This window comes from Erythrolamprus reginae, chromosome 6, assembly GCF_031021105.1.
Source record: "Erythrolamprus reginae isolate rEryReg1 chromosome 6, rEryReg1.hap1, whole genome shotgun sequence".
In the NCBI taxonomy this organism is placed as follows: Eukaryota; Metazoa; Chordata; class Lepidosauria; order Squamata; family Dipsadidae; genus Erythrolamprus; species Erythrolamprus reginae.
The window spans coordinates 81,112,227-81,173,921 of NC_091955.1; the positions used below are offsets into that span (position 1 = coordinate 81,112,227).

At 41.5% G+C, this 61,695-nt stretch overlaps 2 protein-coding genes across 3 annotated transcripts in view; both read left to right on the plus strand.

Annotated features, from left to right (window-relative positions):
- The window catches only part of DENND5B (DENN domain containing 5B), a 160,797-nt gene extending 151,426 nt beyond the window's left edge, over window positions 1–9,371 (plus strand). For both annotated transcript variants that reach the window (XM_070756372.1, XM_070756373.1), the window contains 5 exons: window positions 1–50; window positions 1,263–1,345; window positions 2,640–2,766; window positions 5,983–6,157; window positions 8,715–9,371. The exon at window positions 1–50 is cut by the window's left edge and continues 138 nt beyond it. In XM_070756372.1, coding sequence (XP_070612473.1) covers window positions 1–50; window positions 1,263–1,345; window positions 2,640–2,766; window positions 5,983–6,157; window positions 8,715–8,898 — 619 coding nt within the window. In that variant the 3' untranslated portion in view covers window positions 8,899–9,371. The remainder of the gene's footprint in view (window positions 51–1,262; window positions 1,346–2,639; window positions 2,767–5,982; window positions 6,158–8,714) is intronic.
- A 6,721-nt stretch (window positions 9,372–16,092) lies between these two features.
- Window positions 16,093–49,514, plus strand: SINHCAF (SIN3-HDAC complex associated factor). Its single transcript, XM_070756374.1, has 6 exons — window positions 16,093–16,282; window positions 33,629–33,803; window positions 35,254–35,353; window positions 38,701–38,827; window positions 43,929–44,079; window positions 45,869–49,514. Exons 2-6 carry the CDS (start codon window positions 33,676–33,678, stop codon window positions 46,029–46,031), a joined length of 669 nt encoding a protein of 222 aa, XP_070612475.1. The 5' UTR covers window positions 16,093–16,282; window positions 33,629–33,675; the 3' UTR covers window positions 46,032–49,514.
- Window positions 49,515–61,695: the final 12,181 nt, after the last annotated feature.

Here is a 61,695-nt window from a genome sequence, read left to right on the forward strand (position 1 = left end):
AACGATGGCCCGGAAATTGAGCATCACTTCCCTCACTGGGAAGAATATAAGTACGAGTAGTTACCTTCAGTAATAGCTTCTTGCATTGATATTATACAGGAGGAAAATCTCTCGCCAATGAGAGAGAAATCTTTAGAACAGAGGTCTTCAAACTTCGCAACTTTAAGACTTGTGGACTTCAACTACCATAATTCTGGCTGGAGAATTTTGGCAGCTGAAGTCCGCAAAATCTTAAAGTTGCCAAGTTGGGAGAGCCGTGCTTCAGAATATTAGTGGACAGGTATTACTTTTCACACATCTAGTAGATACCTAAGGATCTTGCTAGGTTAGTCCAAGGTCCTTTTAATTCAGAATCCTGTTACTCCACCAGGCTATTAAGCTTCATTGATCTTTTAGTCCAGATGTTTTGAACACTTCCCTGCTCTAGATGTTTTAATTCTTCAGTGACATCTCATACTTTGCAGAATCTGATATTTAGGAACTGAGACTTTTAAAACAGATGTCCCTTCTTTAATATAAAATTAGTTCTAATAAACCATTTTTTTTTCATTTTATTATTTTCAGAGTTGTGATGAATATAAAAGCATTGAACTTAAAAAGCAAAATTGAAAGTGTACAGTGGTACCTCTACCAAAGAACGCCTCTACTTACGAACTTTTCTAGATAAGAACCAGGTGTTCAAGATTTTTTTGCCTCTTCTCAAGAACCATTTTCCACTTACAAACCCGAGCCTCCAAAACTGCAACTGGAAAAGACAGGGAGAAACTTTCATGGGGTCTCTCTAGGAATCTCCTGGGAGGAAACAGAGCCGGAAAAGGCAGGGAGAAGCAGGGAGAAAACAGGGCCTCCACCCTCCCTGTGGTTTCCCCAATCGCACACATTATTTGCTTTTACATTGATTTCTATGGGGAAAATTGCTTCTTCTTACAAACTTTTCTACTTAAGAACCTGGTCATGGAACGAATTAAGTTCATAAGTAGAGGTACCACTGTATATCTGAGAAACAGAGGCAGTGCAGTGCTCTGGTAAATTATTGGACTAGAACAGTGAGACTCTGGTTTTAAATTTGGTTCAAGTTAATCCTGGAAGTCCTTATTATTTTTGGCCAGTCACTTGGTGACCTCCCTCCCTCACCCACCCCACCAATTACGTCATCGGTTTGTTGTAGAAGTAACATTGGAAGAGAGAATGCTATATGCATCACTGGCCCTGGAGAAATATCAACCTAATGAATAAATCGCTTATCGTTTTATTTCTTTCAGAACCTAATACAGGTCAGATCCAAGAAGGCATAGGGGAAGCTGTGAACAATATTGTGAAACATTTCCATAAGCCTGAAAAAGAGGTAATCTCTTAAACACTTGACTTTTAGGGCATATTAGCAAATAACTTTAGTGGCTGATGGAATGTATTGTACAGGTGGGGATGAATGATATTTCTTTTGTATCACATCAGATTCATCATCCTCACAAATCATGAAGTCCATTATATCATTTTATTAATACCTTATTAGATCCTTGTTAAATAACAACAATCTTGCAGCATAGGTCAGACAGCTCCATTCCTAGAGCATGCCTACATTTTCATAAGTCTGAAACTGGCTGGCTGAAAATATGAAATTTGCTTAAACTAGGACAGAACTCCAATAATAATAATAACAACAACAACAACAATAGGTCTTCTAGTCCAACCCCCTGCTTAGGCAGGAAAACCTACACTACTTCAGACAAATAGTTGTCCAACATCTTCTTAAAAACTTCCAGTGTTGGAGCATTCACAACTTCTGGAGGCAAGCTGTTCCACTAATTAATTGTTCTAACTGTCAGGAAATCCTCAATCTGAGTATTGCATTGGCAGTTCTGTGTTAGCAAAAACTTCAGAAGAGAAGGATTTAGGGGTAGTGATTTCTGACAGTCTCAAAATGGGTGAACAGTGTGGTCGGGCAGTAGGAAAAGCAAGTAGGATGCTTGGCTGCATAGCTAGAGGTATAACAAGCAGGAAGAGGGAGATTGTGATCCCCTTATATGGAGCGCTGGTGAGACCACATTTGGAATACTGCGTTCAGTTCTGGAGACCTCACCTACAAAAAGATATTGACAAAATTGAACGGGTCCAAAGACGGGCTACAAGAATGGTGGAAGGTCTTAAGCATAAAACCTATCAGGAAAGACTTAATGAACTCAATCTGTATAGTCTGGAGGACAGAAGGAAAAGGGGGGACATGATCGAAACATTTAAATATGTTAAAGGGTTAAATAAGGTTCAGGAGGGAAGTGTTTTTAATAGGAAAGTGAACATAAGAACAAGGGGACACAATCTGAAGTTAGTTGGGGGAAAGATCAAAAGCAACATGAGGAAATATTATTTCACTGAAAGAGTAGTAGATGCTTGGAACAAACTTCCAGCAGACGTGGTAGATAAATCCACAGTAACTGAATTTAAACATGCCTGGGATAAACATATATCCATCCTAAGATAAAACACAGGAAATAGTATAAGGGCAGACTAGATGGACCATGAGGTCTTTTTCTGCCGTCAGTCTTCTATGTTTCTATGTTTCTCCTTAGTTCTAAATTGCTTCTCCTCTGTTCAGTTTCCACTTTTGTTAACTTAATTTATTTTTTCTTCTTTTTCTGTAGCGAGGAAACCTTACCATTCTTCTGTGTGGAGAAAACGGCCTGGTGATGGCCTTGGAACATGTTTTCCACCACGGTTTCAAGTCTGCACGTATCTTCCATAAGAACGTCTTCATTTGGGACTTCTTAGGTAAAGTTCTGCTTCCTTGGTTCAGTTGGGCTCCGGGCAGTAGGGATCCCTTGTTGTGGATGGTGCTTATTGTTAAAAATAGCTAGGGCAGGGGTGTCAAACTCAAGGCCTGTGGGCCGGATGCAGCCTGTGAGGTGCTTAAATCTGGCCTGCAGGGCTGGGCTGGCCTCTGGCAACCAAAACGGGGTCTGAGAAGACCACGTGCGACCCCCATGTGGCACATTTTTAGCCTAGACGGCTCCTGCAGCATTGTGCTGGCCAAAAAGGGGTATGGGGGGCATCCCATCTCCCCCCTCTGGCCTGCCTGCTGAGAACTATAATGCTGATCTGGCCTACCAAGAAATCCAGTTTGACATGCCTGAGTTAGGGTTTGTATATTATACTGTGCTAAAATGTGGTAGGTTTGACTGGTTATTGTTTGGTGTGAACCACAGGTAAGTCCTCAACTTAACAACTGGACACTTGATGGCCATTCAAATTTATGACCGATCCCCAAAAAGTCACTGATGAAGTTACAACAGTGACCACAACCATCCCAATTCAATCATGTGATTGCTTTTCAAGCATTGGCCGCCCCCGGGTCTTCGGAGAGGGGCAGCATACAAATCTAATAAATTATTATTATTATTGTTGTTGTTGTTGTTGTTGTTGTTATTATTATTATTATTATTATTATTATTATTATTATTATTATGTCAGTACAACACAGCAAACTAGATCACTATACTGGATTTCGTATTTCATCACCAGTCGGGCGCTTCCCAAGCACCTAGGACTGCGTGATGTAGCGGCGAATTATGTTTGCCGATCCCAGTAAAGCGGCCTTTTGCAATTGACAGATGGAGATTTTGTCAATTCCGATGGTTTTCAAATGTCTGCTGAGATCCTTTGGCACTGCGCCCAGCGTGCCAAGTACCACTGGGATCACTTTCATGGGCTTATGCAGAGTCGTTGCAGCTCGATTTTTAGATCTTCGTATTTCACTAATTTCTCTAGCTGCTTCTCCTCAATTCTGCTGTCCCCTGGGATTGCGATGTCAATGATCCATACTTTCTTATTATTATCCATACTTTCTCCATTATTATTATTATTATTATTATTATTATTATTATTATTATTATTATTACTACTACTACTACTACTATTATTGGCTCACATTACAACTGGTTGCAGTATCCTGCGGTCGTGTGACTATAATTTGCAATGTTTTTTGTTTTTTTTACTGGTTTTCAACATTTTTTGCTGATTTCTGGAAAAAAAGAACACTGATCCGGGAGAATAATGGTTACTGACTTAGTAACCATTATTATAGGATACTGGCTTATATGCGTGGGGCAAATCACCAATGTGGATTATACATAGTAATATGTCGTACTAATCATTATGATAGAATACTGGCTTATATGCATGCCCTGTGGCTCACTTGGTGACCATGAGGATTCACTTTACCACCATAGTAAAAGCAATCACGAAATCAAGTCAGGTTCCTGTAGTGATCCATTAGGGACCACAACAACTTAATGTCAGAAATTCCGGGCTGAATTATAGTCATTAAGCCGAGGTGGCACAGTGGTTAGAGTGCAGTGGTGCAGGCTTCTTCAGCTGACTCAGGTTGACTCAGCCCTCCATCCTTCCGAGGTGGGTAAAATGAGGATCCAGATTGAGATGTATTGACTGATTTAACAGTGTATGATTACGACTGTTATTGACTAAAATATTTGCCAAAGTAAATAATATTTTATACACTTAATGTATCTGGATTGTATTACTGAATTATAGCTGGATATCTGCAAGGCCTCTATGTTTCCTCTGTGTACATATATCTTTGATTACTCAGAGATAACTGAGTAACTTGGGCGTCCTCCTCGATCCACAGCTCACATTAGAGAAACATCTTTCAGCTGTGGCGAGGGGGGCGTTTGCCCAGGTTCGCCTGGTGCACCAGTTGCGGCCCTATTTGGACCGGGGGTCACTGCTCACAGTCACTCATGCCCTCATCACCTCGAGGCTCGACTACTGTAACACTCTCTACATGTGGCTACCTTTGAAAAGTGTTCGGAAACTTCAGATTGTGCAGAATGCAGCTGCGAGAGCAATCATGGGCTTTCCCAAAAATGCCCATGTAACACCAACACTCTGCAGTCTGCATTGATTGCCGATCAATTTCCGGTCAGAATTTAAAGTGTTGGTCATCACCTATAAAGCCCTTCATGGCACCGGACCAGGGTATCTACGAGACCGCCTTCTGCCGCATGAATCCCAGTGACCGGTTAGGTCCCACAGAGTAGGCCTTCTCCGGGTCCCCTCAACAAAACAATGTCATTTGGCGGGCCCCAGGGGAAGAGCCTTCTCTGTGGCAGCCCCGGCCCTCTGGAACCAACTCCCCCCAGAGATTAGAATTGTCCCCACCCTCCTCGCCTTTCGTAAGCTCCTTAAAACCCACCTCTGCCGTCAGGCATGGGGGAACTGAGATATTCTTTCCCCCTAGGCCTTTACAATTTATGCATGGTATGTTTGTTTGTAGGTATGTTTGGTTTTTTTAATTGTTTTAGTATTAGTTTTAATATTGGATTTACATGCTGTTTTGTACTACTGTTGTTAGCCGCCCCGAGTCTACGGATAGGGGTGGCATACAAATCCAATAAATAAATAAATAACTGCACACTCCTTAACCAGAGGAAATAGTATTTTTGGAGGAAGGGCTTATTTTAGGGAAACACAGTAACATGAACTGTAGTGATTCACTTAACAACTGTGGCAAGAAAAGTCATAAAACGGGGCAAAAATCATTTAACAAATGTCTTACTGAACAACAGAAATTTTGGGTTCAATTGGGGTTGTAAGTCGAGACTACCTGTTTGCTGTTTTGTACTACCTGCTTTTACCAAGAAAAGCTTTTGTTTGAATGCCTTGTGAAACTCCCAGTGTATTTTATTTCAAAATAAATTCAGGGGCCTACTTAATCTCTCTGAAAAAATTTTGAGTTTGGTGAAAGCTCAGAAGGAAGTGTGCCATTGAATTCAGTGGATACTCTGTGCCTTCGATTCATTCCGAAACAATTGAATAATTGAAAAAAATTCAGAAAGGCAAGAGGCAGGGACATTATTAGAACACTATTTTTTAATCCAGTGGCTTTCTTGGATAAAATAGCAAATTCACTGACTAAGACATTATTTTGTGTTTGGTGACTTCGTTCTCTCTTTTGTCCATCTTCAGAAAAAGCTGCAGCTTATTTCATGGTGGCTGACCAGATTGAAGACAATGAAGACAATGTCCTTCTCCAAAAATCCTCTCGCAAAACCTTTTGCCACTACATCAGTGCCATCAACACTGCTCCGCGGAACATAGGGAAGGATGGCAAATTCCAAATTCTAGTTTGCTTTGGAACTCGGTATGTAGTGAATTAAACCTAAATAATTTTGAAATGAAGTGCACCGTATAATGGTGTTGAACGATGGAGGCCAATATTCTCAGCCTTCGTAGCTGACGGAGTTCATTATCCGTTCATGATCTTTCCATCATTGCCTCCAGAAGTTTGAATGCGTCAACGCTGGAAATTTTTAAGAAGAGATTGGACAAACATTTGTCTGAAACAATATAGGGTTTCCTCCCTGAGTACAGGGTTGGACTAGGAGACCTCTAAATCTCTTCCTACTCTTTCATTCCGTTCTATTATCTTTTAGTTAATTTACTCATAGAGTATTATAATGGTAACAATTTGGAGGAGGGCGTGGAACCAAGCCACTTTATATTCCTTGAAGAAAAGCAGATTGTGAATCTTTAAAAGAAATATATGATTTTCTTAGTACAGGCCAATGTCACAATTGTGATAAGTAGCCCCTTGCCTAGAACGTTTATAACCCTAAACCTTTTGTAAAAAAAAATATCATTTACTATGTTACTTTAAAGATTGTCAAAAATAGTTCCTGTATTTTAATATAAAACCAGTGACATATTTTATTGTCTTAAAGTTGTAGGTAATTTATTGTCTAGATCAGTGTTTCCCAACCTTGGCAACTTGAAGATATTTGGACTTCAACTCCCAGAATTCCCCAGCCAGCGAATGCTGGCTGGGGAATTCTGGGAGTTGAAGTCCAGATATCTTCAAGTTGCCAAGGTTGGGAAACACTGTCTAGATTATTTAGACCTCATTAGGAAAAATAGATTTACTTTTAAAAACATAGCCATGCCATAGTTAGTATGACGAATACTCTGGATCTATGCATCCCTGTTCTTCCAAGGGGTAAAAAAATCCAGCAGGTAGATAGAAGATAGACCAGAAGATAGAGAGCTAGTTTAGTCTACCGGTGGAGACTAGAAAGTGGAAGATTGTGAGTTCAAGTCCTGCCTTAGGATTGAAAGCCAACTGGGTAACTTTGGGACAGTCACTCTCAGCCCAACCAACCTCACTGGGTGGTGGTTGTTATGATGAAAATAAGAGAAAGAAGATGTGTTGCATATGTTTGCCATCTTGAATTATTTGTAAAAATAAAAGGAGGGGGGAAGTGCACTTATACTCCAAAAAATATGGTAAATATCTCAGATATGACCTTTCCTAGTTCCCACAATGAGAAAGGGAGGGAGGGGGAACCGTATTTACACTTGCAAGTTTCTCTTACTGTATATTTACAATACAAGTAGCCCTGACCTACATAAGTTGTCTCTCTAGTACAGAGGTCTTCAAAAATGGCAACCTTAAGATTTGTGGACTTCAGTTTCCAGAATTCTTCAGCCAGGTATGCTGGCTGGGGAATTCTGGGAGTTGAAGTCCACAAGTCTTAAAGTTGCCAAGTTTGGGGACCGCTGGCCTAGTATGATCGTTCTTGAAAGGATGACATCAGCAGCAGCTCTTTTGTCCTCTCTGTATTAGAGGTACCAAAATGCAGAAAATAATGGATAAATAGTTCAAAAATAGCACTTATTGGTAAGCCATATGCATTGCAGCCCATCCCTAAGTTTTCACGTAATTCATTAATATGTCATTAACAAAAACAGAATAAAAGGACTTCCAGAATTGATTCCCTGAATGCATTTAAATATAATCAATTAAATATATGGCCTCTTGGCATCTAGTCTTAAATCATGTTTCTAACTACCCCGTTTCTGCCAAAATAAGACATCCCCTGATAGTAAAAGTCCAATCGGACTTTTGAGTGCATGGCAATAAGGCCAAGGGCTTATTTCAGGGTTCAAAAAAATAATAAGACAGGGTCTTATTTTGGGGGAAACATGATACAGTGGTACCTCTACTTACGAACTTAATTCGTTCCGTGACCAGGTTGTTAAGTAGAAAAGTTTGTAAGAAAAAGCAATTTTTCCCATAGGAATCAATATAAAACAAATAATGTGTGTGATTGGGGAAACCACAAGAAGGGTGGAGGCCCTGTTTCCTCCCAGGAGATTCCTAGAGAGACCCCACAGAGGCTTCTCCCTGCCTTTTCTGGCCCTGTTTTCCCCCAGGAGATTCCTAGAGAGACCTTACAGAGGCTTCTCCCTGCCTTTTCCAGCCCTATTTCCTTCCAGGAAATTCCTAGAAAGACCCCACGGAGGCTTCTCCCTGCCTTTCTCAGCCATATTTCCTCCCAGGAAATTCCTAGAGAGACCCCATGGAGGTTTCTCCCTGCCTTTTCCAGCCATGTTTCCTTCCGGGAGATTCCTAGAGAGGCCCCACGGAGGCTTCTCCCTGCCTTTTCTGGTTACTATTGTGGTGGCTTGGTTTTGGAAGTGGAAAATGGTTCTTCAAAAGAGACAAAAAAATCTTGAACACCCAGTTCTTATCTAAAAAAGTTCGTAAGTAGAGGCATTGGTTGGTAGAGGTACCACTCTACTTGGATGTAGCCTGGCAGGCAGGATCTGTTGTTGTTGTTGTTGTTGAACCTAAATCCATTTTACCTCTTATGCTCACAACGTACAGCACCTGATACAACTTGGTGATACTTTCTCTACAGGGATCATTTACTCGCCCAGTGGATTCCGTTACTGGCAGAGTGTCCCCCGCTTAGCCGGATGTATGAAGAAACGGCTCTTCTGCGCGATCGCATGATGGTCAACTCCCTCATCCGAGTCTTACAGGCACTGCAGGACTTCAACATTGTCTTGGAAGGTTCATTCATCAAGGGGGTGGATGTGTAACACTTGCAGGCAATTTTTGTCGCTCCCTCTCACACTTTTCTCCTTTCCTTGGCAAACCAAACGCACCGGGCGGGGAGAGGGCAGAGATCGGTTTTTAAAAAAATGCAATGATTGGTCATCATATCCCGCTCCGTGTTTAGATCAGCTTGTTGGTAATGGGTGTGACAAGGCTCACACATTGCATGGGTCTTCTGACTGATCTGCCCCAACCCTGCAAAGGAGCTCAGTTGTAGTATCATAGTTTTCAAATGAGAGGTTTTGTAAAAAAAAAAAGAGTATTTTCATGTGTTGATTGTGTGTAAATAGGCTATCTTCCTTTAGAAATGCTAATTCTTTTCTTAGAATCCGTGTTCTAGGGCAGTGATTTTCAACCTTTTTTGAGCTGCGGCACATTTTTTACATATACAAAATAATGGGGCACCTTGAGCGGGGGGGGGGAGTGGGGGGGCTAAAAAAAGTTTGGACAAAGAAAATTCTCTCTCTCTCTCTCTCTCTCTTCCTCCCTTTTGCTCTATTTCTCTCCCTCTTTCTCTCTCTTCCTTCCTTCCTCTCTCTCTCCATCCCTCTTTCTCTCTCTTCCTTCCTTCCTCTCTTTTTTGCTCTCTTTCTATCTCTCCCTCCTTCCCTGCCTCTCTTTCTCTCTCTCTCTTGCTTTCTTTCTCTTTCTTTCTTTCTCTCTCTCTCTTTCTTTCTTTCTCTTTCTTTCTCTCTCTCTCTTTCTCTCTCTTGCTTAGCTTCGCAGCACACCTGACCATGTCTCACGGCACACTAGTGTGCCGCGGCACACTGGTTGAAAAACACTGTTCTAGGGCAAGGGATGGGTGGGAGGGGAAAGTAGCTTAAAACAACTTTGTAGGGGAAGGGAGAAACCACTTCATGTTGTAAATATTGTACAAATGTAGTGGGGGGTGGGAGGAGGTTGTGTTTGCAAAGGTAGCCACTGCTGAACCTCTTGTGTGAGCCTACATTGCTTGCTGCTTCCCCATGTATCTTGATCTCATTATGCCATTTACTGTAGATGCAAACTTTTTTGTCCGTCCACTGAATCATCTTCAGGTCCTGGCGATTCTGGCATCTTCCTGATGGATCTTGTCAATCAGCTCAAGGAGTCGATTTTTGGGGAATCCCTGTACCACAAACAGGAAGATGTTTTAAACATTTTGCCACTGGAGATGATAACAATGGAAGAAAAACAGTATTATAATTGTGATTGTTAATTATATTTTCAGTTTCCTCTCCCACCACCACCTTTCCTCATTTTGGGCTAACAATCCTTCTTCCACGTTGCTTTCTTAAAAGAGAAGAAAGAAAACTTTGAAGGAAATGTGATGCTTTGCCATCAGCAACTTAGGTAGAGTTCCTTGAAATAATTGTGGATACATAAAAAAGACTGCAATAAGCCATGCTTCATTTTAAACCCAGTTTGTTGTATAAGTTTGAATTAACCTTGCAGATGTGAAGGTCAGGGCTATTTTACCTGGTTTATTTATTTTGCTGTTCTTGCATTGTGCTGATTGATTAGATATGGACAAAAACAAACCAGGAATAAGCCAGGAAAAACCCTACTAACATGCCAAACCACAATAAGAGAGTAATAAAAATGTCCTAAATTAACTATCATTTAGCCCCCAACTCCACTTGCATGTCATGACAACCCGAAACCAAATCATCATGCCTTTAAAGCAATGTGTGAATTCAGTCCACAAACCAGTATCTATTCCCTCTCCTGTATTTAATAAAGTGGGCAGTTTGCACATTTCTTTACTATATTGGAGGATTTTCCTATTCGATGGCGGGCTCATATTCTGCTCACAGATTATGAACAAGAACCTTGCTGCAAAAATTGTAGATAAGACCCCCACACCCACATCTGGTTATTATGTAGAAATGGCTTCCCAAGCAGAAAAGACTTAACTTTTAAAGTTGGTAGTTACATTACCGTACCTGAGTGGTTTGGGAACTAGTTCTCCATTGCTCCTTCATGCACCATTCAAAGAACATGAGGAACAGATAGCCACTGGGGAAGCAACGGTAGCCCAGAGAATGGATTGAAATGTAATTTCTCCTTTGTAATCCTAGCATCCATGGGTTACCCCCGGGAGGCATATTTCTACAAGTGCATACAATTTATCATAAAGGGATTTGGGAATGTGATGCTGACCTTTGAAGGCCAACAACTTCAAATCCATTTGAGGAGTGGGGGGAGATTTTTTTTTTAAAAAAAATCCATATATCCATAGGAAGAAAGCAAAATTCCAATTATTCCCTACTATGAACTTTATCCCAGGGATCGGAAACTAGATCCTGAAATACCACAAAGTAGATAACTAAGTAATATTGATGCAGAGTAGGTGTGCCTATGATTCTATATTTATACAATGAGCTAAGGTGCGATCCTTATTAAAGCTGATGAGAAGGGTACCCCTAGGAGTTACATCCTTTTTCCTTACTATGCGTATTATACAATGAAGCTTTGGAAACTTCAGCTGTTGGCTTTAACCTTCCCTTAAGCAGAGGAATATTGTAATTTGGCATCCAGTCCTCACCTTACCCCAAAGAAAGACAGACTTTGGACTGTGATTCTAGTAATCTCCATCCCAGCATTTTATATTTCTGGACCTTTTCTTGTTTAATGCCCCAAAATGAGGATCTGGATCCAGTTATAGAAAAGGAACCAGATGCAGAAAAGGAATAATAGGGAGACTGTGAAAAATACCGATAACGTGTTTTGTTTTTCTGCTTGTTACAAAACTGCCCCAAAGCTAGATCCAAGGCCTGTTTTTCAATAGTAGGGCATTTAAAAAGAACCAGCTAATGCTACTTGGGTGACTCCATTCATTCCAAATGAACCAGGAGCGAGCGGGATTGCAGAACCGATTTTTGCCCCATTTTTGCATCCACCGGTCTTGTTTGTAAATCCTTTTCTGCTGACAGGATGCGAACCCTGTTAAATGCGCTATGCTCGAAAGTCACAGGTCTCCCAACATCTCCCCTCGTATGTCGTGCTCAGTATCTTCCCTGACGATGTCCATTTCTGTTTCACAGCATATGAATGGCGTGCAAGGAACATTATGTACAGTATGTTCTTATTAGGCAATAAAAGTACTGTATAACTATGTAGTATTATTACAGCCTTGAGGTATTTTTGAAGCATGGGATTTGAGCTCTAATAGACTAGTCTCGTTTGATGACTTCAGGAGTGCAGTTTTTGGTGACTTATAGCGTGCAGCTTTCCTCCCTCCTTTAAACAGGCAGCACTGATCACTTGGGCCTCAGTGATTTGGTCTGTCGAACATTCAGAAATCATGAAAATGTAGTTCACAAAAAGGCGAGGGCCATACTTTCTAAAACGTAATCCATCCCATTCATATCAGTGTTAACCGGTTATTCGTTTTTAGAAGCTGAATATTTAAGATTACCAAAGTTTTCTGTTAACTTTCTGTTAAGTAAAAGGAAGAACGCTATGTTTTTTTCTAGCACTGCTATGCTAGCATAGTTTTTTTTTAAAAAAAATACAAGAGAAAATGGACTACAATTGAGAAGTGGATTAGTATGTAACTATAATGGAATTGTTTTAAATTGCAAACTTTGCCACTGCAGCCCATTTGCTCAAAAGTTAAGTTTCACTGTGTTAAATGAGTCTTACCTCTGAGTGAAGAATTTTGGGTTTGTGCTGTTAATTGCCTCTCTTATATTTTAAGAATATGCTTGTGATTACAGTGATCCCTCGATTATCGCGAGGGTTCCGTTCCAAGACCCCTCGCAATAATTGATTTTTCGCGATGTAGGGTTGCGGAAGTAAAAACACCATCTGCGCAGATGGCCGCGCATGCGCAGATGGTGGTTTGCGTGGGCGGCGGGGAAGACCCAGGGAAGGTTCCTTCGGCCGCCCAGCAGCTGATCTGCTCGGCAGCGCAGCAGCAGCGAGCAGACGAAGATCGGGGTTTCCCCTTTGCGTGGGCGGCGGGGAAACCCCGATCTTCGTCTGCTTGCTGCTGCTGCGGCCGCCCAGATCAGCTGCTGCGGCCGCCCAGCAGATCAGCTGCTGGGCGGCCGAAGGAACCTTCCCTGGGTCTTCCTCGCTGATGCCCCCGCTCGCCCGCCCGCCGCCCGCCAGCAAGAGGGGGAGAGATAGAGAAAGAGAGAGAAGGAAAGAAAGAGATGAGAGAGGGAGGAAGAGAGTGTGAGAGAGGAAGAAGCAAGATAGAGAAAGAGAGAGAGAAAGAAAGATGAGAAAGGAAGGAAGAGAGTGACGTCATCGGGTGGGAAAAATCGCGATATAGCGTTTCGCGAAGAACGAGATCGCGAAAATCGAGGGAGCACTGTATTTCATTGATACACACCCTCCTTCCCCAAGCAAGTGTCTATCACATAAGGAAATGTTGTGTGTTAAACTTGAAATGTACAAAATACCTGGTGTAGTTACTAAATATTTCATTTTCCCCAACCATTGTTTCTTCGGAATATGTTGCTATTTTATCTTTCACATTAGCAAATTAATCAGGATTGAATAATGTTCAGGAAATGAATATTGGTTGAAAAGTATTGTTATTTCAAGCACTTTAGCATACATATCACAGACTGAAGCGGGTTTGTTTTTCTCCAGGGTTTGGATTAAAACGAAATGCAGCTTTTCATGCAATGGTCTTTACAAATAAAACTGTGAGAATAGCAAAATGTGTCCTGTACAATTTGTTTCTCTAAAAGAAACCCAAAAAATAATCAACGTATTTGCTGGAAATTCTGGAATATGTATATCAATTTATGTATAAGATTGGCAATACACAATATCAATCCTAGTTAAAAAAAAGTTTCTATGGCTGTGTCGAAGGATTTACTAATGTGGTGCCTCAGTGAATAGTAGTGTTCCCTCGATTTCCGCGGGGGATGCGTTCCGAGACCGCCCGCGAAAGTTGAATTTCCGCGAAGTAGAGATGCGGAAGTAAATACATCATTTTTGGCTATGGACAATATCACAAGCCTTCCCTTAACACTTTAAACCCCTAGATTACCATTTCCCATTCCCTTAACAACCATTTACTCACCATTATTACTGGTACTCTCCATGGAATGAGACACTTAGTGATCCTGATATTTATAAACATAATTATTTATTAACAATAATTATTTTTTGTGTTATTTATTTGCAAAAATTATTAGTTTGGTGATGACATATGATGTCATTGGGTGGGAAAAACCGTGGTAAAGTAAAAAAACCACGAAGTATTTTTTAATTAATATTTTTTGAAAAACCGTGGTATAGGCTATTCGCGAAGTTCGAACCCGCAAAAATCGAGGGAACACTGTACTGCATCTCAGTTGATTTTGTTTTAAATAAGAGTTCCAGTCCATTGCCTCCAAAACAAACACAGCTTAGAAGGAGATGCACTTTTTAATATAGGTTCTCCACTTATGCACACAATATTGTTGATAGCTTGACACGGATGAAAAAAACAAACAAACCTCCACTGAGAAAGGCATCAGCTGCCCTTTTATATATACAGAAAATAGGTGTGGGTTCTCTGCCAAAATATGGCTGTGGTATATTTATTATCTAAGCTTACAGTACAATTTCCTTAGATGCTACTGCAATTCTGGGTTGTAAACAAGAAAATTACACATTAAAGGAAATACAATAATGAGAAGCATATGTGGAAAATAAAGCTGCAACTAAAGGCTTACATAATCAGATGTGGCCTCTCCTTGCTTTGGCAAAACTGAAAGTCAGAAGACAAAACACTTAACAGTTAAAGCAGAGCAATTTGTTCTGCAAAGGGATATTGCCAGAATTGGGGGTTAATGGGTTTGAAAGACAAGCTTGTCACATTTGCAATTCTCTCAAGTATATCAAGGCTTGACTTAAAATCAATGAAGATTTAAAATATGTCCAAGTCAAAGAAGTTGATGCATACTTCCTGAATCAGCTGCATAAACTGTTCTTAACAAATTTGCAGCTCTGTTAAGTTATTTAGACCTTAATTCCATTTTTTTCTTTATCTGAATGTGTTTTACTTAAAAGCTTCTCCCCTGCTGTGAGTTTTAAACTGTTGTCAGAATTGTTTCTGCAAATTTATGCCAGATAACATGGCAGCAGTAGGCAGAAAAATGAAATGTAAAAGTCCAGTTTGCTAATGTACATTTAGATTAGACTAATAGACTGGGAGTTGAAGTCCACAAGTCTGAGGGATTCTGGGAGTTGAAGTCCACGTCTGAGGGATTCTGGGAGTTGAAGTCCACAGGCCTGAGGGATTCTGACAGTTGAAGTCCACAAGTCTGAGGGATTCTGGGAGTTGAAGTCCACGTCTGAGGGATTCTGGGAGTTGAAGTCCACGTCTGAGGGATTCTGGGAGTTGAAGTCCACAAGTCTTAAAGTCGCCAAGGTTGGAGACCCCTGCTCCAGACTACTTTGTAAGCACCTGCTGTGCTTACTAGGCATTCCTGCTGCTCTGGGGCAACTCATTAGTGCTGGCTTACCTGGAGAAAAGCTGGTTTATTTGTCGCAGGGGGGGCAGGAATCTAGCATTGGAAACTGCGGCTTGCAAAGCAGATTGCAGCTCCTCCTTGGATAGAATTCTTTATTGGCCAAGTATGATTGGACACACAAGGAATTTGTCTTTGGTGCAGATGCTTGTATAGGTAACGTTGTGGTGGGCAACACTTTTTAAAATCCGGAATTGTAAACGCATTGAGGAAAAAAATGCCAAATGTTGCATTGAGGGGAAAAAACACCCTATAGAATAGATTACGAAATTGTATTGCTCTCATTGTTGGAAACAAATACATACACATACATGCACATACAATCACAAGTCCCCAAGTTTTAAAGTCCCCAAATCTTAAAGTCGCCAAGGTTGGAGACCCGTGTGGTCTGGAGGAGTCTCGTCCTTCTCCCCAATGACAGGTATTATCTATTGGGGGGAAATGGAAGCCTTCCTTTTTTGGAAGAAACCGCTTTCTTTCACCTGAAGGAATTCCCGCATTAACCGCAAAGGGCCTTATTGACAAACATCCCAAAAGCAGCGCCCGCCGCGCGACCTCGTCCCCAAGTCTACCCGCCAATTATCGCTCCAACGCCCCTCCTCGAAGTCGCCTACGTCACACCGCCTGGACCCGCCCCCTCCGCTTTTTCTCTCCCAGGCTTTTCGCTCGGCCCTTTCCCTCCCTTAAAAGGACAATGGTACGCGTATGCAAAACAGCTCGATTGAGAATTCAGCCCGTGGGAACGGCGCATGCGTACACCCGACCAAAAGTAGAAAAAAAGTTAAACCAATGATTCCAGATCTCGCTTGCTCTCCTGGCGCCACGAGCGAGACAAGGAAAAGTGGCGCAGCGTTGACCCGGGAACCCGAATCGCCGCGCACCGCACAGGATCGGTTTGTTGCAGGTGAGGGAACTCTGCGTTTGTCAGTTCGTCTTGGCTTTTGTTAAAAGAGAGGATTCCGGCAAGTTTTGTCACGCGTGCAAAATTGCACTTTTTAAAAAGAAAAAAAAGCTAATCTCTAGGAAAACTCATGCATGGATGACTTGGGGAAATACTTATTTTTTGGTGGGAGGATTGATAGTAGGTGTTAATATTGGTCCGAGGTTTGAACGCGCATCGTTGCGGGAAAAGATGAATCGGAGTAGGAAGAGATTGCTCGCATTGTTGTGAACATGTGGCCGGTGACAACGACTTTTTCTTTTCCCGTCTCGGAGAAAAATCAGTTGGAAGAATAAAGCGCTTCGGAGACCAGTTTCCTGGGTGCGATCCGAAAGGGAATGTTACTTTGCGCGCACTTACTTAAGAAGTAAAACTCCATTAGACACACGTTAAGATTTCCTTTACAAGTCAATTGTACAGCGGATGCTTTCATGGGAGTTAGCGGTTTCCACCGCGATTGGAGTGACTTCGAATCCTCCGGGTTCAAACGGTGTTTTCGTGGGCGTTCAAACTTTTTTTTAAAAACCCAAATGTTCGAAATCGCCCAGAAGCTCTCAAAAATAAGGGGAAGGAACGAGAACTTGCGCCTCTATGTAATCTTCCTTTTACTTAAAAGAGCAATCCCGGGGGGGGGGGACACATAACGAGTAGCATAGCGGAGCGAAAACGGGATAATAATGAGTGCAAAGGGGACCGAAAATAACCCTGGAATGATGGCAGCCCACCATTTGCTCCTTCGGGAGCGCGTCGGCTGCTGCAGAAAGCAGCGTGGTCCGTTAATAACTATGGACGCGGCGTTACAGCGACGCGGGGAAGCCGAGCGGGACGGGGAGGGAGGTTGGAGAGAGGGAAGGGAAAGACATTTGTTGCCGGTTTTCTGTTCGAGGAATTCCTTCAAGCAGGAGCGGAAAGGCCCGAATCCCCAAACGTTTCCATGTCGAATGCTTTCCCCGGGCACCTTCGGAAAGAATTATTACACCTGTAGACTGGGATGGAAGGCGGGGGGGAGAAGTTTGCCACGCGGGGCGGAGAAGCGAATGGAAGCCCGGGGCTTGGCGGAGGGGGGGGGGGGGCGTTAAACTGCTTTTCTCCTCAGTGTTGAAAAGCAGCACTGGATGGGAAGAGGACGTTAAAAGTAGTTTATATATATATATAATATATACATCTTTTATATATAAATATATATATAACTACTTTTAACGCCGCCTTCCCATCCCGGCTGCTGCTTTTCAACACTCTGAGGAGAAAAATACATAAACACTCCGAATCTCGACTCTGGGTTCTGAGATTTGGGGCTGGGTGGGGGGAAAAACAGCCTTCGTAGGTTAGAGCAGCCGTGGAGGTTCTTAGCGGGCCGCTTTTAGTATGTGAAAATCTTTTATTAAAGACATTTCTATGTTGCATAGATTTGGGTTCCTGGGTCGCCGGAGCCGAGTGGGTGGCAATAGCGATGAAGGGAGGGAAGGAGAGAGCCTTGCCATCGTCAAAAGCCCAACCAGGGAGGGGAACCAACTGTCGCGGACCATCTTTGCAGATTCCCAGTTATATCTCGCCTTTTCTGACAAAAAGCTTCCTCGCTGCAAAGGCGCCTCTGTTGGCTTCCCCCTCACACACACAAAAACAACCTCCCCGGGAAAGGCGCGTGTTTCCTTTCAGGTGAAAGAGGAACTGGGCTTTCCCCCCCCCCCCCTCCGGTTAAGGGCGAACGAACAAAGGGCTGCCGGGAGCATGTGGCTCTCTCGTTACTTGGCGAGCTGGGGCCGGTTCTCGACTGCCCCGCGCCCCTTGACAAGACCTTCTGGGGGAGAAGGGCCGAAGCCGGGGGGGGGGGGGGGAGGGGTCGGAATCCCGCGCGCTTTTTTTTTGTTTTTTTGCCCGCAGGACTTTTTTTTCTCTCGGAGGTCAAAAACTTTTTCGCGGCAGTGCCCACCGTCGCGAGGTATAATCACGTTGCGTGCAGGGAAAAGAGGCGTGTTTTTGAGGGTTTGCCCGGAGAGCAGGAAGCGGCGCCTCCGACGGGTGCGGAAAAAAGGGAGCGGGCGGGCACAGCAGCCCACGCGGGAATCATTGTTTTGGGAAAGTTTGGGGCCCGCTCGCGGTTCCCCTTCGCCGGCTCTTTGGGGCGCTCCGCGCCTCGTGCGCCTGTTTATGGGAGGTCCCGTGCTCGAGAGACCGCTTTGAAGTCGGAACTGTTGCCATGTTTGAATTACGTCAGGGCAGGGCCATGAGGAGAAACCAGTTCCGAGGTTGACGGAGACGGCGCGCACGCCAGCGGCCAGCTTACTATCCCCCGCGCCCACTACTCCTTCACAATACTCCTCCTCACAATAAACTGTTGCTAGCCCCTACTACCCCGCATAGCTGCGATTGGAATGTGGGTGGGTGGAGGGAGGAAGATCGTTAGCCAAGTGCCGCGAAGCGAGATGAATGGGGACGCGGGAGGCAGCCCCCCTCTTCCATATTCCCTTTTGTTCTGAGGCGAAAGCCCGGGAGGAAAACTTGAAAACGCAACTGGGCGAACGGTTCCTTTGGCGCAACCGGATTAGGCTTAAAAATGTGTCATTCTGATTTGTTTTTGTGGCACTCGCTACTCGGGTCGACGTAATGGGGCGGAGATCCGCTTAAACTCAGGTTAGTTGAGTTGGGCAAAAATAAGGGCCGTGCATATGTACGCCAGCATGCCTTCCGTCCCCTGTCTTAATGATTCTCTTTTACTAATATCGTGCATATAAATATTATCTCTTTGTATGCCACCAATACGTACTTGACAAAATAAATAAATAAAAATGGGCACCACCCCCATGCTGGAAGGAAACCCAAGGGCCCGAATTCTGACTTTTCCCATTCCAGTCCAAAGTAAATTATACCATGTGATGGTCAACACTTTCCAATGACAACTGGATACTACACTGCTCAAAAAAATAAAGGGAACACTCAAATAACACATCCTAGATCTGAATGAATGGAATATTCTCATTGAATACTTTGTTCTGTAAAAAATTGAATGGGCTGACAACAAAATGAAATTGATTGTCAATCAGTGTTGCTTCCTAAGTGGACAGTTTGATTTCACAGAATTTTGACTTACTTGGAGTTATATTCTGTTGTTTAAGTGTTCCCTTTATTTTTTTTGAGCAGTATAGAATGTCACGGAAATTGGTTAGGTGGGTTTAAATGTACTGATGTAAAAAAAAACTTGTGGCACTGGATATGATTCATCTCACTCCTTAAAAAAAAGATGTTCACACTCTAGAACAATGATGCTGAATCTATGGCATGTGTGGCACAGGTGACACGCAGAGCCCTCTCCGGGCATGCATGCTGCCGCCAGCTGCTCTTCTGGTTTCCGGCACACATATGTGCCAGCCGGTGCACTGACCAGCTGATTTATGGCTTTTCAGTGCTCTGGCACGTGTGCGTTCTGGTTTGGGCACTCAGGTGCCGAAAAGGTTCTCCATTACTGCTTTAGAAAGTGCGGAAACTGGGAGTAGGGGGGACTGGAGGCTTTAGCATTGAAACAATAGTAGTTGCAGAGATTGAAGATGTCTAGTTTAATGAAAAGAAGGATTCAGGTGACACTATAGCAGTGTTTCAATATCTCAGGGACTGCCACAAAGAAGAAGGAGTCAAACTATTCTCCAAAGCATCTGAGGGCAGAACAAGAAGCAATGGGTGGAAAGTAAACAAGGAGAGAAGCAATGTAACTTCCTGTCATTTAGAACAATTAATCAGTGGAACAGGTTGTCTCCAGAAGTTGTGGGTGCTCCAACACTTTTTAAGAAGAGATTGGATAACCATTTGGCTGAAATGACATAAGGTCTGCTGCTTGAGCAGGGATTTGGACTAGACCTCCAAAGTCCCTTCCAACTCTGTTATTCCTCCCTCAACAGCACTTGTGTTGGAGACATATGTTTTTGCATCCCTTTGAAGCCACCAAGGCAATGAATTGCCATTATTTGGCATTCAAACATGAAACTGGTTGAAAAGAAAATAAGAAATTTCATCATTGCACATACTGGCAAGAGAGGATTGCAAGAGGTTTTTCAGCTTCCCTGGAGGAACCTTGTTTTTACTTCTCCATCATTTTGTCGTTATTAATCAAATGATGCCTGAAGCAGCCAGAAAGTTCTGGGTGTCCATCCTGAAACTTTGGTGGTGATTGATTAGGGCGGGGAAAGGAGTGGAGAGGAGTATCATTCCTGTATTGCAACTTAATGGGAACTCTTATATTTCCTGAGTTTTGCCTCCTTTTAAAAAAGATTTGCTAATGCAGATTTTGATGAATACAATTCCTGAGACTTTGTGATTTGGCCTTTCCTGGGGCTGCAGGATGGAAGTCTCTCATTTTTTCTTGATGTGCTGGGGTCTGTTTTGAAAAGTAGGTCAGCTTTGGCTGAGGTGGACAGAGATGGGTGGTCTTTGTTTGAGGCACAGCCTGCCTGTATGCCCTGGCGTGGCCTTTCTCTCAATTGCAGATACTGTTTTTATTGCTTCCTTGCTTCGAAATGCCTTTCCACTTCAGTCGTTTTGAATTTATAATTTCTGCTATCCCTTAAGGGCAGTGATGCATATTAAAGGCAAAGAAGGTTGAGAACTTTTGAAACAGGGCATTGCGAGCACATTTTTTCCCATGTAAATAATGTGAGTGGTCCACATTTTGGCTGGTGGTTTTGAAGTCAAAACCTTATCCCATTTTGTTCAGCATTCCTGCATGCACATCTCTGAAACAGCAACTTATTCCATTGGTTGCAGCCATTTGTATTTTAACATAAAAATAACACATGTTAAATTCAATGCATTAATACATGAAGTCCTAAGCTCTAAAGAAACATAATCACATCTGCTCAAATTCTGCCTTTACTTCTGCACCTCACAAACCAAATTATAAAAATTATTTTAAAGCCAGTAATCCATCTTTCCTTCCTTCTACCATTATCTGAACAACAATAATAATATAAATTTGAGTCTAATTTTCCCCCAAGTAATTGCAAATGCCCTTTTTGGGTTACAAATACAAAGTTTGCTAACAAAGTCAGAGAATCCAGGGCTGTTTAGTGATTCTTGCATCAATCTTTTTTCCATAGCAACTTTTAAGAAACAAATTATCTTTTGGTGCCTGAATTCTAATAGCAACAACCTTGAGAAGGAAGAATGCAGTGTTGTGAATTCCAAGGCAAAGAGATAGCAGCTTGCTAATAGATCACCCAGGCGGTTTTTCTTGGTAGAGAAATTATAATTAAACTTGATGGTCTTTGCAACATAGCATGGGTGTCAAATGCACAACTTGGGTAATGTTTTTAGGATAGTTCTTTGCGGTACTACAGTGCTCCATTTTTCATGAAAATATTAAGCTTTTTTGGCTTTGAATTGTTAATATTTTACTAGAATTTCATTGTCCAACATAAACGTAAATGTACACAGGAATTTGAACAAAAGCATTCTGGATTTTATGACTTTACTGGTGAAAACTATGGCAAAAGAACACATGGGTTACACATAAGAAGTGTCAGGTTCAAACTTAGCATCTCTTATAGCAGGGCTCTCCAACCTTTGCAGCTTTAAGACTTGTGGACTTCAATTCCCAGAATTCTCCAGCCAGCTTTGCTGCTCAGGAATTCTGGGAGTTGAAGTCCACAAGTCTTAAAGTTGCCAAGTTGGAAACCCCTGCAGAGATGTGTCTAAATCAGGGATGTTGCAACCTTGGCAGCTTTAAGACTTGTGAACTTCAACTCAAATTTAAGGGCAATAACATCACAGATAGGCAATATTTGTCCCTAGACCATAAGTTGCATAATCCTATCATAACGGTGGCGCAGTAGTTAGAATCCAGTACAGCAGGATACTTCTGCTGACTGTCGGCCAATTGCAATTTGGCAGTTCAAATCTCACCAGGCTCAAGGTTGATTCAGCCTTCCATCCTTCCGAAGTGGGTAAAAGGAGCACCGGACCCAGATTGTTGAGGGAAATATGCTGATTCTGTAATGCTATAACGTGAATATTTTTTCCAGCTAAAAACTAAATCATTGTTCCTCCTATATGTATAATATCTTCCTGAATTCTGTTCTACAATCCTTTTCTTGAGGATGATAGTTTTTAGACAGTATGTCATTCTGCAAGCAACAATAGAACAGGAAAAGGGCCAACCTTAAGCAATTCAGTTAAGTCCAAAAATAGCAAGTGGGAAATAGAAGAAAAGTACAACCTTAAGGACTAGCAGCTTAGGTTGTATTGAAGTGAAACTGTCTTCACTTGCTTGGAAAAAAATGAAAAATTCTTGGCCAAAGAATCTGGAATTTTCAGACCACCATTTTATTGTTTATAGGATTGTATATCGATGCATGTAACATGTATAAGATGCATATTGACATCTTATGGACCAACACATAAGATTCCACTTGAGTAGCACAACTTTTCTGGTGTGAAAAAGGAATTTGCATATAAGCACAGTGCACGAACATGCTGCTAATTCCACTTCCTTTGACAGAATATTCCAGTGATGGAAATAATTTTTCTTTTGATATCTTTTGTTCCTGAACTGAACATGAATGCCTTTTGAAATGTTTGCCATAGTTTTACAAGGGGTAAATCGAGAAGGAGGGTTTTGCTACAAGCTTGGCTCTTTTAAACTAAAAGTACAGGAACCGCTCTCATCCATACTGTGGGAACTGAATTCTTTTCACATACGACAATGCTGAGCTCATCTAAGAGAGAAACCCTGAACAGGCCCATTGAGTTAGAAGTAAATCCCACTCTGTTCAGGGATCTCTTGCATTAGATACAGTCAAAGAGGGGATAGTGTTTTGTCTTCAAAGCCTCCTGCCTATCAGGAATTTTCCCTGAGATGGGAAGTCTGCTTTGTGGTCTGAAAATCTCCACCAAGGGAGGGAGTAAATTCCTGAGTTAAAAGGCTGCTCTTGAGATTAGTTGGAAATGCCCTGCTGGTTTATTCTTTTGCACGTTTTAAAATCCAGCAGGATAGAGTTTGCACTTGATCCTATCTAGCCTTGGGACAAAACAAGAATAAATAAACTGTAATCTACTGCAATCTTTGTAATGACAAAATTGGATTGTTATGACGTGAAACACCTTGCAAATTGTGGACGCAGTATTTTGTATACTCTAGGCGTGTGTGAACTCTGGTATATAATTTTGATGTTGTCCATTGTGTTTGAAAAGGACCTTGACATCTTTTTAAAAAAAGTTTTATTTATTAGTTTTTTCAGTTTTAAAAACATCACTATAATTTTATACAGATCTACCCACATTGTCTTCCATCACTTACATTACCTCCTAATAATTATATACATCATGTTTCATGTTGGTATGTCTCACATTTTTCATATGCGCTTTCACATTTTAACACAGTTCTTTGTTTCTACTTTCAATCCATTTACACCAATTATTCCAAATCTCATAATATTCCAAATGACTTGCTCCCTTAATCTTGAGATCTAATGGGTTGTGGGCTGTACGCGATGTGTCCACAGGTGTCTGGTAAGGTCTATACGGGCACGAAATGTTCTGCCACATGTTGGGCAGACATGTATGGGCACCATTGTCTCAGCATTTAATTTTAACAGTGCAATGAAAATACAATGGTACCTCTACTTAAGAACTTAATTCGTTCCGTGACCATGATCTTAAAGTAGAAAAGTTTGTAAGTAGAATGTGACTTTTCTGCATGCCAAAGGCGGACAGATTCTCGTGGCTAAGAAAAACACATTATTTGAAGTGGGGGAAGGCAACAGCCAGTTTAGGACTTTTCATGTAACAGATTTCCTCAGTTCAAAATGGCAGGAAATCAGCCCTCACATTCTGCCATTTTGCCCCCCCCCTTTTTTGCTTTAATATAAAATTGTTCTGTCCAGCTCTCTGGTAGAATCCTCCCGAAAATGCACAGGTACAAATTTCACACAAACACGTTTGAAAATTCAAAACAATGTTCTTTATACCGAAAATGCAAATAAACGAAGCACTCTTTTTTGTATAGCAAAGAGTCTCCAAACAAACTGGTTATTTGTACAAGTCCCTTATCAGTTCTGAGATACTTAGCTTGCAGCTGTGAGGCAATTCACAGTCCTTCTTTCACAAAGTGAAACACACTTTGCTCTGGTTTAGTTTCAAAGCGGGGGAAAATCAGCACACAAAGGTCAAAGTCAGCAAAGCAGGCATGAAACACAATGATCAGATAATCCTCCACAATGGCCAAACCCACAGGCTGCTATTTATAGCAGCCTCACTAATCACCACAGCCCCACCCAACCACAGGTGGCTTCATTTTCTTTGATAATAATCTCTCAGTTGTTGTTGCCTATGCTCTCCGCATGCATGGCTGTATCATTAACTCTTGTTCCAAAACCAAGGAGGAGCTAGATAATTGATCTCCTTCTGAGCTGTCTGCCACACTCTCCTCCTCCCTGTCACTCATGTCTTCTTGGTCAGAGGAGCCTTCATCAGCAGATTCCACCGGGAGCAAAACAGGCCCGCAGCATGTGGATGTCTCCCCCACATCCACAGTCCTTGGGGCAGGAGCTAGGCCAGAGCTAACCACAACATAAAATCCAGACTCCGCCAAGTGAATTAGTATCACTTCATTCAGTAAAATGTAAATGATCTGCCAAATCGGGCTGCTGTTAATGGTGGAGGATTTTTAAGCTAGCTGCAAAATAGAATTTTAAGCTTCTGTCAGCCCTCCCAGGTAAACCAGACAGGAAACAGAGCTAGACAGTTAATTCTACTTTATTGTAAGGCTGCATGTTGCAAACTTCCCTCTGCCACTTTTAACTGCTTGATCAGTTAGGGTGCATCTTTCTTTCTCTGACCTTTAAGCCCCTGGAGGCACCTGCCTCTCTTGTCTGATTGTTTCCTGGGCAGCATCTCTTCCCCTTGTCCCCATGCCCCAAGGTCCTCCACCCACTCATTCCATTACAGGCAATTTGGGTTATTAAATGTTCTACTTGCTTTTCATTACAAACAATTGAACAGATTTGGAAGAAAATCCTCCTTTTTCTTGGAATAGAAGTCTCCTTAATCCTCATCGTGAAATGGAAAGCTTCAACACAGGTTGGTCCTGCTTTCAAGTTAGGAAGGATGGTAAATGTTTCTCTTTAAAGAGTTTCTCAGTTGCTGCCTAGCATGTTAGGGACTGCACCGCTTATCTAGGTTTAATATGTTTAGGAAAGCAAATGTAAAACCAAAAAAAAGATTTAAGAGAGATGTATGCAAAAATCTCAGGTAAAAGAATTAAACTTAAGAAAACCTCAGGGTTGATGTCTTTATCGTTATCATTAATTTAAAGTTACCCAAATGTTGTGACATGTGACATTGATGAAATATTATTATTTTAGTAGGACACATACATTTATTTTTCTTACTGTTGTTATTTTTGAATCATGTATGATGGTGCTGTCCGCTCAAAATGTCACTAATTTGTTAAAAATATAAATACAGGTGGTCCTCAACTTACAATCATTTGTTTAATAACTGTTTGAAGCTACAAAGTGACTTACCACCTGTCCCTGCACTTAATGACTGTTACAGTGTCCTCTCAGTAATGTGATTAAAATTGAGCACTTGGCAAATAGCATGTGTTTATAATGGTTGCAGCATCCCAGGATCTCACTGTATGCGATCTTCACAGCTGCCTTCCAATAAATGTCATGTGATCTTATGTTTAATACACTGTGGTGATTTGCTTAGTGACTGCAATGGGAACTGATGACCTGCCACTGTAGGTTGGATGTGGTCATTTGACTTTATGCATTGTTCAGCTACTGTTTTCACTGCCCTACGAATCGTGGTTGGTAAATGAGGATTATCTATGAAAGCAAACTTCCATAACTTGCTAAATTGCAAATAACACGAGGAAAGCCATTGTTATAAACTTATGACTGTACCTCTAACACAGTGTTTCCCAACCTTTTTTGAGCCGCGGCACATTATTCATATTTTCAAAATCCTGGGGAACACTGGTGGGGGGGTGGCTAAAGAAATATTTTGACAAAAAAAAATCTTCCTCCATTTCGCTCTATTTCTCCCTCACTCTTTCTCTCTCTTCCTTCCTTCCCTTCTTTCTCTCTCTCCATCCCTCTTTCTTTCTTCCTCTCTTTTTTGCTCTCTTTCTCTCTCCCTCCTTCCCTCCCTATATGTCTTTCTCTCTCCCTTGCTCTCTCTGCCTCTGTTGCTATCTCTCTTTCATTCTCTTTCTCTGTCTCTTTCTCTCTCTCTGTCTCTCTGTCTCTTTCTCTCTCTCTTGCTAGCTCTCTTTCTCTGTCTCTCTCTCTCTGCCTCTCTTGCTATGTCTCTCTTGCTCTGTCTCTCTTTCTCTCTCTTCCTTTCTTCTCTGCGGAGGCCGGCGAAGGTTTTTCTTATTTTAAATGTTCCGGGTGGCAGGGGGATGCGGAGCCCGCACGCACACACACCCGACATTCCAAATCCTGCCTCAGCTGTGAGAAGAACGCCTGCCCCGCCTGTCCTGCAGCCCTTTCGCTGACAGCCTGGGACAAAAGCGCTCCGTGAAGGGACTGCAAGAGGGGCCGGGCGGGCATTAGCAGCCGGATGAGGAGGACGAGAAGCCGCTGCAGCCACCCCCAATCCCCCCCCTTCCCTGGGTGCCTTCCAAAGGCCCCTGGAAAAAGGCAGGAGGTAGCAACGAGGCGCGAGGACAAGCAGGCAGCTTGGCGGAGGGGAAGCGCTGAGGGGCTCTCCTCCTTCCCCACCCCCGCGCTTCTCTCCCGCCCTGGCTTTTGCTTTGCCCGCAGATTTCCCCGCAGTTCAAAAGGAGGCAAGAGGTGGCCTGGATGAAATTGCGGGGAAATCATGGGGCGAAGCGAAAGCCAGGGCGGGAGAGAAGCGCGGGGGTGGGGAAGGAGGAGAGCCCCTCAGCGCTTCCCCTCCACCAAGCTGCCTGCTTCTCCTCGCGCCTCGTTGCTACCTCATGCTGCTCCCACCATGGCTGCTCGCGGTCCCGGTGCCCCTGGCTGAAGGTCGTCCTGTGGCTGGTCTTGGGCTTTACGGTGGCTTCCTGGTTCCCTCTCCTCCCTCCGCCTGTGTCTACCGCCAGCGCCTCATTCCTCGGAGCTGCCGCTTCCTTCCAGGCAGCCCAGCCATGCTGCCGTAGAAAGTGCAGAGGTTATTGCCGCCACCTCTGCCTCCACTCAGGGAGCCACCGTGGTTGAGCTGAGGGAGAGGAAAAGGCGCGGTGACCACGGTGGCTCCCTGAGTGGAGGCAGAAGCGGTGGCAATAACCTCTGTGCTTTCTACGGCAGCGTGGCTGAGCTGGACGGAAGGAAGCGGCAGCTCCCACTCGAGGAACCCGCGGCAACGGGCGACGGCTTGGTGGGAGGCGACGGCGGGAGACACAGGCGGTGGGAGGAGAGGGAACCAGGAAGCGACTGTGAAGCCCAAGACCATCCACAGGACGACACCCAGGCAGGGGCGCCGGCAGCGCCCCGCCCGGCTTGAACTTCTCGCGGCACACCTGGCCATGTCTCGCGGCACACTACTGTGCCACGGCACACCGGTTGGGAAATGCTGCTCTAACACATTTCCCCCGAACACTGCACCTTTCTGATGTCTTAAGACCACAATTAACAAAGCTACCAGACTATGGCATAACCTGGTTTGAATCCTAGTCAGCATAACCAGTGGCATCCAGCTCAATTTGCCTGATATTTTTCATATTTATGGGGCTTGTTAAACATGACAGCCCGCAATTATTTGTTCATTGCCTTGTTTATAGTTGCATTCCTATAACACATTATGAGATAATTTTCTGGGCATTTACAATTCACCAATGCTCTCTTTGCTATGTACCAAGAGTTCCTTTTGCCTTATAATTTTGCTACAATGAGTGAGCATACAGATAATCCTTGTCTTACAACTATTATTTTAGTGACCATGCAAATTAAATAGCAGCACTGGAAAAAAAGTGATTTATGACTGTTTTTCACACTAACAACTGTTGTTGCATCTCCACGATCACATGATCAAAATTCAGGCGTTTGGCAACTGCAATGTATTTATGACAGTTGCATTGTCAAGGGGTCGCCAGCGGTAATCTCCCCAGCAGGCTTCTGACGATGGGGGTGGGGGTGTTTCCTGATTCATTTAAGGACCACATGATTCACATAACACCTGGCAAAAAGGGTTGTACAATGGGGCACAACTCCCTTAACATCTGCCTCATTTAGCAACAGGAATTTGGAGCTCAATTGTGTTCATAAGTCAAGGACTGCCTGTATTTAAACAGGAAAGAATAAAACAATCTTGATTGAGATTGGCCATTACATACCCCTTATTTTCTACCATTAAAGACTGAGCTCTGCTACTAAGTTCCTCCTCTTGTTTGGCAGAAGGGATTTGGAAAAAGATGAAATACAGTGATCCCTCGGTTAGCGCGGGGGTTACGTTCCAAGACCTCCCGCGCTAACCGATTTCCGCGTTATACTGGATGCGGAAGTAAAAACACCATCTGCGCATGCGTGCCCTTTGTTCCATGGCCGCACATGCGCAGAAGGTGGAGCGACGCAAGTTCGGAGGCTGGCAATGCAATGGTGATTTTTCCGGGCTCCTCGCCGCTACCCACAGGGCAGCGCTGGCGGCAATGGCAATGGCAACCCTCCCTCCTTCCCTCCTTCCCTTCTCTCCCTCCCTCCTTCCCTCCTTCCTTCCTCTCACCGGCTTTCTTGGGGCAGCGCTGGCGGCAATGGCAATGGCAATCAGCAATCAGTATGACGTCATCGGGCGGGAAAAACCGTGGTGTAGGGAAAAAAACGCGGACTTATTTTTTAATTAATATTTTTTGAAAAACCGCGTTGCAGCGTTTCGCGCTAATCGAGAACGCGCAAATCGAGGGATCACTGTATAAGAAGAAATTGGAGAAAAGGTTGAAGCAAGGCAAGTGGGTGAAAACAAAGATCTTTTACCATGCTGGAACGCATCCTGTTTGGAGATTCCTTTCTGCCTGTGTTATTGTTAGCAACTCCTACATGTCCAGTGGAACAGAAGGCATTACTTAGGTCCTTGTCTCTTGGAGGTTAGACAGACCTGGCCTCAACCGATTCTGAGAAATCTTGCAGGCAATTGTTCAAGGACACACAGCTCTTGATAAGCTGGTTTTATGGAAAGTACAAGAAAGTGAAGAAAGCTAGCAACTGCACAATGGAAGCTGCTTTTTAGGGGTGGGAAATATAAGATCTCTCTTTCTCCCCCCCCCCACTCCCTCCCCCAGCTAGAGATAGTCCTTAACTTGCAACCATTAGTTTAGTGACTTTTCAAAGTTACAGTGACACTGAAAACAGAGACTTAAAATCACCATTCACACTTACTACGTGTTGCACATCCCCATGGTTATGTGATCAAAAATCAGACATTTGGCATTTGACCTTTTTGGAAGATACTGAAGTCACATCTTTGCCGGCATGCTTGGGGCTGTTGAGCATGGATATTCTGCTCCAGCTCATATGACTGTGATATGGACGAATGTGTTTGAATGGTTTTAAGACATGGGTTTTTAGAGTCACTTAAATTGGATATTCGTATGTTTAATGGATTTTAGAATTGGAATTGGCTTAGTCTTAACTTCGATTTCTACTATGCTATGTCTATGTATTTATTTTTATATTGTAAGTTGAGTCTCCCAAGAAGGGCGGCATAGAAATAGAAATAATTAAACAAACAAATAAATAAATAGGCTTATATTTATGAAGGCTGCAGGGTGCTAGGGCAGTGATGGCGAACCTATGGCACGGGTGCCACAGGTGGCATGCGGAGCTGTTGCTCTAGCTCAGTTCCAACGTGCATGTGTATGCCAGCCAGCTGATTTTTGGCTTTCACAGAGGCTCTGGGGGGTGGAGGAGGACATTTTTAACACCCACACCCCCGCTCCAGGGAAGCCTTTGGAGCCTGGGGAGGATGAAGCACAAGCCTACTGGGCCCACCAGAAGTTAGGAAACAGGTCATTTCCCGCCTCCAGAGGGCCTCCAGGGGTGGGGGGAGGTGTTTTTGCCCTCCCCAGTCATTGAATTATGGGTGTGGGCTCTCACACATACACGATAGCACATGCGCATGCTTTTTCGACACCCGAGGAAAGAAAGGTTCACCATCAATGTGCTAGGGTCATGTGATCAGCTTTAGTGACCTTCTGACAATGTCAATGGGGAAGCCACATTACTTAACAACCATGTTACTAACTTGACAACTAACTAGTTTAACAACTGTACCAAGAAAGGTAGTAAAATGGGATAAAGTGCACTTAACTATCTTTTGGGCATCAATTGTGACCGTAAGTCAAGGACTACCTGTATCTAATTTTGGAGTGATACTGTGTGATAAACCTGACTAGGTTTACATACTGTACTAAACCATAGTGTGGTTAGTTTTGGTTTTTCCTTTGTACAAACCTAGTCATAGTATAGTCAGGGAAGGGTTCCCATCACCAGCCCTATTGGTACACTCCTGGGGACTGGCGCATGCATTCAGGTGGAACAAAGGAACATGCACATTGGTGTGAGATTCTGCTACTGTGCATGTTCCCAAAGCCAAATTTTCTGTGAAGATGTGTGCACGAGCGAAATTTGTGCAGAAACAAAAAATCACCAAAATCTCGCTCACACGAGAGTCCTTACACAAGATCATGTGCAGAAGCCGAATCTCACACTGATGCGCACACATCCCCAATTTTACTTCCTCTCTATAGAATGGCCTGCACCGGGAGCAGCCCATCACTAAGTATAGTCAATTTATTATGAGGTGTATCTACCCTTGCAGGTAAAAAAGACATGGCCGATTGAACTACAGCGGTTCCTTGACTTTCATGGGGGATACATTCCAGGACCGCCCGCAAAAGTCAAATTTCTGCGAAGGAGAGATGCTCCCTTCCTTCATTCCTCCCCCTCCCTCCTCCATTCCTGGTTTTACTTACCTCCAGAAGGGTGGCAAGATGGGGGCTTTGCTGCACTTGCTGCCGGCGTCTCCCATGGTGACGGTGGCAGCACCGGTGCTCAGGGGCAGGGCAGGGGAAGGGGAAGCTCAAGGCAAGAGGGATCCAGGCCAGGACTTGAATCCGGGATTCCAGGCCGGTCAGCTGAGTGGGGTCAGCTTAGGTGGGTGGGGGAAGAAGAGGCTGCGGGCGGCACTAAGGCTCGGCTTCAAGTGGAGCGTATCAACGCTCCAAGAATTAAAGGGGAGGGATCAGGAGGCTGGGGCAGAAGTGGAGCTTTAAAGAAGCAAGACGGCTGGGGTTGGGGGGGAAGGAGAGTTAAAACGTACAGTATTGTACATCAGACGGCTGCAGGAAAACCTGTAGTGTTCAAAAAAACCACGGAGTATTTTTAAAATATTTTTTGAAAACCCATGGTATAGCTTTTTCGCGAAAGTCAAGGGACCACTGTAATTCTACTTTACTGCAAGGTGACATTAACAGAATCTTGCAAGTCTGAAAGAACAGACTTCCTACACCATTTGTAATGGCTTGATTCATTAGGGCAGGGCTTTCCTAAGTTTCTTTCTGACTCTTCAGCCCCTGGAGGCTGCTGCCTCTCTCGTCTGATTGTTTCCTAGGCAGCATCTCTTCCCCAAGGTCATTCACTCACACATTCCATTACTGTGTATAGTTGTAGATTAATGAATCCAATCTGGTGAATTTAGCCATCCTCCTGTGTGAGTCTGATCCCTACAATGAGCCCTGAAAAAGTTCTCCACTTTGGAAACTTAGCTAGTTCTCCACTTTGGAAACTCACTGGCTCATGAGACTGCTCCAATGGATCTTTCCTTGATTTCCTATATGATAATCACTTCCCGACTGCAACTTATAGTGGGTGGGGACTGGCTAATTCTTAATACCCACTCAACATTTAGAAAGTTATAGATACTTTTTAACAATAGCTACCACCCCCGATGGATGTAAACTTGTGCAATGGAACAATCCAAAATCTAAAAAATGTTTGTAGGTGGAAGATGAGATAGTAAGAAGTGTGTAATTTATTAATCTTATAAAAATACTGTTCTTTCAGTATTGTTGCTTGTATTGTTTATTATTTTGATTTATTATTTATCTTCCTGACTATTATTATTATTATTATTATTTATTAAATTTATTAAATTTGTATGCCGCCCCTCTCTGTATTCTTCATTTATTATTTTCACAAATAACTGCCTTACAAGAGAGGCTCCACGTTCAAATCCCAGTAAGGATGTGGCTACCCGATGAAGGCAAATGTTTTGTGGCTCCCGGTGCTTTCTTTTCTGTGGGCCAAATGGCTCTTTGTGTGTTTAAGGTTGCAGACCCCCGTCCTAGTTTATCAAGCTATAAAGGAGATGATAAGAGTGGAAGACTTGTTCTTTCAAACTTGCAAGATTCTGTTAATGTAGTTTTACAATAAAATAGAATTCTCTTATTTGGTTGTGTCTCCTTTCTGGCCTACCTGGAAAGGCTGATAATTTCTTAAGACCTTCCTCTTCAGTTATATTTTTATTTTTGTTTCCTGCAAGTGGAAAGAATGTGGACGAATAGTCCCCAGAAGCCAATATGATGGAATGGTGAGAGTTTCGGGTTATCACATCACCTGTGTGGAGAAGGCATCCTAGTGCTGAAGTCACAACACTTTCCTGGTTTCGTCTGACTGTTCGCCTTTCTCCCCCCCAGAATAGATGTGATTATAAACCCCTTGCCCATCATTCAACCCCTGGTTGGTTGGTTGGTTTATTGGTTTATTGATTGTTGGATTTGATTTGATTTGTATGCTGCCCCTCTCTGAGGACTCAGGGTGGCTCACATGTCAAAAAAACCCAATACAGTATACAGTACAGTATACATATCTTTAAGAATCCAATTAATATGACTTAAGAAACTTTAAAACACTAATACGATTAAAATCATTCATTGCCATTCACACATCAAAACACACTACATTCGTTGGCCAGATAGTTTCTGTCTCCTTCTAGATAGTTTCTGTCTCCTTCCACAAAGCAGGAGTTGTTTTTCATTTTGGTTTTGGCATTCCATCTTGCGTCTCAGGTCACCTTGTTACAAGTCTGGTTGCATTTCCTGTAACATCCTTTTTTGCCTTGAGAGGAAGGGCGGAAAAGGCTGCCAGTGTGATCCATAGCGATGAAGATGGATTTGAGACTTCTGCCTTTATGAGACGGGCGGTCGTAGTAATGCTTAATTTAGAGCGCTCGGCGGAGCACATTTTTTATTGCAATGCAGAAAGTGTCAGTTGGCAAAAGAACCATAACTGGAGGAGATTCCTTCTTCGTCTTTTCACGTGTCCTTGTTTTTCTTCTCTCTTTTTTTCTTTTTTCTTTTAGCTCAACCTCCCCCTGTCATCCCAGCAGACTGAGGAAGGGACGGAACAATGTTTGGCTTTCACAAACCGAAGATGTATCGCAGTTTGGAGGGTTGCTGTATTTGCAGGGCCAAGTCTTCAAGCTCCCGTTTCACGGACAGCAAGCGATACGAGAAGGACTTCCAGAACTGTTTTGGGTAAGAGGTGCTGCAAGTAGTTTTGTCTAACGCTGGGGCTGGGGCTGTGCAAAGGGGAAACGTTGAATGCAGCGCATGGATCTCCTGCAACACGAAAGACGCCGCATGTTTTTGCAGCATTTGGCAAAGGTCTCCGAGAGGAGTTTGTCTCTTTCAGCTTAAACGTAGAGAGGTTTGCTTCCAGCTAATTATAGCATGGAAGTCTGGAAGATAGATGCAGCCCCCTCGCCTGCATTTACAAATACTTGGCAGAGAAGAGTTGTCTGTGTGGGAAGGGAAGGAAAGCAACTGCTTGAAGGACAAAGCAGTAATTCCCAGCTGGCTGAAATTAGGACTATCACATCCTTGGTTTCTGATTTTGAAGATTGGAAGGAGGCTGCTGGAGGTCTCAGTGACCCTGCATGAGCCTATTAGACACTTTGTGGACCAGACATACATTTGGAGCCCACGAAGTGGTTGTTCTGGTGCTCGTGGTAAGTCACAGACCCACTCCTTTTTCCAGAGGGCAAATGAATCCCCCACAATGTCCTGTTTCATCTCAGTGAGGCATTTGCAAGACGCAGAGGCAATCCTGCAACAAATAAAGAGAGTAGAGCCTAGTGCTTTGATCTGCTAAACATTCCCCCCGCCCCTCGAATGTCTAGAGGTTTTCAGTTCTGTGTGGTTGTCCCAAAGGTGGGACAAAAGGCAACTGGACTTTCTTTGGGGGGGTTTTGAAGGTGTTTCACTTCTCATCCAACAAGCTTCTGCAGTTCTGACTGAAGAAGCTGAAGAATTAAAGAACTGGAGAAGTTTCTTCTTCTGGTTGTTGTTAGCCGCCCCGAGTCTACGGAGAGGGGCAGCATACAAATCCAATAAATTATTATTAATTATTTTTGTTAATTATTATTATTATTCTTGGATGGGAAGCAAAACGTCTTCAGGAAAAACAAAGTCCAGTTTTTGGACACTTTTTTCTCCTGATTTTCTACCTCATGTGTAGATCTCGGAGAACATAATAATAATAATAGTAATAATAATAATAATAAATAATGTCAACTTTAATTGTTTTAGTATTGGATTTATATGCTGTTTTGTACTACTGTTGTTAGCCGCCCCGAGTCTACGGAGTCTACAAATCCAATAAATTAATAATAATAATAATAATAATAATAATAATAATAATAATAATAAATAACTTCTAGTTTAATATGTTGCTAAAATACACTGACTATTTATTCCAAATCTGTCTTCCACCATTGCTTAGTTTAGTGTAATTCAATTTCATATAACTATCTTGAAGTAAGTTTTTTGCAAGTGATCTCAACATAGCAAGGTAACCTCAAGAAATTGATATGCATTTGGAATGTTGCCTCTTGCAGAAAGTCAAGGGGTGTGTGTGTGTAAATATATGTGTTTTCCCTTGCTGCTTATTTGCAGGGATTGACCTATACAGTCTTTCTCTTTACAGTCTGCATGAAGCTCGCTCAGGAGATATCTGCAATGCTTGTGTGCTTCTGGTGAAAAGGTGGAAAAAGTTGCCAGCCGGATCAAAAAAGAATTGGAATCATGTGAGTTCCTGAACTGTAATTATGAAGTGATCTATGTTATTATGTTATAGGGATAATATAACATTCAGGTATATCTCACCTAGTAATGGGCTTCTGCCCCCACGGAGGGGGGGGGGATGCAGTGATGATAGTAGGTTTATTATTATTATTATTATTATTATTATTATTATTATTATTATTTATTAGATTTGTATGCCGCCCCTCTCTGTAGACTCAGGGCGGCTCACAACAGTGATAAAATCAATATATAATGACAAATCTAATACTTAGAATCTAAAATAACAATAGTACATTTAAAAAGTCTAAAAAACAAGGAACCCCAATATATAAAAACATACATACAGTCATATCATGCACAAAAACTACATAGGCAGGGGGAGATGTCTCAGTTCCCCCACGCTTGACGACAGAGGTGGGTTTTAAGGAGTATATTTATTGAATACTTAATAGTTTTTTAATTGTCCTTCCTTCTCTAGTAGCTTAGTACGATCCTTAATTACTTTTAAAATACAAAACAATTAAATAGTATGTTTTTACCCAGAAACGCTTTAATCATTTTAATCATTATCTAGAACTGAACTTTTAAAGCAATTAAAGAAAATTGAGCTACTTGCCTAATCTGTTACCATACTGAACCTTGTGGGTTCAGTACAAAATCTTAAAATGTTACTGTGCTCCTCAACAAATAACGCTGTCTATCATTTGCCCTTTTTGTGGCTATTCAAATAATGTGACTTAACTGAAAAAGAATCCAAGCACCTATTTGAAAACGTATCCTGCTCGTTAAGCCACTCCCACCCAGTCACATGACCTTTAAGCCATCCCCCCAGCCACATGATTTGCCAGGCCGCTCTTACCCGGTCACATGACCATCAAGCCACACCCACAAAATAAGCCACACCCACAGTGTGGCAGTAAAATTTTTGGCAGCCCATCACTGATCTCAATCCTCTAATGTTTGCGCAGTTACATGAAATCATTAACACATAAATCCAAGGAAAATTACAATTTTAAACAGAAATTTAGTCAGATCATAATCAGTTATTTAATGTGGATGCAGTAGCTCAGTGTTTCTCTTGCTGGCTATGGAATTGGAAGTCCACCCTTTTAAAGTGACCAAGTTGAGAAACACTGCAATAGAAGATGTGTTTCATAAGATAAAATAGACATGTTGTGGAGAATAGCATCTTTATGGTCATATTTTGCAAAAATAAAAGATTTTCAAAAGTTAATAGGCATTTTCCCTCTCTGGAGCAGGATTTCTCAACCTTGATAACATTAAGCTTGCATGGACCCCAGCTCCTAAAAGTCCAATGCTGGCTGAGGAATTCTGTGATTTGATATCCACTCAACTTGAAATTGCCAAGATTGAGAAATATTACTCCAAAGAAGTTTAGCTGAGCTGACAGAAAGTTCTCAGAGTCCTCACCAAACCTTTTTTTAAGTTATGGCAATTGGTTTAAAACATATACTCACGTATACTAGTAAAGTACTTTATCTTTCTGACTGTGGCTTAGTAGAACTATTTTGAATTTTACAATACCTAGTAAGAAATGGCAGGTTTTACATTTTATATAATCTCTTTATAATATATCTAGCCTCCCAGAGGTGCTTGATGTATATATTTAATGTGGCATTTAAACAAATAAGAAGGAAAGTGAGAGAGAGACAGAAAAGCAGAGAGAGAAGGAAAGAAGGAGGCAAAGTGGGAGAGAGAAAAAGAGAGAGAGAGAGAGAGAGGAGGTAGAAACATAGAAGATTGATGGCAGAAAAAGACCTCATGGTCCATCTAGTCTGCCCTTAAACTATTTCTTGTATTTTATCTTAAGATGGGTATATGTTTATCCCAGGCATGTTTAAATTCAGTTACTGTGGATTTACCAACCATGTCTGCTGGACGTTTGTTCCAAGCATCTACTACTCTTTCAGTAAAATAATATTTTCTCACGTTACTTCTAATCTTTCCCCCAACTAACCTCAGATTGTGTCCCCTTGTTCTTGTGTTCACTTTCCTATTAAAAACACTTCTCTCTTGAACCTTATTTAACCCTTTAACATATTTAAATGTTTCGATCATGTCCCCCCTTTCCCTTCTGTCCTCCAGACTATACAGATTGAGTTCATGAAGTCTTTCCTGATACGTTTTATGCTTAAGACTTTCCACCATTTTTGTAGCCCGTCTTTGGACCCGTTCAATTTCATCAATACATTTTTGTAAATGCAGGTGGTCTGTAGCTTTGTATACAATGTTTGTGTGGCAAATAAGCACATGTGCTAAGCATGTGCACAGTGGCTGGGTTCATCCAATACAATTACTGAATTCCATTTTAGCCAAGTGAAGTTTTATTTGAATGGAGCCTGCGTGTCAATAAGATATTTGACAATATTCAAGTTGACAACATTTAAGTTGTGAAATAAATGTATATTGTGACCCTTTTGGGGCAGCTTTTCCTATCCCGGCATTATTCCGACTACATCAGGACTGCAGCATTCAGACTTGCTTAATGATTGTCAAACATAAAGGCTCAAGGCCATACTGTTAAGTTGAAGTTCAGTAGATTTATCTACACACAAGAATCTAAGCAACTAACCTTTATATTAGTGCTAGATAGGGTCAATGGAATTCAAGTTGGGGCATTGGACTTGGACTGCTTGTGGCAATGTAACAATTCTTAAGTTGATGAATGTTTAATTACACACACACACACCTCTTCTCCTACATGATAAGGCAGTGCTGAGAATTTGACGTCAAACAGCCATGGAGAACACAGTGTTAGAAAAAGGCTGATTGGGGGGCACACTGGTGGATCGTTAGTGGAGGAGAAAAATAGGAGGCAATTCAAAGTTGTAATTTACACAGCCTACAACTTTGATCACATTCTCGTGTTGCAGAGGACAGCTTAGTAGACCAGGACCTCCACCAAGGCGCTATATTCGGTGCCCAGTATCCACCGCTCAGGTCAAAAGATGTCTCATGGGAATCGAAACCCAACATCTGTTGGATATATATGTTGGAGAGGGGCGGCATACAAATCCAATAAATAAATAATAAATATATCCACCATAGAGATAGTATCCCTGGAACAGGAAGATCAGGGTTTTTACTCCATTTGTTTCCTGGTTCCCAAAGGTGGGGGTGGGGGGGTCATTTTAGATTTTAAAAAACTCAACCTTTATTTGGCATACAAAAAATTCAAGATGCAGTCTCTGAAATCAATCCTCAATTGCATCAGACCTCCGACAGCCCAGGTTGTTTTTTTTTTAACTTCAGCATCTTTTCCCATTTTTATTTGTGAAGGCCTTTATTATTTCTGATGGCACTAAGATCTCCCGTTGCCTTCCTATAGGTGGTGGACGCAAGGGCTGGACCGAGCCTTAAAACAACGCTGAAGCCAAAGAAGATGAAACCTCTACCTAGTAACAGGACGAAGAGCAATCAAATAAGCAAACTCCAGAAAGAGTTAAAGCGGCACAGTATGTTCTGTTCATATGGATTTTTTTAATCTGATGAGGGCGGTGCGGTGGCTGAGAAGTTAAAACATTGGGCTTTTCGGCCTGAAATCCAGCAGCCGAGGTTTGAGACCCAAGTGCCATGCAAAAGAGTGAGCTCCTGTCACTTGCTTCAACTCCTGAAAACCTAGCAGTTAGAAAGCATGCAGATGCAAGTAGATAAAACAGGTGTTGTGAGTGCTCCTTGTCTACCTGAGGTCATGTCAGAGTCTGAGGAGGATGAGCCAGGCCCCTCTGGATACCCTGGGACGGTGGGGTTGCCAGCTGATGCAGAGAGTAAGGGAGAGAGTTACTTGAGTGAATCCAAGGAACCGCTAGAGGGGATTGATATGAAAGTGGTCCCAGTTGGACAAAGAGGAAGACATTAGAGTGGAAAGTCAGTGGATAGATCCTCGGTATAGGAGATTGGTGAGAAGGTGAGAGGAGTTGCATTGTAAAAGGTATTACAGTGATCCCTCGATTAGCACGGTCTCGATTAGCGCAAAACGCTGCAACGCGGTTTTTCAAAAAATATTAATTAAAAAATAAGTCCGCGCTAGTTCTCTCTCTCTTTCTCTCCCTGTTGCCGGCGTGGTATATGAGAGAGAAAGAGAGAGGCAGAGGTCGGGCGCATTACCGGGAGGTGGAGGCGGCGTGGGGACGCTGGGTGCCGGGGACACCGAGGAGGGGGTGGACGTGGCCTCTCAGCTGCAGAGCCGAACAAGGGCGGAGGCAACGGCGGAGTCCGGCGCTGGGGCCATGCGGGGCCGCTCATCCAGGGGGGCGTGGACTGGCAAGTCGCCCTCCTTTTTCTTTCTTTCTCTCTCTTATACCACACCGGTAACAGGGAGAGAAAGAGAGAGAGCGGAGGGCACCTTGCCGGTCCACGCCCCCCTGGATGAGCGGCTCCGCATGGCCCCAGCGCCGCCCAGGCAAAGGGGAAACCCCAAGATCGCTTGCCGCTTGCCGTATTGCAGCGAAGGAGGCGAAGCAAGGCTCCAAGCTGCAATACGGCAAGCGGCAAGCGATCTTGGGGTTTCCCCTTTGCCTGGGCGGCGGGAAGACCAAGGGAAGGTTCCTTCAGCCGCCCAACACCTGATCCGCTCCGCAGCGCGGCAGCAGCGAGGAGCCGAAGATGGGGTTTCCCCTTTGCCTTTACCCCATCTTCGGCTCTGCGCTGCGGAGCAGATCAGCTGTTGGGCGGCTGAAGGAACCTTCCCTTGGTCTTCCCCGCCGCCCACACGCAAACTCCACCATCTGCGCATGTGCGGCCATGAAAAAAATGGCGCGCATGCGTAGATGGTGGTTTTTACTTCCGCACCACTATAACGCGGAAATCGATTAGCGCGGGAGGTCTTGGAACGTAACCCCCGCGCTAATCGAGAGATCACTGTAGTTTACAGCAGTGGTCCCCAAACTACAGGCCACATGCGGCCCGCTGAGGCCATTTATCCGGCCCACGGGTAAGTGACACAACACAGTGTTCCATCTAATTTTCTATGAATAAAATGTGGTATTTTGTTAGTAACTAATATCATCAAAAAAGTTGCAAAAGTTTTTTTTTCTACTTTTATAATCCAGTTACATTCATTTTCTTTTAATTAAATTCCCTCCTTAATGTTCCTTTAAAAAGTACACCAATTATAATTCTAACTTATTAACCATTATGCCAAAGTGCTTTCTTTATACATTTTTCTATAAGCCAAGAAATCAGATGTTAACAAAAGAAAATTAAAAACAAAACATAAACATATATGAATTTCAGACTTCTTCCCTCCCTCTAAATAGTACATTCCCATTTTGCTTTTTACTTTAAAATAAGGTATGTGCAGTGTGCATAGGGATTTGTTCATAGGGGTTTTTTTTATAGTCCGGCCCTCCAACAGTCTGAGGGACAGTGAACTGGCCCCCTGGGTAAAAAGTTTGGGGACCCCTGGTTTACAGCCTTGGCCTCTTTGGGGTGTGATGTCACTTCCAGGCAATACAAAAGCAAAGGATTTTGAGTAATTGGGTGTGAGGAATCAATGCCGTTCAATGGAAAAGATTGTAGAGAGGGGGTGCGCTTGAAAAAGGCTTCAAAACCATGATTTTTGCCTCAACAAAAGACATTCTCTGCTGAAGGATTTTTGCTCAGGACTTCGGTGAGCTGATTAATATGCTTAAATGATAAATGGGCTTGTTATCTAAGGAATGTCAATTGGCACATTTCCCAGACATTGTTGATGTTTAGCTCCAGAGAGAGAAAAATAACTCCCTCTTTCCTTGCCGTTCAAATCTGCTTTCGCTGTGTGTGCTTTTAGCAATAAGAGTTTGATTTTACAATGAAATAAGGGACTTTTGAGTCGGTGGGTTTGCTCTGAGGGCCGTGCACAGAATAACAGGTACCACTTCGGTGAGAAGCTAACAGTGCTCCATGTTGCTGGTCACATGACAACAGAAATCTCTTTGGAGAGCACTAACTCAATGACTTTGAAATGGAGATAGCACTGCCCCTATAATCGGCAACAACTGGTGGAGTAAATCCACAAGGACTCCTTGTCTTTATCTGAAGTACAGTGATACCTCGTCTTACAAACGCTTGGTCATACAAACTTTTCGAGATACAAACCCGGGGTTTAAGATTTTTTTGCCTCTTCTTACAAACTATTTTCACCTTACAAACCCACCGCCACCATTGGGATGCCCCGCCTCCGGACTTCTGTTGCCAGCGAAGCATCCGTTTTTGTGCTTCTGGGATTCCCCTGAGGCTCCCCACCATGGGAAACCCCACCTCCAGACTTCCGTGTTTTTGTGATGCTGCAGGAGAATCCCAGCAACTCAAAAAAAGGCGCTTCGCTGGCAATGGAAGTCCAGAGATGGTGTTTCCCAGCGAGGGGAGCCTCAGCAAAATCGCAGCATCACAAAAACACGGAAATCCGGAGGTGGGGTTTCGAGGACTTCCGTGTTTTTGCGATGCTGCGATTTCACTGATGCTCCCTTCGCTGGGAAACCCCACCTCCAGACTTCCGTTGCCAGCGAAGCGCTCGTTTTTGCGATTCTGGGATTCCCCTGCAGCATCGCAAAAACACAGAAATCCGGAGGTGGGGTTTCCCATGGAAGGGAGCCTCAAGGGAATCCCAGCAGCGCAAAAACGGGCGCTTCGGCTGGCAAAAGGGGTGAATTTTGGGCTTGCACGCATTAATCGTTTTTCCATTGATTCCTATGGGAAACATTGTTTCGTCTTACAAACTTTTCACCTTAAGAACCTCGTCCCTGAACCAATTAAGTTCGTAAGACAAGGTATCACTGTAACAGTTCAACTGTATTTTCAGTCGGCAAGGAGGACTTTTAGTTTACTGATTCTTGATACTTAATAGTCTCACAGCTTGCCTTTAAAAGTAGGTTCACAGTTGTATAAGGTGATGAATTTTATTTAATTTGTCAGATTATTTTTGTATTTAAGTGAAAGACTGGAGGATATTTCAGTATCAGTCAATTTCTCTGAGGAAACACAATCTGGCTGATTTTATGCCCTGACAAAAGATAATACCTGTTTACTCCAAACCATTATATATAATTTTTGATACAAATCGGAGGCTAACAATAATTATTCACTATGCCATATTTATGCATAAACAAGTCTGATGAGAAAAGGAATAACACAGTATGCTTGAAGTAAGAATTTTGTGTTTACTGTCAACTGTTTTATCTTTCCCAAAATTGTAAAGTTCAGATTTATTAGATTAAGATTGAAGAGAAATCAGGAGGAAAATAGCCTTTGCGGTTGCCATAAGAAATGTGTCAACTCACAGAAAACTTCCTGTACTGTATTTTTTGGAGTACAGTGGTACCTCTACTTAAGAACTTAATCCAGGTTCTTAAGTAGAAAACTTTGTATGTAGAAGCAATTTTTTCCCCATAGGAATCAATGTAAAAGCAAATAATGCATGTAAACCCATTAGGAAAGAAATAAAAGCTCAGAATTTGGGTGGGAGGAGGAGGAGGAAGAAGAAAAGGAGAAGGACAGTTGCTGCTGGAGGAAGAAGGTGAGGTGAAGGGAATCAAAAAAATCCAAACCTTTTAAGGCTTAAAAACGGGGGGTGGGGACTCTGAGGTGGCGAGAAGGAGCACACGCCTCCCATATGCCCGGCTCCCTCCCATATACTGCGCCAGAGAGAGAAATCCAGGGGGAATAGCAGGAAACTGGACGGGCCTTTGTGCTGCTTTCAAATTTCCTGGGAAATTTTTCCTGGCTTGGGTTTGTAAGTAAGTGGAAAATGGTTCTTAAAAAGAGGCAAAAAAATCTTAAACACCTGGTTCTTATCTAGAAAAGTTCTTAAGTAGAGGCATTCTTAGGTAGTGGTACCACTGTATAAGATTCACTCCCCCACCAAAAGAGGATGAAAATTTGGGTGTGTCTTACACACCGAATGTAGCTCACTCACTGAAAATGGGGCGCCCAGAGGCAACAATTGGCCAAGGCATACCTTGTGGCCTAAAACGGCTGATTCAACTGACATTTAGCCTCCTGTGCTGATCAGGCTGTGCTGAAGCTGAAACAGGCTGTTTGCTATTTGCTGCAAGGAGGAAAATTGCTGAGAGGGAGAGGCAGGTTTTTTTCCTCTTGTTTTCCTCCCCCCCAAAAAGTTTTATACATTTTATAGTCTGGAGCGTCTTATACTCTGAAAAAATACAGTATGTTGCATTAAAACTATATGGAGAGAATCTTAATTTTTCTTCATGTTATGTTGCGTTAAAACACTGAGGAATCAAAGTCCATCTCTGATAAACATTTCTGGGTTTAAAAACAGTGTTACATAGAATAAAACGATTTAACAGAAATTTGCATCGGGATCTTCTATGGAAATTATGAAATGTTATCTGACGCAAATTGGACAATCATTTGGTGACTAAAAGAGTTCATTTGCATTTATTAATTTGATTTACGTCATTTTCCTAATCACACATCTGCGTAATTGCATTATTATACGAAAGACATTAAGTGACAAGACGTTGAATTCAGATTTAATAGATACAACAGACACTTCCTCTCCTTGAATGGCCCATTCAATTTATTTTAATGAAATTATTTCCTTTCTTCCTATAGACTCTGATGCTCACAGCACGACCTCAAGTGCCTCTCCAGCCCACTCACCTTGCTATAGCAACCAGTCTGACGATGGTTCAGACACTGAGATGGCGCCGGGTTCAAGCCGTACACCTGTCTTCTCCTTTTTGGATCTTACCTACTGGAAAAGGTGAAAATGCCCCATTTGTGAATTTGTGTACCCTATTATTCCTAGCAGGATCTTGTATTAGAGTGGTACCTCTACCTAAGAACACCTCTACTTACAACATTTTCTAGATAAGAACCGGGTGTTCAAGATTTTTTTTTGCCTCTTCTCAAGAACCCGAGCCTCTGAAACTGTAACCAGAAAAGGTGGGGAGAAGCCTCCGTGGGGCCTCTCTAGGAATCTCCTGGGAGGAAAGAGGGCTGGAAAGGGCAGGGAGAAGCCTCCGTGGGGCCTCTCTAGGCATCTCCTGGGAGGAAACAGTGCCGGAAAAGGTGGGGAGAAGCCTCCGTGGGGCCTCTCTAGGAATCTCCTGGGACGAAAGAGGGCTGGAAAAGGCAGGGAAAAGCCTCCGTGGGGCCTCTCTAGGAATCTTCTGGGAGGAAATAGTGCCGGAAAAGGTGGGGAGAAGTCTCCATGGGGCCTCTCTAGGAATCTCCTGGGAGGAAAGAGGATCTCCACCCTCCCTGTGGTTTCCCCAATCGCATACATTATTTGCTTTTACATTGATTCCTATGGGAAAAATTGCTTCTTCTTACAAACCTTTCTACTTAAGAACCTGATCACGGAAGGAATTAAATTCATAAGTAGAGGTACCACTGTATTTCTCAGACTCAAGCAGTGAAAGTGTGTGTGTGTGTGTATGGACGTACATACAAACATAATTTTTAAAAGGAAGAGCAGTTGATGGCAGCAAGACCGTACCTGAAAGGGTCTTGGAGACTGAATGTTAGAAGAGGGAAACTCAGGAAGAGACAGAAGTTAGAAATGCACATAATTGCATAAAATGTAATCTTAATTACAAGACTCTGCTGCTTCCGTTCCCTCAGCAATTAGGCAGCATTTGCAGACAGCTGATGACTCAAACTGGTGTTTAAACAAGTGGGTAAAAGTAACCGGATATCATGCAGAGCATGAATTGGACCACAAGGCCTGTTGTTGTCTTAAGAGTAAAACTCCAGTCTTCAAATTACTCCCCACCACCACCCTTTTCAATATTAATCCTTTCTTGGACAGGAGTGATAAATGCTGCGACCACAGTCAGCAGGTGTATTGATCTGCAAATCTCCTTCATGCTTTAAGATTAGCTAGAGCTGCACACTCACGTCAACGGAAATGCTTACTTTCCAGTTAGCTCTTATTTTTGGAGAAATATGGTACTAAATGCATCCATCTGGCTTATTTTTTGGTTGGGTCCTATTTTCAGGGGAAAACAGTACATATAAATTATTTTTAAATTATCTTTAAATATGGCCCCTCCTGTGCTATTGTTTAGAACAATCACAAAGATTTGGTCCTGAGGCCAGGGTGTTTATCGTGCTTGCCATTTAAAAAAAAACTTTACATCATCATCATCATTATTATTATTATTATTATTATTATTATTATTATTATTATTATTATATAGAAACATAGAAATCTGACGGCAGAAAAAGACCTCATGGTCCATCTAGTCTGCCCTTATACTATTTTCTGTATTTTATCTTAGGATGGATATATGTTTATCCCAGGCATGTTTAAATTCAGTTACTGTGGATTTATCTACCATTATATTTTTATTTATTTATTTATTAAATTTATATGCCGCTCCTCTCCGAAGACTCAGGTCAGCTTACAACATTTATGCCTTATTTTATTGCGATTTCTTTATTGGATGGCTGTGAGCCATCCAGAGTCGGTGAAAATCTGGCGAGATGAAAGTTGAATAAATTTATACATGTCGTAACCGTTTGCTTTATTTTTTTTTCCCCTGAAGGCAAAAGGTTTGCTGTGGAATAATTTACAAAGGGCGCTTTGGAGAAGTCCTGATAGACACCCATCTCTTCAAGCCCTGCTGTCGTAATAAGCCGCCTGCAGCCGAGAAATCCCCACTGCCGGTTCCTCCATCCTCCACCATCGCCAGTCAAGAAGAGTGGTGACTTCCTTAAAGGAGATGCAGAAGGAGACAGATGAAGCCTCTTCTGCCATTGGTTGAAGTGGCCTTCCTATGCTATGCTGCCAAAAGACTTTTATTATACCCCCCTTTTTTTTTTACTGCATTCTACTAATTCAGAATCCCTTGCTACCTTTTTCAGAAAAAAAGACTAAGGAGTATTGGCCACGTGGTGATACTGTGTGTGTCGTTTTGCTGCTGTGTGTCATTTTGTTCAGCCTTGTTCCCACCCTAATAACTGGAAGGCTGGTGACCCATGTGGAGCTGGGATGATTGCAGGGTATGGTTAAAAAAGGGGAAAAAAAGATGGCGGCCGAAGTAGTGCAATCAAAGTGCTGCCTCTTTTTATGTGTAACATTGATTTTAAAAAAGGAGACGTCTTCAGTTGCATTATCAGGGTTGCCATCTTGACTTTTCTAATCATACTCTTCGGACATCCCTGATGCAGAGTATATATTTTTGTCATAAGCAGTGTTCCTGCTTGGCATAATAAAAAGATTGATAGCCATTTTTTTCTCTCTGGAGAGGAATGATGACTTTAAGGCACTGATTTTCAACCTTTTTTGAGCCGCGGCACATTTTTTACATTTACAAAATCCTGGAGCACACCACCAACCAAAATGACACCCTAAGACACTCTCCTCTCTTTTTCCATCCCTGTCTCCTCCCCACCCTTGTGTGTGTGTGTGTGTGTGTATACACACTCTTGAACCATTTCCAAAAACAGATGAGGGCTGGGGGTTTTTTCTCTTATTCTTTAGGTGCTTTTTATCATATGCTTTAAATCAAGAGTCACTTCTCTCTCTCTTTTATTTCTCTCTCTTTCCTCTCATTCTCTGTCTCAATCATTTTTTCATTTCTCTTTTTTCCTCCCCTTTTTGCTCATTTCTCTCTCTCTGCCTTCCTCTCCTTTTCTCTCTCTTGCTTTCTTTCTCGCGCTTTCTCGCGCTTTCTCTCTTACTCTTGCTTGCTCTCTCTTTCTCTGTTCTTTCTCTTGCTTTCTCTCTCTCACTTTCTTTTTCTCTTTCTCTCTCTCTCTCTTTCTTTCTTTCTCTCTCTCTCTCACTCTCACTCTCTCTCTCAGCAAAAAGTTGCGAGACCGGAACCTGAGCTTCCTTCTTCGTGGCACACCTGACCATGTCTCGCGGCACACTAGTGTGCCACGGCACACTGGTTGAAAAATACTGCTCTAAGGTAATCTCCAGTAGAGTTCCCTGCAACTATTCTGCTCTTCCAGTCCTCAGTATTTGGAACCCTTATATCAGGGGTGAAATCCAGCAGGTTCTGACAGGTTCTGGAAAACCGGGAGCGGAAAGTTTGAGTAGTTTGGAGAACCGGCAAATGCCACATCTGGCTGGGCCCAGAGTTTTGTGGGAATGGAGATTTTGCAAAGTGGGGAAGGAATGGGTGTTTTTGCAGTATCCTTCCCCTGGAGTAGAGTGGGAGTAGAGATTTTGCAGTATCCTTCCCCTGCAACACTAACCAAGCCCACCAAGCCATGCCCACAGAACCAGTATTTTAAAAAATGGATTTCACCTCTGCTTCATGTAGCTGGGAATTCTGCTAGAGTTGAAAGGCTTTTTATTTTCCAAAGGGTGCTGCTTTAGTAAATCAGAGTGTAAACTTGGATATTGAAGCTGGTATAAAACTTCTCTACCATGCATATGCTGTAGGGTTGGCGGAGTTCTTAATTCTTACTACTGATGCTTCAGCAACGATAAAAAGATGTTTCACTTGACCTAGTATTTCTGGATAGGAATACTGTATGTGTGAATAGACAGAGGATGCATTTGACAGGCAAGTGTGAAGGTTCATCAGACCAAGGGGTGTTACCACTATCTTAAATCATAATTTTCCCCACAAACAAGACTGCGGGTAATTGATGCAAGGAAAGAGTTTCTTTGTTGTTGACTTATTTCTTATCCAAGTTAGGAACATTCCATACTAATGTTTCCCACCACTCGCCTTAAACGGGCTGAAGATGCTTTCTATGCCATTTGAAAAAGGAAAAATTAATATTTTGACTTATGTCTTCTGTAAATATGTGTATAGCAACTCATGGCATTCTTATTTCTGCACTGTAGTTGAGCTTGACTGTTGTTTGGAATCAATAATTGAGTAGGCTTGCTAGATAGGACAGGAGCTCAATCACCAGCCTTGGAGAGATGGAATTATGTAATATATTCTCTTAAAAATTTTCCCAGATTCACTGAGTGCTTGCAGAGACCCACATGTACATTTATGCCACCTAGCCATAGTAAATGTTATTCATCCTTCTTGAATCTTTGTCCCAGCTGTTGTAACTCCTCCTTTGCCCAGCCTTTCAATACAGAGCTACTTAGTTAACATCCCTAATGATTACCCCCAATTTGATAATATCTCATGTGTCAAAAAGCTGAAAAACAAATTACCTGGTTTCCCCCCAATATCTCTGTGTGAGTCCCTTTAGTGGCTCTAAGTTCCTACACATCCCATTATTGCTTTCAGGCAATATTACTGTAGTTAATTATTGTATAATTCAGTAAGGCCCTTGTTTTATGTCAAAATTGCTTCAGAAATAGGGTAAACTGAAGCATTATGATTCCTCGTTTTTTTAAAAATTGTTTTATTCATGCTCTGATTACCCAGGAACAGCTTCTGTTAAAACATAGCATTTAGATTTGTATACTGCTTCATAGTGCTTTTATGGCCCTCTCTAAGCGGTTTACAGGATCAGCATTCTGATTAATGAGTGATTGCCTGCTTTTGGGGTTCAAAATAAGGACTTCCCGGCAACAATTCTGCTGGTTTTGACTTTTGTTTTACTTCATTTGAATAGCATGAGAATTTTGACTTGATTCTGCAGTGCACTGTTTTATGAATGTGCCTGGTTTTATTTGGGTTTTTTTTTTTAACCTAACAATTAAATTTTAGTTGTGCTATGTCAGACAAATATGAAAATGAAATAATGTCTTCCTACTTTTATAGGGTACCCTTAATGGCCTTACTTCTACCCCTATCCCCTGTTGTAAATAGGAGATTTATTCTAAAGGGAGGATAAAATTGTTCTTTTCCTCAGATTGACCTAATACCTTGGCAGTTTTGCTGGTTTAGTAAACTCTGAAGGATGCTTGGTTATCTTTTTCCTTTTGGTTTCTTGGTTGATGCTTATTCTAATCAATATTGGTCAACATTTCTGTGCATTTACAATTACAGTATGAATTGTATGTAACTATAATATGGATCATCTCTTCTTCTGTATTTATTTATTTATTACTACTACAGCAAGACCGTTCCTCCCTTTCCCTCTTCCTCAAGTAGTAATGCAAGATGAATTGTATGTAGTCATGCACTTTGTATCAATGTAGTAGAGATCTATGGAATCTGTTTTTATACCTTTTATATTGCTCATACATTTGTAATCTAAAGGGTTTTTAAAAAGAAAACTAGGGTAACAAGCAAATAAATGAATAAATAGATTTATCTAGGAGGGAAAGGTGTATTCTTTCCAGCTGTTTGACTTTGGTGATGTCTTGGGTGTTGGCTATTTTGAAAAATGAGTAGAAGGCCCAAGAGTTATGAAACTTGCTCATTACAGGGAGTTGTTGACTTACAACGGTTCATTTTGTGACTCTTCAAAATTACAACTACATTGAAAAAGGTGATATATGACCATTTTTCACACTTGTTTGCAGCATCCCCAGGATCATGTGATTAAAATTCAGATACTTGGCAACGGACTTGTATTTGTGGTGGTTTTGGTGTCCTGGAGTCATGTGATCACCTTTTGCAAACTTCTGACCAGCAAAGTTAATGGGGAAGCCAGATTCATCTAACCATGTCTCTAATAACTACAATGATTCAATTAACAGTGGCAAAAATTGGTCAAAATTCACTGAACAACTGCCTTGCTTATCAACAGGAACTTTGAGGTCAATCGGCGTCATATATTGAGAACTATCTGTATTCTATATATTGATTCTTAGAGTGGAGGTTTGAATATTTGTGGTATCAAAAAGGGGAAGTTGTGGAGGGTCTCAGAATTTTCCAAGAGATAATCAAGAAATGGCAGGCAATTCAGTAACAATTGTGATGGCTATTTGCAGTATTATATTCAGAATTGTAGGCCCCATTAAAAAGTGTTACGGTAAACTGTAGAAGACAGTTTTTGGATGCATCTGATCCCTGGAACTCCTAATGTTGGAAAGACAGTCATTGGCCAAATAAGAAGCCAGACGATTTTCTACGATCTCATTCATCTTTATTATGTGTTGTGGAGAATCCTGTTCACTGAAGTAGTTGGCAACTACTTTGTGTAATATAAAGAATTGCTATTTAGGAGTACTATCAATCAACTACTCAGAGATCATGTAATCAACATAATTATAATATGCTATTAGATCATCTGTGACGAATCTCAGGAATGGAAGGGACACTTCAACCTTGCTGAGTACAGGAATTGAAATTAAAATATCTTTGATAAGCAGTGTTGTGAGTGAGCCTAGATCAACTTTGATAATGTCGGAGGAGGAGTCAGGCCCGTCTGGGTACACTGGGCCTATGGCCTTGCCAGCCGATGAAGAGGAGATAGACAAGAGTGAAGAGACGGCAGAGGGGTTAAAGCAGATTAATTCCGAGTCGGAAAAGGAAGAAGGGGATATTAGAGACAATGACCCGCTGCTGGATCCTAAATTTAGAAGACTTCAGAGTAGACAGGAGGAATTGTACAGGAAAAGGAAGTAATCTGTACTGTGTAACTCTAGGGTTGCTGATTTGTCACAAGGGGTATAAAAGAGTGGGAGTCTGGGTAAATGTTTGTGGAGTGGCAACTTTTCAATAATGGTGATTGATTTCAGTGTGCTCCGATAAATCTGCTCAGAAGATCCTGGCCTGCTCTAAAAAGGCCCCTCGCCTGAAATGCTGACATGCTCACACGTTTGGTAAGCTGCCAGTGCTAATTTGATGTATTGAGGACTTATCTAAACAAGGGACTGCAATGCGGGGGCTCCCGGAATAATTTTTCAGAGGCTTCCGTTTGGAATGCCATGTTTCAGAGATATAACAAGCTGCTTGGGGAGGAGATGATGTGATTTCTTGGAGGAAAATGCTGTAAATAAAGTTTGTTTAAAGAAGTGGAGAGCATTTCCAGTTTGATTACGCCTGGGACAGAACAAGTAGCTATGCAACTTCTGTATGAATAAATCCAATACAGATGGGGCCACCAGCTTTTGGCATTCAAATTAATATTGGAATGTTTTTTTTAAATCAAAGATGGACATGGGCAGCATTTTTGCTCTGATTCTGAAGCAGTCCATTATCACAGTTCTTGTTAAATGTTCTTAGTCCCTTTTTATTAGTAGAAACAACCCATTTATTAGTACACGTTTTGGCTGACCAAGAATATCTACGGGGTATAAGGATCAAACTTCTGCCTTCCTCATTTGGCAAATTGCCAGTGCTGAATAGTGATTCGGGACAAATTGCTTGCTTCCTTAGATGTTAAAGAAGCAAATGGTAAAGGATGCTGTTTCTGTGGAATGCAATGATTGCAAGCAATCACTGCCAACAATTGTATGTATTTGTGTGATATATGTATCACATGAATTCCTCAATCCTGGAGTCGTTCCCTCAAGAAATACTGAAATTACAAAAAAATAATCATAACCCGTGCCTTGAAAAATGGTTGTAAATTGCAGTGGAAGAACTATCAACACTACAAATACTCTTTGTCTGGAGATATTCATTTTTTTAAAAATGGTATAGTTCTGATCTGGCAGCTAAGCTTTATTGCTTTATTTCACTTTCTATTTATTCCCTTGTTTTTCCCATGAAGATTTTTCATGACAAGAGACAAGAAAATCCAATAAGGATTATCAATTCACATGCTGCATTTCAAAACAGGTGCCATGGTTCTCTAACTACACAATTGTTGCCTGCATAGCTAGCAAGATGTGCCAAATTTAAACAAGCATTGAAAAGTTTAGCCCTGTCATATATAGCTGCTGTTATTTCCTAAAATCACCTACTCACAATTATTTCAATTCAGAGCTCAATCTTTGGTGTCAGTTAATTTATCTGTCAATATTTTTCAGTGTTTCTCAACCTTGGCAATTTTAAGATGGGTGGACTTCAATTCCCCAACTTAACTGGCTTGGGAATTTTGGGAATTGAAGTCCATCCATCTTAAAAGTTGCCAAGATTGAGAAACGCTGCTGTACATCATCAGACATCACTGTCAAGATTGTATGACTTTGCCCTAATTCAGCCCCAATTCATAATTGGATGACAGACAATTTAGGCTAGACTGAGAAGCTAAGCCTCACTGTTTTTAATATGAATTGGAATCAGAAGATTTCCAAGAACCACCAGATGGAGCAGTTTGCATAAGAAATTCCCACTGCCTCCATATTGTTATAACATGAGATGGGAAATAATATTCGATGTACAGTGTTCCCTTGATTTCCGCGGGGGATGCGTTCCGAGACCGCCTGTGAAAGTTGAATTTCCGCGAAGGAGAGATGCAGAAGTAAATACACCATTTTTGGCTATGGACAGTATCACAAGCCCTCCCTTAACACTTGAAACTCCTAAATTACCATTTCCCATTCCCTTAACAACCATTTACTCACCATTATTACTGGTACTCGCCATTGAATAAGACACTTGGTGATCCTGATATTTATAAACATAATTATTTATTAACAATAATATTTTTTTGTTATTTATTTGCAAAAATTATTAGTTTGGCGATGACATATGATGTCATCGAGTGGGAAAAACTGGTATAGGGGAAAAAACCATGAAGTATTTTTTAATTAATATTTTTTGAAAAACCGTGGTACAGGCTATTCACGAAGTTCAAACCCACGAAAATCGAGGGAACAGTACTAGTAAAGGAGTAGCTTAGGGTTGAAATGAGAGGTGCTTAATAGATAACAGATTAACAGAGTTGGAAGGGCCCTTGTAGGTCATCTAATCCAAACCCTGCCCCCCCCCCTGCTCAAGGACAGAAGCACCAGCCTGAAGATGACGAGTGGGACCTCGTCGAAACGTCGCCAGAAATTTCTGAATCCTACACGGGAAGAAACCCGAATATACCAAGACCGTCATATATATATATATACAGTGTTCCCTCGATTTTCGCGGGGGTTACGTTCCAAGACCTCCCGCGAAAGTTGATTTTCTGTGAAGTAGTGGTGCGGAAGTAAAAACACAATTTTTGGCTATGGACAGCCAAAAACTACCCCCACGCACCCTTTTTCAAGGCAGCGCAAGGAACCGGGCTTGAAATTAGGGCAGGGAGTGACGAAAGTGCGGAGGCAGGCAAAGATTGCTTTGAATGTCGGCTGCCCCCGCCCCCCCCAGCGCCTCCAGCCCCCTTGCCGCTACCGCCCGCCCGATCCACCCCTCTCACCGGCTTTCTTGGGACACGGGTCCTGCAGCAGCGCTGGCGGCTACGGCTTCTCATCCTCATTCGGCCGGTAGCCGCTCTGAGCGCTTTGAGAATGCCCGCCCCGCCCCTCACAGTCCCTTAGCTGAGAGCGCTTTCGTCCCAGCTATCAGCGCGGGGGCTGCAGGAGAGGTGGGGGCAGGCGTTCTTACAGAGAGGGAGAAAGAGAGAGAGAACAAGAGGGGGGAGAGTGGAAGGTAGAGAGAGAGAGAAAAAAAATATAGAAAAAGGGAGAAAAAAAGAAATGAGAAAATGATTGAAGCAGAGAATGACAGGAAAGAAAGAGAGAGAGAAGTGACTCTTGGTGATGACATATGACGTCATCAGGTGGGAAAAACCGTAATATAGAAAAAAAACCGCGGAGTATTTTTTAATTAATATTTTTTGAAAAACCGTGGTATAGCCATTTCGCGAAGTTTGAACCCGTGAAAATCGAGGGATCACTGTATACACATACATACATACATACAAACATGTATATATATATATTGGATTTATAACTATAAAATAATGAAACAGCACAGAATAATGAAGAGGAATTTCTGATTTGAAGCAGGAACGCCATTTTGGAAATTCTTGGAACTTTTCTTTTTGTTGGACAAATAACGTGGATTAAACTTTGTTGCAAAAATGATACCAAATGGAAATAAAGATATAAAAAGCATACACCAGGTTATTGAAACTATTGAAAACAAGCAGTGTGTGGGAACAAAAGAAACACTTCAAGTTATGGACCGTATAGAAGTAAAACTGGAAAATATAATGCAAAAAAGTAAGAAATGCAGCCCAGACAAATGAAAATATGGAGAATTTTGGAAAAATGAAAGAAGCACAAGAATCAAAGAAAATATAACAAAGTGATGATTGAAATACAGAGGGTGAAAAGGGAGCAAAGCAGAAAGGGAAGATCTCTGGTATGGAAAGACAAGGAGTAAAATCCTAGAAGGGGAAAGAATGAAAAAACTAAAAAAAAATGAAAGTATAATTAGAAAACAAAGGAAAAAAGAGAGGAGAGAAAGATAGAGATTATAGTAAAAGAAGGGAGTTAAGATAGAAATGAAAGAGTTAAAAGAAATACAGGGGAGGGAACTGAAAAAGAAAAGAGAATTAAAACTTTGGAGGGAAAAAGAGAAGGGATATAAAAATAAAAACGTGTATGTTTACTAGTAATGTTTTAGAATACTGTATAAGTCAGATAATAGAAAATATGGAGATTGAAAATATGTAACTTTTCTGCACTGCACACCAGAACAATTAAGCACAAGAACATTTTTCCCCAAGCGCCATCATTCTGCTAACAATTCTTTCTACATTCAAACTATTTACTAAGTCTGCACTACTATTAATCTTCTCATCGTTCCCATCACTCATCTCCTCCCACAAAAGACTGTATGACAGTAACTTTGTTGCTTGTATCTGTACAATTTATATTGACTAGTTCCTAATATGACTGGATTGCTTATTTGGATCTGGACTATCACTGAGTGTTGTACCTCATGATTCTTGATTAACATATCTTTTCTTTTATGTACACTGAGAGCATCTGCACCAAAGACAAATTCCTTGGGTGTCCAATCACACTTGGCCAATAAAATTCTATTCTATTCTATTTAAATATATTAAAGTTATATTAATATAAGCTTGATGATGGAAGAAATATGTACAAATAGAGTTATAAATAGAAATGTATGTTTAAGTAGTAATATTTTTGAATATGTCTGATAATAGAAAATATGAAAATTGAAAATATGTCACTTTTAAATTTACTTTGTATAGAAATGAAGCTATAAAATAATATAAGAAAATATGAAGATTGAAAATATGTCACTTTGAAATATATGTAGGGGATATAAGAGATAATAATTGTCGATGTATATATTTAATTTGTTTACTAGTATTATAAAAGTATGAATAAATTGTTCATTGTAATAAGGATAAAATAGATGTATGAATAATATATAGAAATGAAGTTATAAAATAACATAAGAAAATATGAAGATTGAAAATATCTAATTTTGAAATATGTTTTTATGGGATATATTGGCATTTTTGGCTGCCGATGCACACTGTTGGCTCATGTTTATCTGGTTGACCACTAGGACTCCCAAGATCCCTCTCACAGTCACTGCTATTAAGTCTGGTTTCACCCAATTTATATGTATATTTTTGGTTTTTCTTACCTATCTGTAGGACTTTTCTCTGTATTAAATTTCATTTTGTTAGATAGGGCCCAGTGTTCAAGTCTGTCAAGATCCATCTGGATCCTAAGCCTGTCCTCTAGGTGTTAACTGTTCCTGCCAACTTATTATCATCTGCAAATTTGGTTAGTTTCCCTTCTATTCCTTTATCTAGATTCTAGGTCGTTTAAGAAGATATTAAAGAGTACTGAGCCTAAAACAGAACCTTGTGATACCCCACTGCTTACTTCTAGGTGTTGGCAGATCTGTTTTGAAATTATCTTTTCCAGTATTTTCCAGGTACTGTATTGATGTTAGGCTGATCAGTCTGATTGGTTTCCCGAGTCTGGTTTTCCCCCCCTTTTTTGAAGATGGGAACCACATCAGCCCTTTTCCAGTCCTCAGAGTCCCCTGTGTTGCAGGGTTTTTGAAAGTTGTGGTGTAATGGTTCTGAGATGACATCTGCCAGCTCCATTAGGACTATGGGATATATAATCTGTCTGGTCCTGGTGATTTGTATTTGTCAAATTCAGACAGATTATCTCGTACTTTTTTTTTTTTGCTTATGTTAACTTTTGTTTCCAGTCTGTTTTTTGCAGTTGTATTGCTGATAGGTTGGACTGAAGATTCTCTTTGCGTGAAGACCGATGCAAAGAATGAGTAAAACAGCTCTGCTTTCTCTGTGTTGCCTGTTACGTCTTTGCCATCTTCTCTCTTTAGTGGACCAACTATTTCCTTGATTTTTTTTTTCTTGTTATTTATGAGCTGGAAGAAACTTTTTTTATTATCTTTGACTTTTGTTGCAAGTCTTTGTTCGTTCTGGGCCTTTGCTTTCCTCACTTTTTCTTTAAAGATTCTGGCTATCTGCTGATATTCGGTCTTGGTTATGTGTCTTTCTTTTCATTTTTTGTACTTTTCCTTTTTTTTCATTCAATTTGTCGGTGAGGTCTTTAGGCAGCCATGCTGGTTTCTTCTTGGATTTGTTGTTTTTCTTTCTTGTTGGTATTGTGCTGGTGTGGGCTTTTATAATTATGTTTTTCAGAGTTTCCCAAGCTCCTTGAGTTGTTTTTCCCTTTAGGATGTTCATCCAAGGAATCTTTCTCAAGTTTTCTCTGAATTTATTAAAATCTGCTCTTTCAAAATCTGGGACTTTTGTATCATGTCCAATTGTTTGTGTTTGTGTTATGTTGAATTGTAGTATGACGTGGTCACACTCACCCAAGGTTCCTGTAGTTTCAACTCCCTCTATAATTTTTTCTCTGTTTCTAAGTCCAGTATGGCTGTCCTTGGTGCTCTCTCAGCTCAGTTGTTTTCTTGCAGGCATTTTACTACTCAAACTGGGTAATATTACCTTAATATTTTAATTATATAATGGGGGTATGATATCTCAGTATTTATGACCTTTCTTCACACATTTGTTAAGTAAATCACTGCAGTTACTAAGTGTTCTGTCAGGCTCTCTGGTAGAATCCTCCCAAAAATTCACAGATACAAATTTCAGACACACACACGTTTGAAAATTCAAAACAATGTTGTTTATAATGAAAATTCACTTAAACCAAGCCCTCTTTTGGTATAGCAAAGAGCACTCCTCTCCAAACAAACTGGTAATTTGTACAAGTCCCTTATCAGTTCTGTGATACTTAGCTTGCAGCTGTGAGGCAATTCACAGTCCTTCTTTCACAAAGTGAAACACACTTTGCTCTGGTTTAGTTTCAAAGCCGGGAAAAATCAGCACACAAAAGCTCAAAGTCAGTAAAACAGTCACGAAACACAATGATCAGATAATCCTACACAATAGCCAAACCCACAGGCTGCTATTTATAGCAGCCTCACTAATTACCACAGCCCCACCCAACCACAGGTGGCCTCATTTTCTCTGATAATAATATCTCAGTTGTTGTTGCCTATGCATCGCTCTCCACATGTGTGGCTGTATCATTAACTCTTGTTCTGAATCCAAGGAGGAGCTAGATAATTGATCTCCTTCTGAGCTGTCTGCCACACTCTCCTCCTCCCTGTCACTCATGTCTTCTTGGTCAGAGGAGCCTTCATCAGCAGATTCCACTGGAGGCAAAACAGGCCTGCAGCATGTGGATGTCTCCCCCACATCCACAGTCCTTGGGGCAGGAGCTGGGCCAGAGCTAACCACAACACAAAGTTAATAATATGGTTATAAAGTGAATCTGGCTTTCTCCTTTGACTTTGCTTCTCAGAAAGTTGCATAAGATGAGTCCATGACACCAGGGCACTGCAACCGTCATAAATACAAACCAGTTACCAAGCTTTGGAACTTTGATCACATGACCACTGGGAGGCTGCAACAGTCGTGTGAAAAATGGTCATAAGTCACTTTTTTCAGTGCTGTTGTAACTTCAAAGGGTCACTAAAGAAACTGTTGTAAGTCGAGGACTACCTGTAGTTCCATTGTACCATGGTCAATGCTATCAAAAGATGCCAAAAGATTTTTAAAAATCTAACATGGAGCTCCTTCCCCCAAAATAACGAGCAATTCTTTTTTGCCTGACAAATAACTGATTTTGCTGCAAAAACTGGTCCCTTAATTTAGTGGAGATTAGGTAGGACCAAAGGCAACCTTCAAATGATCCTGCCCCCTGGAGAAGATCATGGCCCCTGGAAAAGAGGGGTCCTGATAGCTGCAGACCTCAGTAAGTAAGGAGCTCAGATCAGAAGTTCTGGTCTTTTGCTACCTTTTCCCTTCAGCTGTTCAGGGTTTTTCTTAAGTACAGTAGGCCTGGATTTTAATTACATCTTTTGAAGCTTTACTATCTCTTGAGTTATGGATAATTGACTTCCGACCTATTTTATAACTCCTTGCTGGACTTTTACAACTTTTTTCCCCTGTTCTTTTACTTTTGACTATTACATTCCAAACGATTTTCACTTTAGCCGTAAGGTTATTTGTAGTCAAAATATATTTCCTTTGGTAGTAAAAATCATCCACTTACATTTACACAATTTTAATATTTCAGGGTTTTAAAATTTTTGATGGGAAAACTTCCCATTCTTTAACCTCAGTTGTGGAGGGGGCGTATTTTTCCCTGGCTCCAACTTATCTGCTTCTCTTGTCCTTGAAGAAAGAAATGTGATTCTCAAATGTCTCTAAAAGGAGATAAAATTTTATGGAAAGCATTTGAAAAATAGAATGCTCTCTAACTTAAAAATTTTATTTGAAAGTGTAAACAAAAAAATTGAGGCAGTCCCAGGGCTGGGTTCTAATTTACCTGCCACTGATTCGGTTCCTCCCACGCTGTGTGACTGCACCGCATAAATGCATTACATGACTGCGGTATGACCGCGCTGCGTGAATGCACTATGTGACCATATCACGTGACTGTGATGTGACCCTGCCACATGATGTGATGTGACCGACCCACATGAATGTGCCACGTAGATGTACACGCGCATATGCGAAGGGCCAAAAAATCCTCTCCCCCCCCCAAAAAAGCTGAAAACAAGATGGCAACGCATGCACAGTGCTGAAAACTCGGCTTCTGCAAATATGCAGAAGAAAAAAAGGCAGAGAAATAGTTAGACTTGGTTTGCAGCTTGATGAATTGGAACCTGATCTTTGCTGGCAGATGTGAAGAAGAAACTACTTGGTTTGAAAAATACAGTTTGACCAAAAAAGGTTGGAAGGAATATGAATAAAAGAATTTCTGAGATTAGGGAATTGTTGAAGGATGGACTGGATTTTCTTGGTAAGAGGAATATTGTGTTATTAAGGAGAATTTTTGAACAAGGGATGTTGTAGAGATATTTACAAGAAGAGATTTGCCAATTTTGGAAATGAGATGCAATTGTTGGGAATGTTCTCAGTATTTCATCCTGGACAGATGATAGATGATTGGGGTGATTTGTGGCAAATAAGAAACCATGCAGGCTTTTTATGACTAAACCACAATAATAGATTCTTAACGGAATGCCTTGAACTTTATCTGCACTGTTGTTTAACCTTATTAACTATTTGTTCTTTCATAGATGTAATGTATGACAGGTCAATTGGGTTGCAAATAGATGTAGCAGCCTATAAATTTTGGATCTATTTTGCAAAGGGATGGAGAGAAAGCTATTGTTGTTGCAATAGATTTGTCAGTGTTCAACTAGGGGGATAATATGTGTTTTTGTCATTTGTTCTTTTTAATACATATTTTTTAAATGTTCTTATCTACTTTTGTCTTTTGTTCTTAAAAGAATTACGGTATTTTGTATTTGAATCTTCTGAATAAAATAAAATTAAGGAAAAAGGAAGACCCCTGTGGAATTTGGCACATTTTATAAAAAGATTTATGACATAAAATTATAAAACAGTTGATGACAAAATATAAAATGTCATAAAACATTTCCTATGCTGATATTTTAGTGTACTATACAATTCAACACAGGCTATTTTCAAGGCAGAAAATTTCAGATCCCAAATCTTCCAATGGAGACAATACATTACAAACTCTTTCATTATGAAGGGTTAACTGGCTGGAGAAGTCTGGGAGTTAAAGTCCACATGTTTTAAAGTTGCCAAATTTGAGGACCCCTACATTAAGGAATCTGATAAGGAAATCTTTAAATCGATGACCCAATGGGTGTCTAGTGACATTTTAAAAGACATTCAGAAAAAGCAGAAGAGATTATCTGTCATTAAACAATCCCAAGAAACCATTTCAAGGAGAAATATTTTATTTGCAGAACATTCTTAGTATTTTCACTAAGTTATCATTTCTAGGTAATGCTCCAATTAATGTGAAGGTTGCAGCAAAAGCCATCTTCTGCTGATAATGAACAGCCAGTGCTGTATACTGATACATTCTTCTTTCAAAAGATCCTTCTATGTTAAGGTGACAGGGAATGAAATATATATTTCCCTTTTTCTCTGTCTTGGCTTCTTCACACAAGCGGGACAAACTGGCCATTGTATTCACAAGCAAAGATTAAAAAGAAGAGTCATATATTGAAACGAAAGCTTTCTTCTCTGGGGGAGGGCCATTCAAACATAGATACGGGATCAATTAAGCGTCTGCTACCATGTTAGAACCTGTTTTACATTTTTTGAATGGTGAAATAAGTGCTTGGCCTTAAAAAGCCCAATTTGGCTTTTGATGCACTCAATGCATCAGTGCATTGAGTGCACCCAATGCATTCAAAAGCCCAATTTGGCTTATTATCAGGGAATGGCTTATTTGGGGGAAAAACAGGGTAGTTATTTACTGAAAATTACTAGGATTTAAATAAAACTAATCACATAGAGATTATATGATTACAAAAATGTCATCACCAATTCCCCACCCCACCCCTCTTCAGCAAGGTGACTTACTATCCCTTTGGCAAATGTTCTCAAGATAGCTCCATCTGACATTTCTTACCCAAATTACTGTTAAATTCACACAAGCTCAAAATCTGAGAGAAAACTTTTATAAAATGCTTTATAGATGGCACTTGCATCCTAAGAAGTTGGCTAGTATGTATCCTGATATACAGCCTAAATGCTGGCGATGTGATTGTATGGACGCTACTTATTTTCATGTGTGGTGGTCATGTGTAAAAGTAAAAGCATTTTGGATAAAAATATGGTGGATTATGCAAAATGTTCTTAAGAAAAAATTGAAGTTTATACCACAGTTGTTTTTATTAGGTATTACCACAGACTGTACAAGTATAGAGACTAAATTGATATTGAATCTAATAACAGCAGCGAGACTCTTGATTGCCCAATACAGTATTGGAAGAAGGAAAAGTTACCCACAATTCAAGAATGGACAATAAAGGTCACGAATCTAGCAGAGATGGCGAAGATATCGGCCTATATGAAGGATCACACAAATGAGAAATACATATTGGACTGGAAAAAATGGATTGATTATATTCAAATTAAATATCATTCTAAAAAATTTCAAATAGCTTATGAATAGTTTAGGATTCTTATTAGTATAAAGAGCCTAAATGGATTTGGGTGTGAAGGTAGTAGAGTTGGGGAGGATAACAGATAATATAGAATTTAAGTATGTATGATTTTGATATTAAGGGAATTG

Coding starts and splice junctions, on each gene's coding strand:
- SINHCAF (XM_070756374.1), top strand. CDS start 33,676: ATGTTTGGCTTTCACAAACCGAAGATGTATCGCAGTTTGGAGGGTTGC. Junction 38,828..43,928: donor GAAAGAGTTAAAGCGGCACA/GTATGTTCTGTT, acceptor TTCTTCCTATAG/ACTCTGATGCTCACAGCACG. Junction 44,080..45,868: donor GATCTTACCTACTGGAAAAG/GTGAAAATGCCC, acceptor TTTCCCCTGAAG/GCAAAAGGTTTGCTGTGGAA.